The following is a 72,089-nucleotide window of genomic DNA, read 5'->3' on the forward strand; positions in this document are numbered from 1 at the left end:
ACTTTCAAGAAAGAAACATCAGTTTTCTAAAAGGCAGAGAAAATTTGAAAGTAAATAGAATATTTATATTTTACAACTGTGAGTGTTCTTTTATGAAATATCTTTAATTTTTTCTGTTGACTTACTTCATCTCACAAAAGAGAGCATGATTTTGTTTTATTGTTTTATATTTCAAAGTATGATGAATGGAAACTAGTGATATTACTATATTTTATGTCTACTATCATTAAGTTTGGCTGTTTTCTATTATAGGTTTTCAGAGAAAGGGTTATTTTAAATAAAGTTTGAACCAGCCTTTCAAGGTATTCCCTATGTCCAGATGCTTCCCCTAAGAGTAGATAACTACCAGTGTGTAACTCCCAACCAACTGAGCTGTAACTCCTGGGTCTGTTTTGTGATTCTAGAGTGTCAAGTTTCTTCTGAGTTATATGTCACTGATTCTGGAGTAGAATTGTCAAATTTATGATCTAGGGACACTTCATTGCTGTCGAAACACCTTGGATAGAAGTTGATGTATCACAAATTGTATCATGGGTATTCTGAGCTTCTGGGCTAATATCCACTTGTCAGTGAGTGCATATCATGTGTGTTCTTTTGTGATTATATTACCCCACTTAGGATGATATCCTCCAGATCCATCCATTTGTCAAAGAATATCATGAATTCATTATCATTTGAAATGTAAATAAAGAAATTATCTAATAAAATATTTTTAAAAAGAAGTTGATATATCCTTGAATTTTGGATGGAAATGCTTATCTATTCTTCTCTATTGCCTCCATGTTTCCAATATGCTTTTCTATTTGTCATGAATATATTTATAACACACATAGATTATGAAGTTATGGCGGCCACTTATGGCTATTTCTTATAGTTGGTTATAAAATGTAACTCATAATAATAGGAAACATTTACTCTTACTATCAAAAATTGGCATATGTATCATGTACAACGTATTTCCTAAATGTATTATATTTATACCAAATGGATCAATGAAGAAAATGTGTTATGCAAAATAAAATTCACCTATCATACTTCTTGTTATAGCCCCTATTAAAGTTTCTGAAAGTACATATACACTTTGAAAGAAGGATATTATCTTGTCTGTTTTAAATCTTCCATGTGAAGGAGTGATCTCATTCAAATCTCACTGACTTTCCTTTATGCAATAAAAGAAAAAATGTCATGTATATTTTTTTGTAAATAAATAATTTGTGCTTTATCTTTGCATTTATTTCCTCAGTAATAGAGATCTGCTCAACCATAATGTGAATGAGAATAATGTAGCTTGCACTGAAGTGGGAACATGGAAATCATTATCAAGACCCTGTCGGAAGAAAAAAATATGAAAATTTACAAAATGAAACAAGTGTTACTTTGGCGTGATTGATGTGACACTCCAGTGTTATTTCTTAAACTTTGCTGATATGCTAAGTCATCAAATTATTCAAAGTGAAGGAGAACAAATGCTTAGATATAAACAGAAATTGTACATTAATGATATTGTGACAAATTCAGTTAAAAAATCCATATCACACATGGGATTCATATCAAATATTTGACATCTAGAACTAAGTGCACAACCCGGTTTCCTCAGTGATCATATTTTCTCTTGAATATGTGCAAAAAGTTATTTTACATAGTATTGCAAACTTGGAGATATAGACTGATATTGGAACCTCTCCTACTTCATACTAGCTTACATTCCCTCTGACTCCTCTCTTCTTTTTATCAAATCTTATCAGCTCATTCACCAATGCACATCAGTTTGCATTTGACTCTTGGTTATGTGATAAGGAGCCAATGATCACAAATGCTATACTTTCAGTTACATGAGCAGTTATTATCTAACTGCCTAGTGGGTACAGGTGGAGAGTTGTCAGTCAGAAATATTTAACATTACAAAGTCAGAAATAAATATAAAGCAAATTTTGTCAGGTCTTCTGTACTTGGCTCTGAGAAATGGATGTACCCAATGATGCAGAGAAACTACAGGTGACTGCACAGGCAACCAGTAAGTCTGTCATTTTTATTATATTTAGAGACTTGGTCTGCACCTCCTACTTTTTCAGATAAAACTGATCCATCTCAGGTCTTTAGTGGGTAGGAAGACTAGTCTAATTATAGACTAGTTAAGTAGAAAAGTTAAGAGCTTCAATATTAATCAATGCAGTTCTTATAATACTATCATAGTCAGAGGCTCAAAAACTTAAGTTTCCCTTGGTTGACATCTAAGTACACACTTAAAATGCACTTGATTATGGGATGGATCCCCAGATATGGCAGTCTCTAGATGGTCCATCCTTTCATCACAGCTCCAAACTTTGTCTCTGTAACTCCTTCCATGGGTGTTTTGTTCCCAATTCTAAGAAAGGGCAGTACCCAAGGAGCTAAAGGGATCTGCAACCCTATGGGTGGAACAACATTATGAATTAACCAATATCCCAGAGCTCTTGACTCTAGCTGATATTTCATAAAAGAACAGTCACAGTTGTAAAATATAAATATTCTATTTACTTACAAATTTTCTCTACCTTTTAGAAAACTGATGTTTCTTTCTTGAAAGTAAGTAGAATATTAACATACTTTGTATAAATATACCTGGCCCCTTATATTACTTCATAAATTACCTTTATAAATTGTGAATTTTACCTCTGAAATCTATATAAGAAGAAAAATGCTTTTTATCTGTAATAGTTTTAAGACAATGCTGTTTCATATTTGATTCCGAAATTTACATATGCAGCTAGACTCTAGTCGGCCATCAATGGAAAGAGAAGCCCATTGGACTTGCAAACTTTATATGTCCCAGTACAGGGGAACACCAGGGCCAAAAAGTGGGAGTGTGTGGGTAGGGGAGTGGGGGGAGGGTATGGGGGACTTTTGGGATAGCATTGGAAATGTAAATGAGGAAAATACCTAATAAAATATTTTAAAAAAAGAAAAAAATGCACTTGATATTGTGCTTATTTGACACAAACCTTTTAGAGAACTTTGAACTCACCAAGATAGGATATATAAGAGGAGTACTTTCTTCAAGGATGTGAAATACAATGAACTGCATATTGAAAATATAATTCTTATCCTTACAGGTCTCATAATAGTTCTCCTGTATATAGTTACTGATATTAGAGATAAAGCCCTCTCTTGGAAAAGTAGGAAATGTTGGGGTGAGAAAGTCCCACATATAATGTATTAACTGGCAATGAAGGTATCATATTGGTGCTGGTTCTCTAGAGTCACAGAACTTATGGAATCTGTCTATATATTAATGCAATTTGTTATAATGGCTTACAGTCTGAAATTCACCCAATCCAATGATGTGCAGGTGTGGGTGGGAAGTCCAAACATCTAGTAGTAGTTGCTCAGTCCCACGGGGCTAGTTGGTTCAGCTGGTCACCATTTAAGCTGGAATTCCAAAAAAAGTAGGTTCCTATAGTTGTGCCTGCACATGCAAGTAGGTGAAGAAGAGTGAGTTTTCCTTCTTCTATTGTACTTATATAGGTCCAGCAGAAGGTATGGCCCAGGTTAAAGTAGTGTACCACCACATGTAGATATAGAACTTGTTCTGTCCCAGGCTGGTTTTGAACTCAAAGATTTGCTTGCCTCAGTCTCCTGGGATTGGAAGTATCTTGCCTGGGATTAAGCTTTCCATGTACACTACACCTTAAGACTAGGATCAAAAGCATGTGTCAAACTGTGTCAAGATCCAGATCAGAGGCCTGTGTCTTCCAGCCTCAAGATCTGTATCACAGTGTGCCCTCCTCTTCTGGATTGTAGTATTTCCAGGTCTAGTCAGGTTGACAATCAAGCAATCAGAGGTGTTTCCCTGTATTCACAATTATTAATTGCTGAACTGGCAGCACCAGGTATTTAGGGCATATATGTTATTGTCATTTATACAGCCCACAATGCCTGCTTTCTCTATGTAAATGTTTGTCACATCTTCACCTTCTTAAAAAGCTGATTCTCTGAAATTATCATGTTGAAAATCAAGTTTCCCTGAGGAAGGTCATATAACCTTCAATCTGCCCAAATGATGACACTACACGGCACAGTCCTGGTGCTAATTGTTTAATGGGAGTAAACTGTTAAATCTGTCCAAGTAGCTTTTATTTTTTGTATGAAAACAAAACAAAACAAAAACTGTATTGCTTTTAATAAAGTAAGAACTGACTGCAAGATGAATTGCAGGCCAGGCAGAAGAATGACAATAGCAGGGATGCAGAAATAAGGATGCAACATGATGGGAGGACAGGAAGAGAACAAGAAGGTAAAACGGACACAGAGAGAGAGCCACTTGGTGGAGACACAGTGACAAGGGTCTTCAGTCTAGATGGATAGCCGATAGACTACCCTAGCAATAATCCCAGCAGCTTTATGTTATTCTTATCTCTTTATCTCTACTATTTAACCCCAAGTGGGACCAACCAACAGTCCTGCAATCCATTAGTTTTGAGTGGTTTTGCCTGCAATGCATTCTTTTGGGCCCTTTACTTTTTCACTTAGTTGGCATCCTAATATGTGTGGATTAGCACAAGTTGTTTTCATATGAACAGTTTCTTGGTTTTTTTTTTTTTGTTGTTGTTGTTGTTTTGTTTTTGCCATTTAGTCCCCAAAAGAGTTCAACTCTGATCGGTTGCTATTCAAAGTCTTGTCTGAAATCTTACTGCCTTTAGCTAGGAAGAACGTGAAAAAAATATTTTGCATCATGTTTTTCACCTGTATAGAGGGCCTCAGCTGCAGAGCCCAAGGGAAGAAACAATTTCAAAATTTACGATGGCAAGGAGGAGCCAACAGAAAAACCTTGGAATGATTAGTGTGACCACCTCACTACTCAACAAAGTTGAAAATATGCATGGTCACAGAAACAAAACCTGAGCATATATTTACTGGACACTTTGTGATCTTCATCAAGTAGACTCATATTATTAGGATGTTCTCTTGTTTTTTTATCTCCTCACTACTTCTTATTGCCAAAATTGTCCTTACCTTTATGCATGTTAATATCAGTAAAAGTTTTTACAAAATTACTGAGGATTTTCATCATGAAGGAGATGTGGTGATTGGTGCATTTTTCCCTCTTCATACGTACTATATGAAGAATAAAATTCCACATTCTTATCTACCATATTATTATAAGGACAATTACCTCCAGTAAGTACAATTTTTAGGTGTTAGCATTCACAACTCTTATGACTTAGTTGGTTTAGTCTTTAAAACTATTTTTTCTTTGTGGGTTTTATTGTGACAACTTTTCTTTTAGAGATTCTAAAATCTATTCTTCAATTTTGTTTCATTTCGGCTTATTTTTTTCCCCCGCAAAAGGAAATGAAATGGTAACTTTGATTGTATTTATTGTAGTTTCTTTATTTGTTTGCTTTTACCTCTTATTAGCTATTCTGGTTAGGCCATAAGGTCTGAATAATTTTCAATGATGATATTTCAAGGAAGGATGGCTTAATCTAAGCTTTTAATATAGGTTATAAAATCTCTGAAATCCTGATGTACTCTTCTGATAAAAGATGATGTCACTGAATGCAGTAAGTCCTGAGTGTTGCTGTAATAATTGAAGGTACCAGTTGACTTTTGTTAGATGCAGCTGAATCTAGAATTAGGGTGTCAGAAATAGAAGTTTTCTATACTGATGTGCTCCACAGATATTTCATCTACATCATGTTGTCTTATAAGCGTTTCTTCTTTGATAATTAAATCCTTATTCTCAGACAGTTTTCCTGTGTTTTATTTTTTGCTCCATCTGTTTGCAATATTCACTCTCATTTCCATGGATGTGTTTGCCTGAACAATTTAACTATGAGGTTGTCTTCTTTGGACTATTTTTAAGGTTGTGTGAAATTCTCTAGATTAATGGATAGTGTCATACAGGTTGCTTAATTAGGAATATCCATGTTTGCTTATTAATAAAGGAAATAAGATATGTTAATTCAACTCAAACATTCCTAACTCATGATGCCCTTCTTATATCAGTACTGATCCAGGAAGTAAAGACCAAAAGTAGAGCAATAATGCTTGTAAATCATGTAACCATATGACAAAATATGGTGAGAGTCAATACCTGGAAAATGACAAAAAAGAATGCAGATTTGAAAGTGAATTATGTTCAGTGTGACAATACTTTTTGGTAAAACTTTAATGAAGTATTAAGTCATTAAATGAGAGAAAGTAGAAGAGAAAAATATTTATATGTAAAAGCAAGTAGAACTTTTTGTAACCTTGATAGATTTATTTTGAAATGTTGAATCACAGAAAATATGGTTATCCACAAATTGTTATTTGGATCAAATATTTCATGGTAGCTCAGTTTCATTAGGGAATTATATTTTGTATCAAATAAAATCACACATTTTTTTTCGCATATGAACAGTGGACATTCCAACTTAGATATTGGTGGAACTTTTGTACTGCATCATAATTAATGCACCTTATAATCCCCACTTTTCATCTGCCATATACTCTCATAAATTTAGGCACAGGTATACATTGGTATGTGCTTTTATATACTGTATAGTATCAAACCCTACTGTGCAAAGATTATAGTTTATCTGCTGGGAGCATTAGTGTCTAGTATGTTTATTATAAATAAAAATATTTTCCCTGTAACAAATATTTAACTTGTCATTATGTCACAAAAAATTAAATTCATGTGAGAAATGTATTGGCTTTTACTACAAAACATTAATAATATTATCTCATACAATTCATTCACTAATTTTAATTTTTCATATAGCATTGACCACAAAAAGTCACAGGCTTTTATACCACAAATCTGAGGACATTCTTTTATCTTTCTCACTTAATAATTTAATTATCTGTTTGGAAAGTTTCTAGGTGTTTTAAATGATTAATTTTCTCTCTCTATGATTCTTATTCTTTATATGTTTATAAGCATAAATGTTTTCCTTGTTACTATAACATTTACAAAAGAATAAATCATCTGTCATTATATTCTGGTATGTTAGCTTTTTAAAGGTTACATTTTCTAAATGGATCTTTCTTTTAATCTATCATATATGAACTGTAAGAAGTGGATATTTTCTGAGGAATAATTTAAGAAGAAGCTGGCTTTTTTGGTTGTTGCATTAGTACTATAGTCTTTTCGAACTTATTATCATAGATAACATTTGTATGTGCGCACATATTTTTGAAGCAACTCTCATTTTCATGTGAAAGAAAAACTGTGAGGACAATTTTTCTCTTCCTACAATGAGTGTGTTGAGATAAAACACAGATCCTCTGAACCTGTGTCAGGATCCTGCAGTGACTAATTCAATTTATTAGCCAATATGTTCAGTTTTTTTTTTTATTGATCTTTCCAATATGTTTCCAGATCCAACTGAAAATTTCCTCTATGTATTTTTGAGAGTAAATTATTTTTCCTCACATCAATTAAAATCTGGGTATAAACTTATATGTCAAAGTGGGTTTTATTAACTACATATTCATTTCTTCCATTTGTAGCTTAATAAAATTGATATATCAAAAGAACATATCCCTTGACAATTTAGATAGTAATTATGTACCATCATCTGCAATTTTTCATAATAAATGAAAAACTATTCTCTGGAAAGCTATTATAAATATTTCATTTTATGTTATATTTTATTTATATTTGATATTTTATATTCAATGCTCAAACTATAGAAAGTTACACTACAGCTAGAAGTTTCAAATATTTATTCCCTGATAATATACAAAAATTTATTATTTTGAAAGACAGAACTGTTTAAGAATAAACATATCTATACTCATTCAAATGTAAACTACATTTGTTTGAAAAATGAAGAAACTATAAAATATGCATTGCCACTTTTCTAGAAGATTTCTCTTGTAGATAATGAAGTCCTGCAGTCTTTATGTATATTTTCAGTGAATCTGGTTCCAATCTTAACTAAATTTTGATTCTGAATTGATCTTATGATTAGTATTGAAAGACCCCCGGAGGGCAGACCCTCACTCAAGCCTCGGGACAGCCGTGTACCCAAGAAGACACTGAGACCGAACTTAAGATGTAGAGAGTAAGATTTAATAAAGCAACAACAAGAAAGCACATAAAAAGCACATAAACCAGAGCTCTGGGGTCGAAACTCATACACCCAGCATGGTGTAGAGGAGAATCGACGCCCGGCCCAAATTTTTCACAGGCTTATATAGGAAAAAGCCAGGGGAAAAGTACAAGTTTACGTCACCAAGGGGTCGTGTCCTATATTTTGGCAATGAACCCGATCTATTGGAACATTCTGGGGTACTACCAGGAGGCCCTTATCTCAAAAATGTTCTTGGAACAGTTCTCAGTTAGGAGAGGTAGGACTAGGTTTGTTCCAGGAGACCCTTATCTAAAAAATGTTCCTGGAACAGTTTTTAATTGGGAGGGGGTCGGACTCTGGGGTGAAGAGTTCAGGAATGTACTCTGGGGTGAAGAGTTCAGGTGTGTTCCGGGAACAATCTCTAGATGGGAGGGGTAGGAGGACTCTGAGTTGAAGAGTTCAGGTGTCCAGTAATTTTCCTCTTTCAGTATAACTCTTTGAATTTCAGCAGTAGGTTTTTTTTTTCAATACATGGAGAGCTACTGGATCATGAGTGTTCACACAATTCCTTCATGGCCTTCCTTTTATTTATGTTAACTAGAAAATCTTTTCCTTGGTGTTTTCCCTGTTACTTCCACTTGCCTTTATTCATTCTCGTCTTATGCTTTTCATTGGAACTCAGGTGTTGTTTGTTAGCTTTTTATCAGTGTGTTTTGTAAGGAAGATGTAATATGGAGAGATGTTTTTGAGCACAACAAGAAATAACAACACAATCATCCCATAAAATATACAGTAAACTTTCTGGCCTAAGGGAGTTTACCAATTCTCACTGAGGTAAGTACTGATGTCTATTGTTTTTCTGCATGGTAAGGATTAGTTTACCATTCTTCTTACAGAGTAAGATGTCTGCATCCAACTAAAATATCACATTCAGTAATAATTCAGACATATTGAAAGACTCCAAAACTCCCAAAGGGAGGCACTTACTCAAGCCTCGGGTCAGCCGCGCACCCAAGAAGACACTGAGACCGGTACTTAAGATGTATAGAGAGTAAGATTTAATACAGCAACGACAAGAAAGCACATAAAAGCACATATACCAGATATCTGGGGTCGAAACTCATGCAGCAGGTGCAGAGGAGATTCGGCAATTAGCCCAAACTTTTCACAAGCTTTTATAGGAAGGAGGCAAGGGGGGAGCAGGGCAGGGAAAATACAGGTTTTACGTCACTAAGTGATTCAGCCAAGGGTTTTTCCAAAGTGCTTTTGCAACCGCGTCCCACACTTTGGCCATGTACTTGATTCATTGGAACTGAGGTTTTTACTCACACCCTTATCTCAAAAATGTCCCTGGCACAGTCCTTAGTTGGGAGGGGTTGGACTGGGTTCGTTCCAGGAGACCCTTATCTCAGAAATGTCCCCGGAACAGTTTTCATTTGAGAGGGGGTCTGACTCTGGTGTGAGAGTTCAGAATGTACTCTGGGGTGAGAAGTTCTGGTGGTCAGTAATTTTCCTCTTTCATTCCCCACTCCTTCTAGTGAGTAATTCTAATCTTAGAATTTCAGAAGTCTATATTTTTATGCGGAGAATACTGCATTTACTCTATTTTAACATGGGAACAAAAACAGAATAAGAAGCATTAGTAAACAGAACTAGGCAGGGGCCCTTTTAGCGAGGCTTGAGGGTCTGGGCATGATGTAGGTGCACGTAGATCAGATCTCTGGCTGGAACTGGTGAGATGTCCTTGGGATACCCAGCTCGTTCACTGTCTCAGCTGTTGGGATCCCTGGAGCAATGTCGTCCGCGTACTCAGTCCAATTTTTCCCAGTTGTGACCAGACCACCTGCAAGCCTTTTAACTTAGCATACAGATCATTATTATAACAACATAGGTTTAAACACATCATTTGAGACTATGATGGGCATAGGAGTTTCATAAAAGATCTTAAAAAGAGTAAAACTGAATACGTTTGAATAGGGCATAGGGAAGGAACACCAAGTCTGTGCCAGTCTCCACGATTAATTTTGTCAAGGTCTGTCATAGAGTTTTAAACTAATTTATTTTATCCTGAGCTCTGAGGTCTATACACACAATGTAATTTTTATTTGACCTCTAAATACTTGGCCACACCCTGACTTACCTGGGCAACATCATCTGACACTATTGCTTTTGGCACTCTGAACCTTGGAAAAATTTTCTTCAATAATCTTCTTGATGACTATGTGAGCAGTCTCATTTATCCATTTTGAGAACGTTTTTTCTCAGTAAAGTTTATTTCTCAGTTGATGTCAGGTCTGTCTTTTCAAGGGAGGACTAGTTTTCTTTCTTTCAGTTTTTACCATTTTATACAGGGTTTCTTTTACCAGTCTTAATTTGTCTATAACTTGATAGTCTTCAGACTGCCAGGATCATTGCTCTTTGGGATGCCTGTTTTTGGCGGTTAGATCTGCCATCTGATTTCTTTTGTTCACAGCATCTTAGGTCTTTTTCTGTAGATGTCAACAGCTCTCTTTGTCTGTATATTGTTCCATACAGTGGCAAAAGCATACCTGCTGTCAGTGTAGACTTTTATTTTGCCATTTATGGACCTTGTCTCAAAGTCACAAGTTCAGCTTTCTGGGCCGACGTCCCTTCAGGGAGGCTGCTGGCCTAGATCACTTGCTTTCTGTCTACCACCATACTGCTGTCCCCGCCTTCTGCTTACCTTTAACCTCGAGGCTACTGTCATCAGTGTACCAGCTCGAACCCTCAGGCCAAGGCTGATCTGATCCTTCAGATCACTTCAAGTACCAGTTTCTCAGCACAGTGATGAGTAGGTGCAGTCTCACGCAGTGGGACAGCAGGTGGAACGAAGCGAAGGTCACTCGTTCAGTCCACAAAAAGTTCTGATGTGTCACAGGAGCATTGGTAGTCATCCATCAGTCAGGGGGCTTTTGGATAATGCTTTCAAGAGCGTGGGATGCCATTACAGCTAGTTACTGTCCCAGAGTGAGCTTATCAGCATCCTTGACAAGCAGATTATGGCAGCAATAGCTTTCAGGCAAGAAAATCACCCGCTGGCAACAGGGTGTAACTTCTTGGATAGGTAAGCCACTGGCCTTTTTCAAAGTCCCAAAGTCTGAGAAAGGACTCCTCTGGTGACCCCTGATCTCTCTTCCACATAAAGAGTGAAAGGCTTGGTTAGTTCAGACAAAGGCTGGCCATCAGTAGGGCCTGTTTTATTTCTCTAAAGGCTTTCAGGTGATCTGGGATCCACACAACACCTCCCCTTCCTTGGTTAGGAGGTACAATGGGAAGCTAAGGTCGCCAACCCAGGTGTCTAGAGTCTGTAGAAGCCAGCAAGTACCCAAGAATTTTCTTACTTGCCTTGGCGTAGTTAGCCACTACTTCCCGTCTCGAAGGGTGTATCTCAAGTAAGTAACTTCAGTCTGACACAGCTGAGCCTTTTTAGCTGAGGCTCGGTCTTCAGTTGCCCAGGTTTCCTGTCTAGATCCTGTCTTTTTCTTTCTCTCCTATCACTGTGGCCAAGATTCTAGTCAAATTTCTCTCTTGTCTAAGATCCCTCCTGTTTTTTCTTTCTTCTGCCTCCCGCCTCTCTCTCTCTCACACACACTTTCTCTGCCTCTTTCACTAGATCACATAACTGTCTCCCTCTCTATCTATAAATCTGTCACTTAACTTTTTTCATAGTTTACCTCTTTTTACTGTTAGGTCAGATTGTCGGGGCACTTTATAGTCCCACAGAGATGAGACCTCATCAGAGCCTGGCAGTTAGACCCATAGGTGCTCCTTACCTTGTATGTCTCCCTCACTGGAGCTTAAAACAGATTCACTGCTAGCAGCTCAGGGCGATGCCTGAGAAGAGAAAACACACGGGGCAGAGAAGGGAGTGCAGCTCTCACATCATCTGGCTGCACCAGACCACTGATATCTCAAAATGAACACAATTTTTTTCTGTTTACAAGAGACAGGATACAGGGGACAGGAGAATGAGCCTTTCTCCCACCCAGGAGGCAGGCAAAGGCTGAAAACAGATCCTTTGATGTGAAGAGTCCAGCGCCGAGTCTCCGCCGGAGTCTCCGCCGAGTCTACACCGGAATGAGGTGTAAACTCCTGGGAGTGGCAAACAAACGCTGGCAGGCAGAGGCAGCAATTTAACTATTTAACTACCTGATAGATACCTGGTGCTCTCTGCACTGTCTTTGGGGAGGGAGCACGCAGCCAGGCCGGCACAAGGGAGTGCGGGTAGACTCTGGGGGGGGGACCAAAAGAGGGACGCTGTAGTCGGCCCCTCCCCAGCTGTGGCAGGCTTCACGGCCACTCCGGGACTGGCAGGCGGGGGCCGGCAGGCCGCTGCACTCACTATCAGCATTTTACAACTCATTCGCAGGGCACAGACAGCCTCCGTTGCTGCTGTGTCTGCAGAACTCAGAACCTCAGCACCACTGCGGCAGCTCTGGATCTCAGAGCTCTTTTGAGCAGCCTGGGGAGGACCGGCCTGGTGGTTTTCTTTCCTTTTTTAAAACCATTGCTGACAAATTCTGTCCTGACGTCAGTCCAAGTCTACAGTCGACAAAGGGTTAACACACACACACACACACACACAGTCTGTCACGTGACAAAAACTACAAACAAGCACACCCGTCCACATCAAACACTATTTTCTGACGGGGTCGGATTCCACATTGACTCCTTTTCCTGATAGGGGTGGGATTCCACATCCACTCCTGCTCTGGCAGAGAGAACACTCTCTCTCTCCTTCACTCTGCCAGGCAACAGCCAGGTCTTTTTGACTGTTCTGTACCCTGGCCACTCCTTCCAGGGTCTCCCTTGGAACATCTCTTTTGGGGTGCAGACTGTGAGGCCATAGACAGTCGTCCTCTCACAGCCACTGCCAGAATAAACCCACAATCTCAGAATACACAAATGCAGCAGTTCCACACCTACACACCCAGCAGATTGTCCCATTTCTAGAATAATAGCAGACACGACAAAAGCAGACACGAGACTGAGATAAAAAGAAAAAAACCAAAGCACGAGGTGGGACTCGAACCCACGATCTCGCAACCTGAAGCACGAGGTGGGACTCGAACCCACGATCTCGCACAGAGGGGTCCACTAAGCGTCCTTAGTCCTCCCCTTGTCCTCCTGGGACGTCTCCCAGGGCGCACAGACGGTGGACACCTGGACACGTCTGTCCTCTCCACACCCTACGCTCCTACCCGGAGCGCGGTCTCACTGTGCACATTGCACACTGAGCGTCTGCAAACCCGAAACTGCGATCGCACCAGATACAGAATGGCCTTCCTGGCCTCTCAGAAACTAACAGAACACAGACACCAGACCAAAGCAGAACAGTAAATCTTACCTCTGAGTGGGTCCAGGACTTCTGGGTGGACGCGCTGATTCCCGGCCAACGCACCAAATGAAAGACTCCAAAACTCCCAAAGGGAGGCACTTACTCAAGCCTCGGGTCAGCCGCGCACCCAAGAAGACACTGAGACCGGTACTTAAGATGTATAGAGAGTAAGATTTAATACAGCAACGACAAGAAAGCACATAAAAGCACATATACCAGATATCTGGGGTCGAAACTCATGCAGCAGGTGCAGAGGAGATTCGGCAATTAGCCCAAACTTTTCACAAGCTTTTATAGGAAGGAGGCAAGGGGGGAGCAGGGCAGGGAAAATACAGGTTTTACGTCACTAAGTGATTCAGCCAAGGGTTTTTCCAAAGTGCTTTTGCAACCGCGTCCCACACTTTGGCCATGTACTTGATTCATTGGAACTGAGGTTTTTACTCACACCCTTATCTCAAAAATGTCCCTGGCACAGTCCTTAGTTGGGAGGGGTTGGACTGGGTTCGTTCCAGGAGACCCTTATCTCAGAAATGTCCCCGGAACAGTTTTCATTTGAGAGGGGGTCTGACTCTGGTGTGAGAGTTCAGAATGTACTCTGGGGTGAGAAGTTCTGGTGGTCAGTAATTTTCCTCTTTCAATATGAAGGCTGATTTTCTGTCAAATTAATTCAATGATCAAATAATATAAAATTAAATAATATGTTTTACTTTGTTTTATTGCAATTGCATAAGTAAATAGAGAATGATATTTTCTTTTTTTTTTTCTTTTTTTTTTTTTAAAGGGATGGCATCATTTATTTCCATGGGCTCTTCGACAAGGGAGCTAAAACCATCCAGTGGAAGAAAGACAGCATTTTCAATAAATGGTGCTGGCACAACTGGTTGTTATCATGTAGAAGAATGCGAATCAATCCATTCCTATCTCCTTGTACTAAGGTCAAGTCTAAGTGGATCAGGGAACTTCACATAAAACCAGAGACACTGAAACTTATAGAGGAGAAAATGGGGAAAAGCCTTGAAGATATGGGCACAGGGGGAAAATTCTTGAATAGAACAGCAATGGCTTGTGCTGTAAGATCGAGAATTGACAAGTGGGACCTCATGAAACTGCAAAGCTTCTGCAAGGCAAAAGACACCATCAATAAGACAAAAAAACCACCAACAGATTGGGAAAGGATCTCTACCTATCCTAAATCAGATAAGGGTCTAATATCCAATATATATAAGGAACTCAAGAAGGTGGACTCCAGAAAGTCAAATAACCCCATTAAAAATGGGGCTCAGAACCGAACAAAGAATTCTCACCTGAAGAATACCAAATGGCAGAGAAGCACCTGATAAAATGTTCAACATCCTTAATCATCAGGGAAATGCAAATCAAAACAACCCTGAGATTCCACCTCACACCAGTCAGAATGGCTAAGATCAAAAATTCAGGTGACAGCAGATGCTGGCGAGGATGTGGAGAAAGAGGAACACTCCTCCATTGTTGGTGGGATTGCAAGCTTGTACAACCACTCTGGAAATCAGTCTGGCGGTTCCTCAGAATGATATTTTCTAAGATGTTCAATAAACTCTATGCTGTTAAAAACTCATACAAGTCATTTCTCAGATGTCTGATGCTTCCAAGTGATTTGCTTGGTATTTTTTTGTGACTATCAGACTTCTTAAGCTATCAATTCGGATTCATCAGAGTTACTTTTTTTCTCAGTACAATCTTACATGTTAATATTGAACTAAATTTCCACTTTATTAACATTTTCACATGGCCTGAACCCCAGTAATATGAGTAACACATAAAAACATGTAGTTAGCTTACATATCTTAATAGAAATGCATTTTTATCCAGTCTCTGAGATACAAGATTCAAACTCTCTGAGATATGCAATGTTTAAAAACAATTAACCAGAGTATAATATGTTTGTCCATACCATTGCTCTGTGTTTCTTGGATGTGCACCCCATTCTTAATATGAACTTCCCTTTCCTATTCTTTTATTATTTCTTTAGATGTTTTCCAGAACCTAAGAGTTTTTTGTGATGCTGAGAGTTGTTTTATTTTATTTAAATCTAAGTTGTCTATCATCTGCCTGTTGTCCATCATGTATCTTTGCTCCTAGTCTGATTAGCACACCCAATTACTTTTATTATTCTCACCTTTGTTTTTCTTGCAGACAAGTTACTCAAGTTTAAAGCTCAATATCTCTCAGTATTTTTCTGATAAGCTGTAACAAAATTTTCATCAGTCTTTAAAAACCTATTCAGGCTATGTAATTTTAGTTGTTTGTAGACTTTCATTTGAGGGTGGATAACCATTTTGGGTGGACTACTTCGAAGCATCCCATAGTTAGAGAGTGAGGGAATGTGTGTGTGTGTGTGTGTGTGTGTGTGTGTGTGTGTGTAAGCTTTTGTTTTTCTTGGCTATTTATGAACTGAGTCCATGAATTAAGAAATAAAAGGAGATCCACAAAGTATTATTTGTAAGATTCATAAGCAAAGGGAAGGGATAACGATGCAATTAAGTCATACTGTCAAGAATAGAAAAAATAAAAAATAGTTGTCATTGTCGAAACATATTTATTATATACCACAATCTTTCAAAATCAGGTATCCAATAGAGAATGGTCAAATCTATCGTCTTAAACTTTTCTGTTATCATTGCTCTTTGAAGATACTGAGCTCCTCTGCTCTATTTAGCATGTAATGCATAAAAGTGATTGTTACTTAATTACTTATGTGATTGGAATGGTCAAAATTCATATATATATATATATATATATATATATATATATATATATATATATATATGAGTATACAGTATTTATCAATGATAAATGTTATTTATTCTATTTCACCAAATTGAACATTTTACCTATCAATTTTTTCCAGTGAATAATATTGTTATATTTACTCATTATTTGTCTGCTTTCCTTAAGAAAGGAATGTTCACTAATTTTTGATAATTTCTTATTGATATCAAATAACTATTAAACTCTCAAATGCAAAGTTAAATTAATTTCAAAACACATACATGCATGTAAAACGAGCATTATAATAAGTCTCAACTATAAGCACTTTTAGGTTTTATAAGCAAAGATCACATTCCACAGCTGCCAGGGTTTTAAGATTGCATTTTATGTTTCAGTAGATCTGTTGCTTCCCATCATATTAACATTATTAAGGCTAGTATATTTCTTTTTCTTTATATGTTTCTGTGTGTGTGAGTTAGTATTTGATCATGTTAATTAGAAGTTTTGGTTGCTTTTCTGTTAATATTATTTCTTGGAATCATACTTGGGTTTTGTGGAAAAACAACAATCTATATTGCTGAAATAATTCTCCTCTACCACCACCCAATTATTCCTTGAAAATCTTATTCAACATATTTAAACATATAAGCAATTCAGTATATTGATCACATTCTCCAAAGCCATAACCTACCTCTGTATCAACCATTTCTGCCAGTACTCTCTACTAATCCAACTTTAATTTTAATACTTTTCTCCTCAATCAGTTCCACTTTTTGTTGCCCAAGTACTTTTGAGTGTGAAGCCATTCCAGAATCTGATTTGCCTAGCGGGCATCATATTTTTGAAAAATCCTGATTTTTCTTCCAGCTGTTATCAAGAAGCACTACCATTATTCTTGAGAAAATATGGCCCTCATAGACTCATATATTTGAATGCTTATGCTATATGGAATATGAGTTACCTTGCTGTTAGTGGTAGTTTAGAAGTCTAAGAAGTTTAGTCTGTCCAGGGTCTTCATTTCAGCTGCCTGTAGAAGAAAATTTAGTACTTTTATCTCTGTCTCTATGACCATATCTACCTGCACACTGCCATGATTCTCACCTTGATAAAATGGATAAAACCTGTGAAACTATAAGGCAGCATCAATTGAATGTTTTCTCTTCTAAGAGTTACAAGGGGCTTTGTGTTTCTTTACAGCAATAAAACCCAAATGAACACAGAAATTTAAACCAGAGATTGGAGTTTTGTTGTGATAGGCAAGGTTTCCTGTTTGCAGAAACAATGAGTGTGAATTTGGTTGAGGAAATCAGTGAAATGAATTAAGTGCTGCTTAATAAGCCATTCTAGCAGGAAGTAGGAAAAAAATGTTGCTGGGTGTGGTTTCAGCGGAGATGAGTGTTAGTATGTTTCCTAGAGATTATGCTTGTTATATTTGGGCAAATACTATTGCTGCTTTTTTGTCCCAGCCAAAAAATCTCCTGGAAGCTAAAATGAAGAGATATAGATTAAATCCTCTGGCTTAGGAAATCTCAACAGTCTAGTTTTGGCTCTGTTGTGAGGTTATTTATGTCCTCTCTTATGAAGATCTATAATGATAAAAAAGAAGCTGAGGGAGAAAAATTAGATTGCACTTTTTTACACAATGTATGAAGTATAGAAATTGTGGAGAAAAAGAATAATAGATAGAAAGGTGGTAAATCCTGTGTTCAAATAGTTAGACTAACTAAAAGTCTCTTGATAAATGGAATGAAGGCAATGGAGACATCAGGGCAAGATTCCACCCTGCTAAGTGAAAAAGGGTTAAAGAAATACTTAGTGCTGGGTGTGGTGGACCACACCTGTAATTCCAGTTGGTAGATCTGTGAGTTTGATCCAAGCCTGGACTACAGATTGAGGCTTAGGACATTCAAAAATCGGAACTCAATGGAATTAGCACAAAGAGAAAGGTGATGGAGATTTAATTTTATCGGGCGGTAGGGCATGTTCCAGCCATAATAAGCAGGAGAACATGGCAGCTGCAGCCATGTGGTTCTGATATTAAGACTCAATGATAGAGGTGTTATTGAATCTTTCTCTGTAAAGTAAAGATGGTAAGGTCAAGAGTTTATCATGGTTTCCTTTGCATCTTAGAAATCCATTATGTGAAGCTCTAAAGGAGAAGCCTGCATTGCCCTTAAGATCTAAGGATACAGAAGATGCCTGAGATCAGGGATGCCAACCAAAAAGCACTGCTATCAGGAAATGGAATAAGTCCAAGAAAAAGAAGTGTTTTACAGTCAAAAAAGATGAAAGAAATTAGATAGCTGAAGAGTATTTGAACATCAAATATGGAGAAGCAAAGTTTGGAGTTTGCTCAGCTAGTTTTGGTCTTGCTTTAGTTCAGCATTTCCTTACCATGCTCCCCTTCCTAAGTTTGAAATGGTAATGTATATTCTGAGTCATTATAAGTATGTAATCTGCCGTTTTATTTTGTTTTTACTGGGAATTTCTTGAGGAGGAAGTGCAGGATTCTGAGAAGAGAATCTGAACTTTGGACTTGAAACAAATTTGAAGCTATTTTAAATTTTGGGAACCTTTGTTGATGGACTCAATGCATTTTGCATTATTTTATGGATACAAGCCTTAGAAGGCCAAGGAATGGAAGGTAGGAGTTTGAATTGGAATGCCTCTCATGTATTCTATTGTTTTTAAATCTTTTGCTTGTAAGGAGTGGTACTATTAGAGGCGTGACCTTGAAGGAGTAAGGTGTAAAGTTGCTAAAGTACGTGTGTCACTGTGGGGGGCAGGCTTATATGTTAAAAAATCTTAAGTCTTAGCAATGTATCTTAATTTCCACTTTCATCGCACGTGGATTAAAATGTAAAATTATAAAATTTCATGTCTGATTATATACTGCTGTAATCTCCACCATGACAACTCTGACTAAAGCTTTGAACTGTAAGTTAGTCCCAGTTAAATGTTTTCCTTTTTGATTTGCATTTCCCTGATGTTCAACATCCTTTATCATCAGGGAAATACAAAGCAAAACAACCCTGAGATTCCACCTCATACCAGTCAGAATGGCTAAGATCAAAAATTCAGGTGACAGTTGATGCTGTCGAAGATGTGGAGAAAGAAGAACACTCCTCCATTGCTGGTGGGATTGCAAGCTTGTACAACGACTCTGGAAATCAGTCTGGCAATTCATCAGAAAATTGGACATAGTACTACCGGAAGATCCAGCAATTCCTCTCCTGGACATATACCAAGAAGATGCTCCAACTTGTAAAAAGGACACATGTTCCACTATGTTCATAGCAGCCTTATTTATAATATCCAGAAGCTGGAAAGAACCCAGATGTCCCTCAACAGAGGAATGGATACAGAAAATGTGGTACACAATAAACCTTAATGAAGCATTTTCTATGGTCAATGCCCTAACACTGAAATGAAATATATTTTTGTGTCAGTGTGTATTAGAGGATTTTTAGAGAAAAAAAATGTATTTTTTCACATAAGTTATTACTATCCAAATGAATAGAAGGCACAAATAGTATAACATACCAAGTAAAAGAGTGATGACCTGAGTTCATAGTTCCAAAATGAATGTGACTGGACGTCTGTACCCAGTGATCATATGGAGGAAATTCTAAGCTAGTTTATTATCCACGAGCAATTTCAGACTGCCATACTAAGAAATGTAATATCAGAGTCATGGCAACTCTGACCCATATGTAATTAATTTAACTTGGAATATTATTTAAAAAACATATTGTTTCTAAATATGATTCATTTGACAATAAAATGGTGTGTTTTCATAATTAAACATCTCAAAAGACTAAGATCAAGGTATCAAAAGATCTATAATTTTGAGAGAAAGTGATACATGATATGTAGACTGATCTTTTTGTATATTCTAATGACTGATAAAGTATGCTTTGAGAAATTATAATTAATGAATTGTAATATTAAATGGTCTTGCCAAACCTTAACATATTTACCCAACCTAGTTCCACATATTCATGGTGAAAAACTTAAATTGCATATTTTATGGAAACAAAATATGAATTATAAGGTTTAATGTACTCTATATGTGGTCCATATTGTATTCCTCTTGTGTATATTTTGTCATTTATACAGATATAATTTTAAGAACTACCAGTATATTCTGGCTTTGGTGTTTGCTATTGAGGAGATCAATGATAATCCCAATCTTTTACCTAATATATCTCTTGGATTTGATTTCTACAATGTCAGATTCATTGAGAAGGACAATCTTATGAATGTCTGTTTTTGGCTCACTGGTCAAGGGCAGAAAGATATTTTACCAAATTACAATTGTGGCAAAAGTAATTTTGCTACTGCCCTCACAGGAACAGCATGGACAACATCTTCCCAAATTGGTACATTGCTTCAACTCTTTAAATTTCCTCAGGTAAGAGAATTTGAAGTGTGAGACATGGGAATTAGGTTCCTTTGATTAATCTTATAGGTGTTTTAAAACTATAAGAGGGGTATTCAAATTATTTAACATAAAAGCAAGTATCCAAACACTAGGACAGCAATTCAAATTTGTATTGGATGCATATTTATGGTGACATAAATTAAACCAGGTACAGACTTGGCAGGAATTTTTGTTAAATTTTGTAAATAGAATTTTCCTTTAAAATTGAGATAAAGCTACCTTTTTGTCCTGTTGTCAATTGTTGCTTCAGGAATGAAATTTGCTCAATGTTAATATTCTTCTTCATTTAGCTTTCTTTTGGACCTTATGATTCCATCTTGAGTGACCGTGGACAATATTCTTCTCTCTATCAGATGGCCTCCAAGTACACATCTCTTTCACTTGCCATTGTATCTTTGATGGTTCATTTTAGGTGGTCTTGGGTTGGTCTCATCCTTCCAGATGACCACAAAGGAAATAAAGTTTTATCAGAGTTCAGAGAAGATATGGAGAGAAAAGGAGTCTGCACAGCTTTTGTGAAAATGATACCTATGACATGGAATGCATATTATAACAATTCTGGGAAAATATGGATGAGACAAATGTCATAATTATTTATGGTGACATCGATTCTCTCATGGGTCTAATGCGAAATATTGGGAAAAGATTGCTGACAGCAAAAGTCTGGGTCATGAATATTGAACCCCATATTACTGACTATGCTGACTATTTCATGCTTGACTCATTCCATGGTAGCCTAATTTTTACACACAAGTATATAGAGAGTTCTGAGCTTACTAAATTTATTCAAACAGTTAATCCTTACAAATACCCTGAAGACATTTACCTTCCTAAGTTATGGCATTTGTTCTTCAAGTGCTCATTTTCTGATGCTGATTGTCGACTACTGGCTAACTGTCAACCCAATGCTTCTCTGGATGTGTTACCTAGTCATATATTGGACATGGCAATTAGTGAAGAAAGCAATAATATCTATAATGCTGTGTATGCTGTGGCTCACAGTCTCCATCAGATGCGTCTTCAAGAAGTACAAATACAACCACATGAAGAAGCAAGGGCCTTCTTCCCCTGGCAGGTAATAACCACTCTACTACATTGTACCACCTTCACTGTGATTCTTGATATGTGTAATGACAGCAAGTTAAGTTTTGTAAAATTATGTTCATGTCCACAATTATAGGAATTTTTATGTTTCTACATTCATTTAGAGGTCAATACAGTTTGAAGTGTGTGTTACTGTAAATGGAATTATGGGAGTATATGTTATTAGTCAATACTAATGTCATTTCATTAATAGCTAAATATACAATATCCTCATGATAAAGTATCAATAATTTTTCTGTACATTTCTTACAGTAGGAATGAATGAGTAAATATTTAAGTGAAAAAATGACAGTGGTTTTATGCCTACATAACTTCCTTTTATTACCCTTTAGACATGAGAACCCTCATTTTAGACTGTCAATCTCTAAAGATATTCTGAAAGCAAATAGGTCTGGCAAGGTTTCAAAAATTTTTTCCTTTACATGTGTCAGAAATGATTTATTCAATACCTCAGGTTGCTCAAATTTTCTCTTGATGCTGAATTGTCATTCAGAAGCGAAATGTTATCCAAAACACTCATTCATTTATTTAACACAAATGATAGCTTCATTCACTTGACTTTCACATCCTAAATTTAGATAACTAAGACATATTCTAATCCAGAAATTGAATTCTGTCTCTTGGGCCCGGTGTAAAATAAATTCATGAATCTCTTTTAGCTTAACATTTTCCTGAAGGACATCAATGAGAGAGACAACATGAGTTTCGGTGGGAGACAGAAATTAAATGCGGAATATGACATTCTTAACCTTTGGAATTTACCAAAGGGTCTTGGACAAAAGGTGAAAATAGGATCCTTTTCAGCAAATGCTCCTGAGGGCCAACAGTTCTCTTTATCTGAACAGATGATACAATGGGCAGAAGGATTTTCAGAGGTGGGTTATGTATTAAATCAATGCTTTAAACTTGTGTTAATAATAAAATTTGAATTTCAGATGAAATGACACTTATTTTCTGATTTAAGGCTCATCACTCTGAGAATACTGGTATATAATTCCACAATGGTAGTAATAGGGCATTGTGGTTTCTCATTACTTGATTCAGAGAATTGGAAGTATTTAGTGTTAAATAAGGTCTACCTTATTCACTCTTTTGAATATTATTTATTCTCCACTTATCAAAAATTAGAAACACAATGGAAGAGGAAATTTCCAGCACCAAATTGTCTCTTGGGTCATGGTGTTTTGGGAATTTTTCATTCATAATTAATTTCATGAAACAATATAAAATATACTTTTTATTGTGTGATCAAAGAATGGCCAAATGTGACTTATGGAAAAAAGTGTAATTTTGGTTTTGGTTCCAGAAGTATGAACATCAACCATAGAGAGGAACAGAAGAACAATGTTTAGTCATGAAAACATACTCAAGATCCAGAAATATAATGTTTCTATACATCCACATTTACAGTAAGAAAAATGAGAAACCTAGACCTGTGGACAGAATTAAAATGTTTCAAATCAATCACATTGAAATAATTTCTCCAGCAATTCTGTATCTCCAAAAGTTAAAATTACTTCACAAATGGTGCCATAAATATGGATAGCAGCCCCCAAATACTTTAAGCTATATGGTATTCAAAATACCATATAATAACTCTGTTAGCATCCCTTAACTGTCCACATATTCTCAAGAGTTCTATTGTTACTCTTGCTCAACAGTTCTATCTCATGAACAGTTGAGCTAACTTTTTCAGCCACTGGAAAAGAAGACATATAGGTGTGGACATGGGCAATCTACTTGCTTGCCTATGGCCTATAAATAAATACAGAACCGGAACAACTTAAACAATTTGAGGGTGTGGTATATTATATTAAGAAATATATATTCTCTGAATGCAGAAAAACATGAATAATGCTGTACTCTTCTATCTTCTATACACTTATTTGTTCTGAGACATCATCAGAATTGAAGTGTCCCTTTTTAACTTAGTTAAATTTATTTATGTATCTTACTAGATAGAAATACATATATCTTTGTTTCTATGACCAATATAAATCCTATCAAACTGACAGACCATATTCACAATTATGGTGGAAGCAAAGTTGATCAGTGTATTAGTCAGTACTATCACTCTGGAGTGATTCTATGGTCTTCTATATTATATTCCTTATCACCTACCTTTCTTAAACTTGTTTATACCTCATTGTGGGTACAAATTCTCTAACACTCTGATAATTCTCAGATAAATCTTTAGGCATATTTGTTTCTCCATGGCATACTCTCTCTAAATAAGCCTCTGTTTTTACAAGAATACTTGGGAATTCATTGCATAACATTCAAACATTTTGTTTATAATGAGTTTTCATAAAACTATGAGATTTACACAACATTCATTTCATTTTTCTCAGATCCCTCAATCTGTGTGCAGTGAGAGTTGTGGGCCTGGATTCAGAAAAGTAACCCTGGAGGGCAAGGCCATCTGCTGCTACAATTGCACTCCCTGTGCAGATAATGAGATTTCTAATGAGACAGGTAAATGCAGGTTTTGAAGAAATCTTTACCATTTATCCACAGAATTCCATAATAAACTAGCCAAAGAAAATGTTCTGAATTAAAGTCAGAAATAAATATTTTGATTTGTTTGTTTAGGAATTTAAATGTCATAATTCTTTAGCATATCTTTGAAATGGCCCACCATAGCCATTAAAAATCTTACTTGATTTATATCTGTGATTCACTGTCAATATTGACTGTGGGAGAAAAATATAAATATTTGTATTATATTTCATATAGTATATTTATTTGATGGTGCCGTTTAAAATATATTGATAAAATATCAATATAGCTTTTACAGATATATTTCAATAACTCTGATCATTTGAATTTTCATAGTTGTGGTCATCTTCACTCATTTTTCAAAATGTATTTCCTCTCAATTTTTAGTTATTTGAAAATTTTGTACAATGTGTTTTAATCGTATTCACCTCTTATATTAGTTACGGTTTTACTTCTGTGAACAGACGCCATAAACACAGTAACTCTTAAAAGAACAACTAAATCTAGCTATCTTACAGGTTCACAGGTTTAGTCCATTATCATCAAGGCATGAGCATAGCAGGATCCAGGCTGAAATGGTGCAGGCCCAGCTGAAAGGTCTACATCTTAGGGTCTCCAAGTTAATTTCAACTTTACAGCTTCTTATTGCAATGTCTGAGGTCAATACAAGATCCTAACATGAGGGCTCCTCCAAATGGCTTATATAATTTCTCTAGCTCTGCTCTCTGTAGCCCTCTATGGTCTGTTTAACTCTACTTTCCTGCTACTGGTATTCTTGGTGGTAATCTCCCTGTTCTGGCATCTACAATATACTAGGATATATTTTTCTCTTGTAACTAAGCTAAACCTATAGAGTTGCATAGGCTCTTTCTGCGATGTCATGCTTCTGCTTCTCTGCATGACACTGGAGTAATGTTTACACATTACCAAGTGTAGCCTTAGATGTAGGTGCAACCTTTGGCTAGAACACATCTTTATTTTGCTCTGAAAAAACACTCCCCAGATTTCACCACAGTGATGCTGGTCTCTTCTTAATTACTGCTAATTTTGTAGCTCCAACAAACCAGCATCAATTGCACCAGTAGTCCCTTCTATTCTTGACTCTAAAACCAGAGTTATATGGTGATGCTGCTTCGTTCTACTGTTTGCTCAGGCTGAAATATTGTCCCCCTTACTCTATTACATTATTATCAGCTTTTGGCTTTTCAGCCTTTAATGTCCTACACTTGTCTATCCTGGAACTTGCTCTATAGGTTTACCTTGAACTCAGAGATCTACATGTCTGTCTCCTAAGTGCTAGGATTAAAGGCCTGGTCCCTCAAGCCTGGACTAAGTTTTTCTCTACTTGAAAATTACTCTTTACTTGGCTCTACTTGAATTCATAGATCTGCTTGCCTCTGTCTATTGGGATTAAAGGTATGTACCGCTGTGCCTGGACCTAAACATAGTTATGTGGGAGCTTCCCCTAAATCCTTACTACTTTAATCAGTTTATTCCTTGAACAAAGGATTCAGCTCCACTCTACTTCCTGTTTCCTCTTTAATACTTCAACCATATTTTTGTATTTTTTTCTTTTCCAGCTTGCTCCTTTTCATTAATACACACATCATAAAGGGGAATTTTAGAAACCACACAACAGAATTTATACCAGGCTGTTTTGAGACTCCCTTTTTCAAAGCCATTAATACAAACCTCTTCACCTTAACTTCAGGAAGACTCCTCAGACAACAGCAAAGAGAAACCACATTCTTCACCAGAACAACACAAAGAAGTCTCTATGCCACAAACTAAAATTATTCTGTACTGAAATCTCTTGGGCCAGGTCTACACAGTTCAAATTACTCTCAGCAACAAAGTCTTCCACATTCCTACTGGGATAGCCCATTAAAACCCACTTAAAGGATTCCACTGCTTTCCAAATCCAAAGTCCCAAAATCCACATTCTTCTAAATAAAAGCATGTTCAGGTCTATCACAGCAATACTCCAGTCCCTGGTACCAACTTCTGTCTTAGAGATTTATTGCTGCGAATAGACACCAGTACTACAGCAACTCTTAAAAGTACTACATTTAATTGGGGTTGGCTTAAAAGTTCAGAGGTTCAGTCCATTATTGTCAAGGCAGGAGCATTGTAGTATACAGACAGGCATGGCATAGAAGCTGAGAGTACTACGTCTTGTTCTGAAGGCAAACAGGGCAAGACAGCCTTCCAGATAGCTGGGATGAGGGTCTTAAAGCCCATACCTACAGTGACACACCTACTCCAACAAGGTCAAGCATCTTTAAAGCGCCACTCCCTGTGACAGGCATATAAAAACCATCACACTCCTCTCAATTCTTCCAGATCTATTCACTTCTTTACTAACTATTCAATATTTTGTAATTAGACTATTTAGCACATTCTGTGATACTCATCTGCTTTTGTATTTGTAGATCTCAGTTGATGATTGAAAGTCAACCATGTGATCCATGATAAAAAATGTCTCTCCTCCCACAAGTTACCAGTTGCCAATATCTTATTTTCTTGGAGTGTGTTTTTATGCCTACTTCTACTGTCTATGTGGGAATTTGGTCTGGCTTAAGTCTGCAGCCTTCTAATTAATTTTCCCATGGGCTATAAATTCATAAGGACAACTGCCCAATATGTTCAGAAAACACTATTTTTTTTGTAGATATCTGCACAATACAGGGATAGCTAACTTCTTCCTTTCTTTTGGAGAAAAATTTTAACACATTTTATTTTATTATTGGGACTTTCAAGGAACATTAGGGTTTGATGTCTTTTGGGCAGAGATGTGTTATGAGAAACAAGGTTTTATATTTTAAATGTCAATGTGACATCTGGGTTCTCTGTTTTCTCTGAGTTCTGCTTTCAAATCAGGGTATAAAAATTTATCTAGTGCTCCAGTGTTATCTCTGCCTGGATGCTATCATGCTTACTGATATGGCAGAAATGGACTAAAAGTGTAAACTTATAAGCAGATACCTCAGTTAAATATATTTTATGAGATAGTTCCTGTTCACAGGAATAGAACAATAACTAAGACAGGATAACAATACAACCCCTTAAAAGTTTTTGAAAAATTTACTTAGAAATTATCTACTTGAGTTTAATCAAGAGGAAATTAATGGTTATTGCTATCATCAATATATTTTATTATTAATTAGTTAAATATCTTTTTCTATTTTTGCAGCTGTATGCTGATGATACAGATTTTATTTTTGAATATAATAGATTAATTTGTATAACTATTTGAGATGTGAGAGTAACATTTCATTAGAGTCAGGGGAGTGAGCTTTTGTTCTCATTAAGAACAGAGTTAAAGCCGGGCGTGGTGGCGCACGCCTTTAATCCCAGCACTCGGGAGGCAGAGGCAGGTGGATTTCTGAGTTCGAGGCCAGCCTGGTCTACAAAGTGAGTTCCAGGACAGCCAGGGCTACACAGAGAAACCCTGTCTCAAAAAACCAAAAAAAAAAAGAACAGAGTTAATGTGTATTAGAGAAGGACTATTTTCTGGCACTTTACATATGTCTCTTGTAACTAATGATCTACTTCCCATATTACTCCATAAATTGATGAGGAGTTTGCTATCATGGGACAATTCTCTGCAGTTAGGCCAGTATTTTCATTGTTGATAATAGGAATGACTATCTAGTACATGAATTAAAGTTATAGATGTATATGTACATACATGTATATGTTTGTATATGTACATAGATAAATATGCATGTATCATATATTTTATACATATACATATGCATACACACACACACACACATATATATATATATATATATGAAGAGAGAATGTTAGATACAGAGAGATATAAAGAAACAGCACAACAGAGAGATATAGATTCTCAGAGAACATGATAGACACAGAAGATAATAATATTGTTATCACCAACAAACTGAAAACACATTTTATATTAGTTACTTAATACTCCCATCACTGAATCTCAATTATGCGTTATTTTAAATAAGCTTAATTGTATTGGCATTGAAACATAAAAAAAATATAGTGAAATTTATTATTTTATACTGTAATTACTTTATAAAAAGTAGAAATAATTTTAATGAACAGAAAAGGTGATTTAAATGAGATTTTGAAGTTTTGATGTTAATTTTAACATAGTACGGAGTAATGCATTATTAAATATAGAGCATTTGAACTGATGAACTTTATAACATGATTTGGGTGATTCGGGTAAGAGTTGTTAGCTCCTCTAATTCTCCTTGGAGGAAAATTTTTATTTCACCATTCAAAGTCCTTTAATAGATTTCAATTAATGTAAGTAAAAATTGGTTCCCTCAAGCAGATAACTTTTGGAAGAACCAGTTACCTTCATACAAATTGTGATTTGGCAGCATTCAAGAGAGCATTCAAGAGAGTAACGTGTAGTAAATGAAATTTGGTCCTTAATTTAAGGTCAGCTATAGAATAGGTGAGGAACTATTAATAGTGTTCTGAAGCAAATCACAAAATCATCCTTTGAATTATATTCACACTTTTTGTTCACACTAATACTTAGATTTTGTGGTATTTAGCTGTCTTTTCTATAATAATAATGACATGAGTGTATGGTAAAATACACATATAATACACATATAACAAAAATGTCATTTTTGACATAAAATGGCAAAATACACAAATGCAGATATACTCAAGAGAGGGGCTGAGAAGAGCATGATGTCCGGGAATGCATTTCAAGGACATTGACTAGATTTTTTTCTTGGTTTAAACAAAGACTATCAGATTTTTATGATACACTTTATTTATAGCCTAAATCCATATAATTTTAAAACTTAAAATACCTGGAGCTGCAAGGTATACTTTTGGATGTAATTTTATTTATTGCTTTTAATAAAATATTTCTTTGCTACAGTAGCTCTAGTCATCCAACACACATTGTTCCTGTTTGTTTGATTTGTTTGTTTGTTTTTTAAATCTCTGTAGGAGGACTGTAACAGAGTCATATCTTCTATCTTCCCATCCAAAAAACATCCTACTGAGTCACAGATTTGTAAACTTCAGTACTTTTTTGCATCACTTGACTAATAGCAAAGATTTAAACTCACAAAAAAAACACAAGGAAAAACTTAAGGGTTAAAAATAGCCAAAACCATGAAAGATACATCACACGTACATATTCAATTGCTATATAATCTGAGAAGACTGATATGCTGGATACTAAAATTAAAAAATGTCATCTAACTTGTCTAATGTTTGATATCAAGTATTTAAGCAAAAAGCATAAATTTATATACAGACTTCATAATGTGTTTGTATATCATTAAATTTTTACAATCTTCTGAGATTTCCAAATTTTATGGAGTTTCCACAGTCTCAACTACAAATGTCACCTTTCTATAATAATATAGTTTATCTTCATATTTGTATCTACTCCAAATTCTTCCATATATATGTATATATGTATATATATATATATATTTGTGTGTATGCTGTATATTTATAAACATATGCATATGTATAGTGTGTTTCTTTGTGTGTGTATGTCATAAAAGCCAGAGAAAAACTGTAAATCAAAAAGAGAATGATATTAGGCTAGATCAAGTTACTATAAAGTAGATGGTTTTTAAGGGAAGCTACTGCAAGTTGATGTCTACCTACATAGATATTTCCTATAGAAATGTAGATAACTTGTGTAAGGAAAATAGTGTTATGGTAGGATAGGAAGAATGTTTGGATGAAAAAACACTATATGTGAGCATAGATACTTAAAGAAATATAAAAGAAAGAGGGAACTCTTTATAAGTATTAGATATTCACAACAATATGCTTATTACTTTTTCCCTGAGAAAAAAAATAAGGTGAAATTTGTGACAGTCCTTGTACATAGAAATGATTCAGAAAAAATAGTGATCAATTCAGTCTGGATGCACAATCTCATGATAATCTACATTTCTAACCAGATGTGGATCGATGTGTCAAGTGTCCAGAAAGTCATTATTCAAATAAAGAGAAGAACCACTGTTTACAGAAAACTGTGATCTTTCTGTCCTATGAAGACCCCTTGGGGATGACACTGGCCTGTATAGCTTTGTGCTTATCTGCACTCACAGCCTTTGTAATTGGGGTCTTTGTGAAATACAGAGATACTCCCATTGTGAAAGCAAATAATCGAGGTCTCAGTTACACTTTGCTCATCACAATCACCTTCTGTTTACTCTGTTCTTTGAACTTCATTGGTCAACCAAATACAGCCTCCTGCATCCTCCAGCAGACCACATTTGCAGTTGCTTTCACTATGGCTCTTGCTACTGTGTTGGCCAAAGTTATTACTGTGGTCCTTGCCTTCAAGGCCACTTTTCCATGGAGAATGGTGAGGTGGTTAATGACATCAAGAGCTCCAACCTATATAATTCCTCTTTGTACGCTGATCCAACTTCTTCTTTGTGGAATATGGATGGCAATGTCACCTCCATTCATTCACCAAGACAATCATGCTGAGCATGGGCATATCTTACTTTTGTGTAACAAGGGATCATCTGTTGCTTTCCACTGTGTTCTGGGATACCTATGCTCCTTGGCTTTTGGGGGATACCTATGCTCCTTGGCTTTTGGCATTCTTATCTAGAAATCTGCCTGATTCATTCAATGAATCCAAATTTCTCTCATTCAGCATGGTGGTGTTCTTCTGTGTCTGGGTCACCTTTCTTCCTGTCTACCATAGCACTAAAGGGAAGGTCATGGTGGCTGTGGAAGTCTTCTCTATTTTAGCTTTCAGTACAGCCCTCCTTGGCTTCATATTTGCCCCTAAGTGTTACATTATCTTGTTTAGACCAGAGAATAATTCATTTCATCATATCAGGGGCAAAACATATTCTAGAAGGAATAAGTCTCTTAAAATATAGTGGAAAATAAATTTAGCTTCTATGTTAGCAGCTTTTAAGAGGGTTGAATCCATTTCCTATTCTATCTGAAACACATGTTACATTATTATAATATGGATTCAATTCCATCAAATTTTATTTCTTTAACAAGTTATTTTACAATGTTATACTATGAGAGAAAATTCTTTTTTCATTTATTTTTCTTTTAATTTTAATTGGTTATTTTGTTTATTTATATTTCAAATGTTATCTCCCTTCCAAGATTACCCTCTGAAAACCTCCCATCCAAGCCCTTCTGCAATGATGGTGCTCTCCCACCCATACACCCACTCCCATCTAACCACCCTAGCATTCCACTACATTCAGGCATCATGCTTTCACAGGATCAAGGGCCTCCCTTTTCACTGATGCCAGACAAGGTCATCCTCAGCTATTTATGGAGCTGGAACCATGGTTCCTTACATGTATATTCTTTGGTCCATGATTTAGTACTTGGGAGCTCTGGGGTATCTGATTGGTTTATATTTTTGTTCTTCCTATGAAGTTACAAGGCCGTTCAGCTCTTTCAGTACTTCCACTAACTCACCCATTAGGTCCACATGATCAGTCTGATGGTTGCTTACAAGCATCCGCATATGTATAAGCAAGGCTCTGACCAAGCCTCTCAGAAGGCTTCTATATTAGGCTCCTGTCAAAAAGCACTTCTTGGCATCAGTAATAGTGTCTGGGTTTGGTGGCTGCATATGCAATGAATCACCAGGAGGGGCAGTCACTGGATGGCTTTTCCTTCAGTCTCTGCTTTACTCTTTTCCCATGTAATTCCTTTAGACAGGAACAATTCTGCTTTAAATTTTTGAGTAGAGTGCATGGACCCAGCTCACAAACAAGGGCAGTGCCTAAACTCGAGATATGGTTTCTAGAGTTTGGCTCTCCTCTTTGTTGAATATTTCAGCTTATGTTATCCTCCTTGGGTACTGGGAGCTTCTTGATTTCCTGGCATCTGGAACTCTCTGTTGGTTAACCACAGTCTCCTATTTCCCATTTCTACACACTTGTGTTCAATTTTCTGACCCTCTGTACATCTCCTCCATCCTGCTTTTATTCCTTTCCCCACTCCTCTATTCCTCCCAAGTTGCTCCCACCCTCTATGTACCATGATCATTTTGTTTCCCCTTCTAAGTATGACTGAGGAATCCATTTTGGTCTTCATTCTTGACATTTTTATGGTCTGTGAGTTGTAACATAGGTATTCTGAGCTTTTTTTCCTAATATCCACTTATTAGTGAGTACATAACGTGTGTGTTCTTTTGAGACTATGTTACTTCATTAAGGAAAAACTTTTCTTACAACACAAGCCATTGCTGTTCTATTCAGGAATTTTCCCCCTGTGCCCATATCAGATCGAGAATCGACAACTGGGACCTCATAAAATTGCAAAGTTTCTGTAGGGCTAAAGACACCATCAATAAGAAAAAAGGCCACCAACAGATTGGGAAAGGATCTTTACCTATCCTAAATCAGATAGGGGGATAATATCCAATATTTATAAAGAACCCAAGAAGGTGGACTCTAGAAAATCAAATAACCCCATTTAAAAATTCAGCTCAGAGCTAAACAAAGAATTCTCACCTGAGGAATACCAAATGGCTGAGAAGCACCTGAAAAAAAGTTCAGCATCATCACTGGAAAGAGAGGCCCATTGGACTTGCAAACTTTATATGCCCCAATATAGGGGAATGCCAGGGCCAAAAGAATGGGAATGGGTGGGTAGGGAAGTGGGGGGCGCTATGGGGGACTTTTGGGATAGCATTGGAAATGTAATTGAGGAAAATATGTAATAAAAAATATTTTTAAAAAAGTTCAGCATCCTTAATCATCAGGGAAATGCAAATCAAAACCACACTGAGATTCCATCTTACAACAGTCAGAATGGCTAAGATCAAAAATTCATGTGACAGCAGATGCTGGCGAGGATGTGGAGAAAGATGAACACTCCTCCATTGTTGTTGGGATTTCAAGCTTGTACAACCACTCTGGAAATCAGTCTGGCGGTTCCTCAGAAAATTGGACATAGTACTACCGGAGGATCCAGCAATACCTATCCTGGGCATATATCCAGAAGATGTTCCAACTGGTAAGAAGGACACATGCTCCACTATGTTCATAGAAGCCTTATTTATAATAGCGAGAAGCTGGAAATAACCCAGATGCCCCTCAACAGAGGAATGGATACAAAAAATGTGGTGCATTTACACAATGGAGTACTACTCAGCTCTTAAAAAGAATGAATTTATGAAATTCCTAGGCAAATGGATGGACCTGGAGGGCATCATCCTGAGTGAGGTAACCCAATCACAAAAGAACTCACATGATATGTACTCACTGATAAGTGAATATTAGCCCAGAAACTTAGAATACCCAAGATACAAGATACAATTTGCAAAACACATGAAACTCAATAAGAATGAAGACCAAAGTGTGGACACTTTGGTCCTTCTTAGAATTGGGAACAAAACACCCATGGAAGGAGTTATAGAGACAAAGTATGGAGCTCAGACGAAAGGATGGACCATCTAGAGACTGCCATATCCGGGGATCTGTCCCATAATCAGCTTCTGAACACTGACACCATTGCATACACTAGCAAGATTTTGCTGAAAGGACCCATATCTAGCTGTCTCTTGTGAGACTATGCAGGGGCCTAGCAAAGAAAGAAGTGGATGCTCACAGTCAGCTATTAGATGGATCACAGGGCCCCCAATGGAGGAGCTAGAGAAAGTACCCAAGGATCTGGGGAGATCTGCAACCCTATAGGTGGAACAACAATATGAACTAACCAGTACACCCACCCCCCAGAGCTCCAGTTTCTAGCTGCATATGTATCAGAAGATGGCCTAGTTGGCCATCAGTGGAAAGAGAGGCCCATTGGTCATGCAAACTTTATCTGCCTCAGTACAGGAGAATGCCAGGGCCAAGAAGTGGGAGGGGTGGGTGGGGAGTGGGTGGGAGATCATGTGGGGGACTTTTGAGATAGCATTGGAAATGTAAATGAAATAAATACCTAATAAAAAATTGGAAAAAAATAAAATGGGTTACACACAACAACAACAAATAAAAAGGTTGAAATTGTCTAATTCCATCTATTTGTCCTGCGAATTTCATGAAGTCATTGTTTTTAAATGACTGAGTAGTACTCCATTGTGTAAATGTACCACATTTTCTGCATCCATTCTTCTGTTGAGAGAAATCTGGGTTATTTCCACCTTCTGGATATTACAAATTATGAACATAGTGTAACATGTGTCTTTTTTATATGTTGAAGCATAACATAGTAACAATGCCATCTTACCAAAGCAATCTACAGATTCAATGAAATCCCCATTAAAATTTCAACTCATTCTCATATCTGGTGGGATTGGAAGCTTGTACAACCACTCAGGAAACTGGCCTGATGGTTCCTCAGATAATTGGACATAGTACTACCTGAGGGTCCAGCTATACCACTCCTTCTTTTATCATTTATAAAAACCACATCTGATTTCTTGCTTCTAGGTGGTCTGAGTCTATAAATTGATGGTGTCATATCTGGATAATGTTGAAATTTTTATCTTTTATTGATATAATTTTTTGTTATTTTCTTATTTTTCTCCTTATTTACCATAATTTACATATTATTTTCTCTGTCTGAAGTAGTGAATTATTTAATATGAAGTATCCATCCAAATAAAATCTTAATGTCCATTTTATAAGTACTTTGTAATTTTATTATATATTCAATTTTTACTACACTAGATTTCAAAATGAATAAAATTATATTTTTAAAGATAACAAGGCATTTAGTTTGGCTTTACGCTGTTATATTAAAAAACAACAGTTTCATCATTTAAATGTAATCACTTTTGGAAATAATAACATTCTAGTTTATTCTAGTTTATTATATTATGTGACAACTTTATAAATATATAATTATATAGAAATGTATATTATTTTTCAAAATGAAATATGAGTCAATCCAGGACAATCAACTCATAGTGAACTACATTCAGTCCATATTCAAAGTTTGAAAAAATTATATTCCATGTCCAGCTATTTTAATTCCATCTGACTCTCTCACTACCATACAAGTAGTGAATCTGAGAATGAACTGTCATTCCTTACCTAAAATATGCCTCTAGCTTTTTAATTGTTGGGATATAGGGTTGATAAGAGCAAGTTATTTTAAATGATAACTCTGTTTTATAAATTTTACCAATGAAAACTAAACTTATGAATCTTGTTATGATTTTAACATATAACTCTTTTGTGTCATGGTTTATAAATGGCAATACTCTACTTATGTTCTTTAGACCAAGAGGATATTAGAACAAAAATCCAAGGAGAGAAAGGATATACTCTCATTTTATAGAAAAATATCTATGCCTGCTTAGTAAATTTTGTATAAAAAGGCAATCTGTTATGTTTGTATATCTGCCTATACCTATATTATCTATTCCTATATCTATCTGTACATAGAGATAAACATAGTTATATCAATATTAGTATAGGTATAAATATAGATTTAGGTATAGTTACATGTACAGGTACAGATACAGGTACAGTACAGGTACAGGTACAGGTACAGATACAGGTACAGTACAGATACAGGAACAGGTACAGATACAGGTACAGTACAGGTACAGGTACAGGTACAGGTACAGTTACAGATACAGATACAGATGATACAGATACAGATACAGATACAGATACAGATACAGATACAGATACAGATACAGATACAGATACAGATACAGATACAGATACAGAAACAGATGTAGAACATAGAGTGCTGCTCTCCAATTCAATTTTAGGCAGTCATCATTGAAAGACATTAAATGTCTTTATGGGTAACTACTTCCAGTCCAGAGACAAATTCTCATTAAATTTTCTGCTTTGCTCCACAATTTTGTATTTTGTTTGGTTTTGGCTTTCTTCAATGATCTCTTTCTGTTGCTATGAGAAATATTCTTGATGAACGCAAAAGACAAGAGTTATGTTTCACTATGTGAATGATTATTTAGAAAGTTTAGGGACTATACTGTGTAAGGACACAGGATCCATAGCTAATAGATTCCAGAGAAGTTGTAAGGAGTACCAAGAAAGAAGTGAGAGTCGCATGGTGTTCATGATAGTTTTTTTAATCTTTACAAAGGAACCCTGTACACACATACAGACACACAGACACACACACAGACACACAGACACACACACAGACACACAGACACACAGACAGACACATACACACAGACACACACAGACACACACACACACACACACATATATATATATATATATATATATATATACATATATACATATATACCTCTTACTCCCTAGAACATTCTTTCATTTGGGAAGTGTGTGAAGCAATGTGAACACCACATCTAGGACTCTTGTTTCAATAACATGCTTAAAATGGGTCTTGTTTTGTATAACTTGTGATTCTCATTCCTACTGCTGAATGATGATGCCAGATAACAGGACAGCTATAATCATTGTACTTTTGTCCATGATTCATTGAGTATTGCCTTTTGCTAACATCTGTTTGAATCATTCATTTTCACTTTGTGTTAGGTAACATTTTTTAAAATTGTGGTTTATTAGATATTTTCTTTATTTACATTTCAAATTTTATCCCCTTTCCTCATTTCCCCTCTGAAAACTCCCCTATCCCATCCCTCCTCCCCCTGCTTTCTAACCCACCCACTCCCGGTTCCATGTCCTGGAATTCCCCTACTCTGGGGCTCTTCATAAAACCAAGGGCCTCTCCTCCAAATGATGTCCCAAAAGGCCATCCTCTGCTACATATGTGGCTGGAGCCATGGGTTGCTCCATGTATACTCTTTGGTTGGTGGTTTTGTCACTGGGAGCTCTGGGGGTACTTGTTAGTTCATGTTTTTGTTCCTCCTATGGAGCTGCAAACAATTCTTAATGGACAATGTGTGTCTTCTGCTCTCTCTCCTCATCCTAATTCTTGATCATCATTCTTTTGGATATATGTGTTGGGGGAGGGTAGAGTTTGAAGAGTAAGCTTGAGATGCAACATTATATAATTTGCCATTTGCTATTAATGGTTAGTCCTACTTAATAAACACGATCGTCAAAGAATAAAAAAATTCCTTCTTATCCTAAAATTTTCAATATTAATGTTAATATTGATATGAAACAGGCATATACAAAAGCATATAAAAAAGCATACACATGTTACCCTTGGACAGATGACAAAGGTACATAGTACCTTGCTATGGAGATACCTAGGTATCCATGTTTATTGCCTCTCTAGTCACACTATCTTAGAAATGTAAATAATGTTATATCAATTCATTATAGGATAATTAAAATGTGAAACATTTCCATCTGGCCTGGGCTTTTATTACTTGGGAGGTTTTTAATGACTTCTATTTTCATGTGTGATGTGGGTATGTTTAGATAGTTTACCTGCTCATGATTTAAATTTGATATGTGGTATCTGTCTAGAAAACCATCCATTTCATTTAGATTTTCCAGTTTGGTTGAGTATAGGCTTTTATAGGAGGATCTGATGATTTTCTGAATTTCTTCCATCTCTGCTGTTGTGTCTCTCTTTTCTTTCTGATACATTATTATTTTTTTTTAAATTTGAATGTTGCCTCTCAGTCCTTTAGTTAGTTTGGAAAGGTATTTAATCTGTCCTAATGATTCTCTCAAAAACCTGATTCTGGTTTTGTTGTATTTCTGTGTGTTGTTCTCTTTTTTTCTACATTGTTGATTTTTGACTATTTCCTGCACTTTACTCCTCTTGGGTGAATTTGACTCTTTTTGTTCTAGAGCTGTCAGTTGTGCTGTTGTTAGTGTAATATCTCTCCAGTTTCTTTACCAAGGCACTAGGTGCTATGAACTTTTCTGTTAGCAATGCGTTGGTTATGCCCCATCAGTTTGGGTACAATGTGTCAACATTTTCATTAAATTCCAGGAAGTCTTTAATTTCTTTCTTTCTTTATTCCCTGACCAAGTTGTCATTAAGTAGAGAGTTGTTCAGTTTCCACGTGTATGTGGGCTTTCTGTTGTTTTTGCTGTTATTGAAGATCAGCCTTAGGCCATGGCGATCTGATAGAATGCATTGTATTATTTCAATCTTTTTGTATCTGTTGAGCTTAATTTTGTGATCAATTGTATGAGAAATTTTGGAGAAGGTACCATGAGGTGATTAGAAGAAAGTATATTCTTTTGTATTAGGGCGAAATGTTATAGAGATGTCTGCTAAATCCATTTAGTTCATAACCTCTACTAGTTTCACTTTGACACCTGTTAAGTTTCTCTTTCGATGACCTGTCCATTGGTGAGAATGGGGTGCTGAAATTCCCCACTATAATTGTGTGGGGTTCAATGTATGTTTTGGCTTTTAATAACATTTCTTATATAATGCGGGTGCTCTTGCATTTGGAGGGTAGATGTTCAGAATTGAGACTTTCTCTTCATAGATTTTTCCTTTGATGAATATGAAGTGTCTTTCTTCATCAAGCTTGATAACTTTTAGGTGGAAAATCTATTCTATTGGATATTAGGATGGCAATTCCAGCTTATTTCCCGGAACCATTTTCTTGGAAGAACTTTTATGATCCTTTTACTCTGAGATAGTGCCTGCTGTCTTTGTGATTGAGGTGTGTTTCTTGTATTCTTAAAATTCTTAATTTTGTTTGAGTATCCAGTCTGTTAGCTTATGTCTTTTTACAGGTGAGTTGAGTCCATTAATATTGAGGGATATTAAAGACAGATGACTGATGGTTCCTGCTTTATTTCTTTTTGTAGGTAGCTTTATATGTTCGTGGTTCCCTTCTTTTGGCTTTGTTGTAAGATGCTTAATATCTCACCCTTCCTTTTGTGTAGGTACCTTCCTTTTGTTGGAGTTTTCTTCTAGAATCCTCTGTAGGACTGGATTGGTAGACAGGTACTGTTTGAATTTGGTTTTGTCATGGAATATTTTGTTTACTCCATCTATGTTCATTGAGAGTTTTGCTAGTTGTAGTAGCCTGGATGGGTTTTTGTGTTCTTGTAGAGTCTGCATGACCTCTGACCAGGCTTTTCTGACTTTCACAGTATCTGTTGAGGAATGTGGTATAATACTTATAGGTCTGCCCTTGTATGTTACTTGGCCCTTTTCCCTTGAAGCTTTTATTTTTTTTTCTTTGTTCTGTGCATTTGGTGTTTTGATTATTATATGACAAGAGGACTTTTCTTTCTGGCCCCAATTATTTTGTGTTCAATAGGCTTCTTGTTCCTTTATGACCATTTCTTTCTTTAGGTTGGGGAAGTTTTCTTTTATGATTTTGTTGAAGACATTTTAAGGCTCTTTGAACTGAAAATCTTTGTTCTCCTTTATTCTGATTATTCCTAGATTTGGTCTTTTCATTTTGTCCTGAATTTCCTGGATACTTTGGGTTAGGAGATTTTTATGTTTTGAATTTTCTTTTAAGTTGTTTCAGTCTCTTCTATGGTATCATCTATACCTGAAGTTCCCTCTTCTATCTCTTCTGTTAGTTATACTTACATATGCAATTCCTGACTGCTTTCTTAGGTTTTCCATTTCCAGGGTTGCCTGTATTTATGTGTTCTTTATTGTTTCTACTACTGCTTTTAAGTCTTGGACCCCGTTGTACAATTCCTTCACCCGTTTATCTGTGGTTTCCTCAATTTCTTTCAGTGAGTCATTTTCAGTCTCTTTAAAGTACTCTATTATCTTCATGAGATAGGGTTTTAGGTCAGCTTCCTGAATTTCAGGTGTGATGACTTGCTGTGGTGGAAGAACTGATTTCTGATGGTGTCCATGTATATTGGCTTCTGTTGCTTATGGTTTTGACTTGACTCTTGCCATCTGGTCATTCCTGGTCCTTTACTACTCTGGTTGACTCTTTCTGGAGTCTGCCTCTTTTGTCCCTGAGTTACTTTAGGTCTCCCAGTAGGTCTTTGGCCTGGATGTAGCACATATGGGGCCGTCCAAATGGGGGCCCTTCAGACTGACAGAGAAGCTGCTGATATGTTGTCCTGACTGTAGTAGATCTCCTGTGGGGCCTTCAGACTGTTGGGTCTTCACTGTCAGAGGAGCAGTGAAGCTGTTGTCCTGAATGAAGGTGTTCTTCAGGCAGGCCTATGGACTGTGGTTTCTATTTCTGTGTGAGAAGCAGAACTCCTGGGAGGTTTTCAGTCTATGGGGTCAGTTGCCCTGTATGCCTTATGGCAAATCTTACCACAGCTCTGCAATGATTCAGTCTCTTATATATTAATGTAGATATTAATATATATCATATATTCACAGTTTTGCCATTCCAAGCACACAAAAAGAGTCTATTAGTGATGTAATGACTTATAATTATAACAAATAGTTGGCTTTTGGTCTTTCTGTTTCATAAAGAAGGGAAGTTCAGAGATAGTTTCTCTATATGATTTAGGCTGAACTGGAATTTTCTGAAATACTCTTTCCATGACCTTTATATTCTTGGGATTACTATATGGATCCAAATTTTAGTTTCTTGATTTATATGCTAAACAATTAATCATTATGTGTCAATTTCTTTATGTTATAGAAAAAATTAATTACCTATTATAATAACAGAGGGTATTATTTTGTAAGGGTTGTTTGAATGTGTTGATATGTAATAGATTTATCCCTTGACTGAAAAGCATAGAGCTAGACAATAGTGTAAAACATAGAGTAGATCATGTTTTAAAATAAACCTGTCATGAATATTAAAACATTAACTTGTAGGAAAGCTATCTTGAATCTTTTTATTTTGTTTTGTTTTTGTTTGTTTGTTTGTTTTGTTTGTTTGTTTCAAGACAGAGTCTCTCTATGTAGCCCTGGCTGTCCTGGAACTCACTTTGTAGAACAGGCTGGCCTTGAACTCAGAAATCTGCCTGCCTCTGCCTCCCAAATGCTGGGATTAAAAGCGTGTGTCACTACCGCCTGGCTATCTTGAATCTTTATTGCATTTTATACACTTTTAGTTGCTATTTTCGATAAATAAAGCATGTAGTGTAGGGCATTTGTAGGAATACATGGGTCTTACACAAAACAATTTAAGATACAGTGCATTGGCCACAATTTTCACTTCCATCCACATGGAAGACATGGCTTACTGAAGTACTGGACGAAATTGGCAATCTATCAGGAGAGAAATTTATTCAAAGTCACAGAAAATATGCTCCAAATTTTGAGCTGTTGAACTTTGAAAGACAATGAATAGAATTGGAATGCACCATGTTTGTTAATCAGTTATAAGAACCTGTGTACTACTTCAGTATAAAGAAGAAAGAGCAAAGTAAGAAGTGTGAACACACTGGACACATCTTCACAAAGACAAGTGTAAATCATCCATATTTTAGCATTCCTGCTGGTGTGTATCAGTTTTCAGTGACAGCCATTTGTCTTTTTAGTGACAGAAGATGTATTTTTTTGTACATTAAAGTGAGTTTTATGTTTTAAAAAACATTTCCTTACTTCTTGAAATTCTAAGATAATTATATAATTTTACCATATGCTTTCTTCCTTCACACACTTTTATATACCTGCCCTTGCATATATATATATATATATATATATATATATATATATATATATATATATATATATATACAGTATGTGGATACACTGCTAGATCTGTTTCATGTTACTTTTTATGTTTTCATGGCTGATAATTTGATATTTCCTTTTTAAAAAATTAATATTTTAAATAATCCCCAGAGTCCAGTCACTATACCCCTCCCATTCCACCCTCCAACATTTCCCCATCCCATTTCTGCTTCTCCATCTCCAACAAGATGTCCCCACATTCCCACACTACCAACACATCACCAGGCCTCTCCACTCCCGGGGGCCCTAAATTTCTCAAGAGCTATGTGCACACTGAGATCAGAACAGGCTGTCATCTACTGTATATGTGTTGGGGGCCTCAGACCAGCCAGTGTATGATGACTGGTTGGTGGCTCAGTTCCTGAGAGATTTCCAGGGTTCAAGTAAATTGAGATTGCTTGTCTTCCCATGGGGTCACATTGCTCCTCAACTTCTTCAAGCCTTCCCTTATTCAACCATAGGGTCTCTGTCCTCAGACATTTAGTTGGGTGCAAGTATCTGACTCTGTCAGAGTCAGCTGCTTGTTAGAATTCTCGGAGGGCAGTCATGCTAGACTCCTTTCTGTAAGCATACTAAAGCATCAGTAACAGTGTCTGGACCTCTAGCCACACACACCCCGAGATGTGTCCCAATTTGGTCCAATAGATGGATGGACCTCCTTTCCACCAGTTTCCTCTCCACTTTTGACCCTGCAGTTCTCACAGAGAGGAACAACCCAGTGTCAGTGTTCCTGACTTTGGTATGGCAACTCCATCCCTCTACCCTGATGCCCTGTCTTTCTACTGGAGGTAGACTCCACAATTTTCTTCTTCACACTGTTGGGCATTTAATTGTCATCCAATATCTTTCCTTTGAGTATTGAAAGTCTCTCGCCTCCCAGGTGTCTAGTACATTCTAGAGGGTCACCCTAACTCCCACCTCCCAAGATAGTATATTTCCATTCATTCTGTTGGGCCTTTGAGGCTTCAATGCTCTTCCCCCACCCCCACCCCAATACCTGATTATGGTCCTCTTTTCTCCTGCCCTTCCACTTCTCTTCTACCACCCAGTTCCCTCCCTCCCTCTGCCTTCTGTTTTCTGATTTCTTCTCTCTCATAAGTGGGATTGAAGCATAACTTGGAACCTTTGGCGTGTTAGCCTCCAATTCTGTGGATTGGTGACAGAATATTTTAAAGGAGTACACAGTGTAACTTTAATAATTATCTTAATGGAAATTAACTTTTCTTATTGAAAATTACTTACTGAAAGTTTTATTGCCTAAACAGTCTTACTGGTGTTAGATGGAAAAATGCTGAGACTACTCTATGAATCACTGTTACAACAGTTTTCCTCTGACACTGCCTATAATTTGTAAGGTGGTTTGACATGAACACTACTGTTACCTTCACTGCCATGACAAATACTTGACAAATAGCGTGTAGATGATTGCCTAAATTTCAAAGTTTATTCTGAGATCTGTATAGACTTGAAAAATAGCATATTTGGCTATGGACATAGACAATCACAAAAAATTGTCTCAACAATTCTACACTAGCTACATTTAAAATGTTACACTGCTATAAGTGCTATTCCTATTGTGTCTCAAATTGGCATCATATAAAAAATGCTGTCTAGTACTACCAAATTTGCCTGTTTCCAAGTTGTGCTTGAAAATTCCAAGAAATAATCAATATTTGGTTTGGTACAAAACATGATTTTATGACTTCTGATACTAAAACATAAGAATATGTCTCAAAGGAAGCATTGAATAGAAATAATTTTGATAGTCTCATTCAAAACTCATAAGCATCCATGAAATATGAAAACAAATATTTACACAATTTTGTGGCATAAAAATTAAGGTATGAATGTAGTGAACAGAAAGCTCAGGTTGTAAATGGCTGGAATTGTAGAGAGAAGAACCTGCATTAAATCTTCAGAACTTACATTAAGAACATAAATGATATATTGTCATACACTAACCATCTAAGTAACAGTGAATCAGAAATTTGTGGGGGATAACTGACTAGCCAATCGAGATTACTGAAAAATTTCAATGCAATTGAGAGACAGATTTCTGCAAGAAATAAGGTAAAACTTTCTAAGGAATGCCGAAACACACTCAGTGAACTGTACTCCTGAACTCATAGTTATCCTCACACAAATATAAAAACACACATAGACTTTCACATGTATATGCACACAAACACAGATGCAAACAAATGCAGACTTGTGCACATACACTTAAAAGAACCTTAAGTTGTACCCAATTTCAAACTGAGATTATACATATATATATATATCAATGTATATGTATATATCTATATCATCTATCTATCTATCTATCTATCTATCTATCTATCTATCTATCTATCTATCTATCTATCTATCATATGGATACACACACTGCTTCTTTTTAAAATTTTATTTAATCTTTTTTATATACTCCATATTTTATCCCCCTCCCAATACACTCTATGACTGTTCCCCATCCCATTCTCCCTGCCAACCCCCCGTCTCTATGAGGCTGTCCCCACAAACTCCCACCCCACATGCTTCTTGGCCACTAAAGATTCCTTTATTGAGAATTCTCTGTTTAGCTATCTGTGTCATTTTTAACATTGTGCTATTTATGTTTGTGTGTGTGTTGTTTTGTTTTTGTTTTTTAAGGTTATTATTTTCAGTTCTTTTTATATTTTGGATGTTAGACCTCTATTAGATGTAGGCATAATGAATATCTTTTCCCAGTCTGTTGATTGGACTTTTGTCCTACTGACAGTGTTCTTTGCTTTGCATGAAATTTTCAATTATTAATGGTGGATCTTAGAGCCTGAATCATTTGTGTCCTGTTTAGGAAAATTTCTCCTGGGCCAATGAGTTCAAAGCTCTTTCCTACTTTCTCCTCTGTTAGATTCACTGTATCTGGTTTTATGTTGTGGTTCTTGATACAATTAAACTTCAACTTTTTTGTTTAATATAAATAAAACTATTTTTATTCTTCTACATTCAGACCACCAGTGAAATGTGCATCATTTATTGAATATGCTTTCCTTTTCCACTGTATTCTATTTACTTCTTTGTCAAAATTCGACTGTCCATAGGTTTATAAGTTTATTTCTGGGTCTTTGATTCTATTTCATTGATCCACCTGTATGTCTCTGTAGTAATACCATATAGTCTTCATCATACTGTTTTACAATACAGCTTGATATTAGGGATGTTGATTCCCCCAAAATTTCTTTTATTGTTGAGAATTTTTTGACTGTCCCAGATTTATTTGTTTTTCCATATGAAATTGGGATTTGCTCTTCTGAAGTCTGTGAAGAATTCTGTTGGAATTTTGAAGGGGATTGAATTAAATCTGTAGCTTGTTTTTAGTAACATGGCCTTTTCACTATGTCATTCCTACTAATCCAAGAGCATGGGAGATCTTTCCATCTTCTGAGGTCTTCTTTGATTTCTTTCTTCAAGGACTTGAAGTTCTTATCATACAGATTTTTCACTTTCTTGCTAAGAGATACACCAACATATTTTACATCACTTGTGGTTACTGTAAATGATATTGTTTCCATAACTTATTTTCAGCATATTTATCATTTGTGTAAAGGAAGGCTAGTGATTTGTTTGTATTAATATCATATCCAGCCTTTATCAACTATAGGAGTTCTCTGTTGGAATTTTGGGGTCATTTATGTATACTAGCATATTATCTGCAAATAGTAATACTTTAATTTCTTTGTTAAAAATTTGTACCCATTTTATCACCGTTTGTGATCTAATTGCCCTATCTAAAACATCAAATACTATATTAAATAGATAGGGAGAGAATGGGGTCCTTGTCTTGTCTCTGATTTTAGTGGATTGCTTCTAGTTTCTCTTCATTTAATTTGAGGTTGACTGTTGATTTGATATACAATGCTTTTATTTTGGTTTTAGGCATGTGCCATGAATTTCTGATCTCTCCAAGATATTTAGCATAAAGTGATGTTGAATTTTGCCAAATGATTTTTTTCAGCATCTAATAAGATGATCATATGACTTTTGTATTTGAGTCTGTTTATATAGTCAACTGCATTGATGGATCTTTATATATTGAACAGTTACTGAATCCTTAGGATGAAGCTTATTTGATATTTGTTACTAATCATTTAAATTTGTTCTTAAATTTGCATTGGAAGAATTGTGTTGAATATTTTTGTATCAATATAAATAAGTGAAAGTGAACTGAAGTTCTCTTTCTTTTGTGGAGAGCTTTGTGTAATTTAGGTATCACAGTAAGTTTGTCTTCATAGGAGGAAATGAAATATATATATATATATATATATATATATATATATATATATATATATATAGAATAGCTTCAGGAATATTGGTAATAGCTCTTTTCTAAAGGTCAGGAAGCATCTGGTCCTGGGCATTTTTTTTTTTAATGGATGCTTCTATTTCTTTATGAGTTATGGGACTACTTAGTTAGTTTATTTGCTCTTGATGTTACCTTGGCTTTCGTATATGTCCATTAATCATCCATTTCATCTATATTTTCCTATTTTGTAAAGTATAAGCTTTTGTAGTAAGATCTGGTGATTGTTTGAATTTCCTAAATATTTATTGTTATGTTTTCTTTTCACATTTGATTTTGCTGTTCTTGATACTGTCTCTGTGTCATTTAGTTTGTTTGGCAAAGGGTTTTTTTCTCTTGTTCATTTGTGGGGCAGTGAGCTGTGCACAGGCTGATCCCCAGTCAAGCACAGGCCTGGAACCCTAGGGAACCTAAAGGACTGAAGGTGTTTGGCCATGCCTCCTGGATCACTGGCTCCTGGAGCAGCTATAGCCTCCCACAGACCCTATCCCCTGCAGTGAGATGTGTGACCATCAGTCACATAGGCAATGCCCCAAGCTCCTGGTATTCTGTCTGGACTCCACCCCCACAGTTATTTGGCAATAGCCAGGTATGCTCCTCCCCACAGTTACCAGGCAACAGCCAGGATGGCCCAACCCACTATAAAACCAGCTGCTTGTCCCCTCCTCTCTCTCTCTTACCACTTATTCTCCTAATCTTACTCTCTCTTCCTTGCTCCCCCTCTCTCCCCACCCCCTTCCCCCCTGTACTGGCTAGTTTTGTATCAACTTGACACAGGCTGGAGTTATAGAAAAAGGAGCTTCAGTTGGGGAAATGCCTCCAGCTGTAAGGCATTTTCTCAATTATTAATCAAGGGGGGGGAGGTCCCATTGTGGGTGGTGCCATCTCTGTATTGGTAGTCTTGGTTCTATAAGCAAGCAAGCTGAGCAAGCCAGGGGAAGCAAGCCAGTAAGTAACATTCCTCCATGGTCTCTGCATCAGCTCCTGCTTCCTGACCTGCTTAAGTTCCAGTCCTGACTTTCTTTTATGATAATAGCAGTGTGAAAATGTAAGCTGAATAAACCCTTTCCTTCCCAACTTGTTTCTTGGTCATGATGTTTGTGCAGGAATAGAAACCCTGACTAAGACACCCCCTCTTTCCAAGTGGCCATGGCTAACCTCTACTTCCCTTGTCTTTCCCTCTCTCAGCCTTTCTACAATAAATGCCTTAAAAACATGGACTGCCTCTTCTCAATGGGATGAGCCATGCTGGAGCAATGGAGCAGGTCTAGCCCTAATGAGCCTTTATTCTAACCTCCTGCTGGGAGGTTTCCCTGCATCCCAGACATGGCTTCCACCAATCTAAGCCACTGACTGAGCAAGCCAAAGACTCTCCTCCCTGCTGTAACCTGCCAGAGTGTGAGGAGCTGCCCTCACATTTGCCATTACAAGATGGCGCTGACATCCTGTGTTCTAAGTAGTAAACAAATAATCTGTGCATGTGCCGGGGTAGTTTCCACTCCATGTGCTCTGCCTTCCCCATGACGACAACTTGGCCGATGGGCTGCAGCCAATCAGGGAGCATCACGTCCAAGGCGGAGGACAATTCTCCATAAAAGGGACAGGGTCTTGCCATTTCTCTCTCTGCCTCCTGAAGAAGTAAGCAATAAAGCTTTTGCTACAGAAGATTCTGGTTGTCCTGAGCGTGTTCTTGCCAGTGGGGACAAAAGCTCAGGATAAGTGGTGCCGAAATTCAGGAACTACCATCACACCTGCACAAGGAAGATCCCTCGTTCACGGGGCGGAACCAGAACTGCGGGACACGTTACAGCTTTACGAGGTATGTCTGGCCTTGAACTTTCTCCAGTGTTAGAAGCCTTTTTGTTCCTTTTCATATGTCAACAAGTGGTTAAGGCAGGGTGGAGAATTCTGGATGAAATTCAAGACAGTCTATCAGAAGTAAAGCGGGGAGAGAGAGCAGGAGCAAAGAGGAAACATGGTGCACCAAATAAGTATACAGGCCTTTCCACAGGTCTTGAACCTGAAGAAAAGTTAATGTCAGGGAAGAATACCTGGGGAGAGATTGGAAGGAAAGAGGAGAAAAAACAAAAGAAAAAAGATCAATCAGCAGAGGTTTCTAGGAGAAGGAGCCTATACACATCACTAGATGAGTTTAAGGAGCCAGCTCTTAGTAGCTGTGAATCAGATGAAGAAATTAGCCCCTCTGAGGAAACAGACTTGGAGGAGGAAGCAGCTCATTATGAGAGAGAAAAGTACCAGCCAGATAAAATGCGAGCTTATAGGTCAAGAAAAAAGTCAAAAGCGGCTGGCAAAGGCCAGCTTGCTGCTCGGCCTCTGGGCAGTCAGCTTCAAGGTCATAGTGCACCTCCACCCTATGTGGAGCCCCCGCCCTGCGTAATGCGTCAGCCCTGTGCAGAGAGGCAATGGACAGAGAGGCAATGCGCAGACTCGTTCATTCCAAGAGAGGAACAAAGGAAGATGCAACAGGCATTTCCGGTCTTTGAAGGAGCCGAGGGTGGGCATGTTCACGCTCCAGTAGAGTATATACAGATTAAATAGCTTGCCAAGTCGGTCCGTAAATATGGAGCCAATGCTAATTTTACCTTGGTGAAGTTAGACAGGCTTGCTGGCATGGCACTAACTCCTGCCGCCTGGCAAATGATTGCAAAAGCCGCTCTCCCCAGTACGGGCAAATATATGGAATGGAGAGCTCTATGGCAAGAGGCTGCACAAATGCAGGCCCGAGCAAATGCTGCTGCTTTGACTCCAGAGCAGAGTGATTGGACTTTTGACCTGTTAACCGGTCAGGGAGCTTATACTGCTGATCAAACAAACTATCACTGGGGAGCTTATGCCCAAATTTCCTCCATGGCTATTAAGGCCTGGAAGGTGCTCTCCCGAACAGGCAAAGCCACTGGACAACTAACAAAGATCATCCAGGGACCCCAGGAGTCCTTCTCAGATTTTGTGGCCAGAATGACAGAGGCAGCAGAGCATATTTTTGGAGATTCGGAGCAAGCCGCACCTCTGGTAGAACAGCTCATTTATGAGCAAGCCACACAGGAGTGTCGAGTGGCCATAGCCCCAAGAAAGAATAAAGGCTTACAGGACCTCTCACCAATGCAGGCTTAGCAGCCGCCATCCTCCAATCCCAAAAACGCTCCATAGGCAGAAATTATCGGAGGACATGTTTTAACTGCAGGAAGCCTGGGCACCTTAAGAAAGATTGCAGAGCTCCAGATAAAAGGGGGGACCCTCACTCTTTGCTCTAAGTGTGGCAAGGGCTATCATAGAGCCGACCAGTGTCGCTCTGTGAGGGATATAAAGGGCAGACTCCTTCCCCCTGGTAGCCAATCAGCTGATGTGTCAAAAAATGGGCTATCGGGCCCTCGGTCCCAGCGCCCTCAAAGATATGGGAACTGGTTTGTCAGGACCCAGGAAGCAGTCAGAGAGGCGACCCAGGAAGACCCACAAGGGTGGACCTGTGTGCCACCTCCGACTTCCTACTAATGCCTCAAATGAGTATTCAGCCAGTGCCAGTGGAGCCTATACCATCCTTGCCCCCTGGAACCATGGGGCTTATTCTCAGCCGGGGTTCACTCACCTTGCAGGGCTTAGTAGTCCACCCTGGAGTTATGGATTGTCAACATTCCCCTGAAATACAGGTCCTGTGCTCAAGCCCTAAGGGCGATTTTTCTATTAGCAAAGGAGATAGGATAGCTCAGCTGCTGCTCCTCCCTGATAATACCAGGGAGAAATCTGCAGGACCTGAGATAAAGAAAATGGGCTCCTCCAGAAATGATTCTGCCTATTTGGTTGTATCTTTGAATGATAGACCTAAGCTCTGCCTTAAGATCAATGGAAAAGAGTTTGAAGGCCTCCTTGATACTGGAGCAGATAAAAGTATAATCTCTACATATTGGTGGCCCAAAGCATGGCCCACCACAGAGTCATCTCATTCGTTACAGGGCCTAGGATATCAATCATGTCCCACTATAAGCTCCGTTGCCTTGACATGGGAATTCTCTGAGGGGCAGCAAGGGAAATTCATACCTTTTGTGCTCCCACTCCCGGTTAACCTCTGGGGAAGGGATATTATGCAGCATTTGGGCCTTATTTTGTCCAATGAGAATGCCCCATCGAGAGGGTATTCAGCTAAAGCAAAAAATACCATGGCAAAGATGGGTTATAAATTTTCATAACAATTTTCATGTGACGGCTGAAACATTACGCCGTCATTTCTCCTTGACCAGAAAAGAAGCCCATGACATTGTTACTCAATGTCAAAGATGCTGTGAGTTCTTGCCAGTTCCTCATGTGGGAATTAACCCACTCGGTATTCGACCTCTACAGGTCTGGCAAATGGATGTTACACATGTTTCTTCCTTTGGAAAACTTCAATATCTCCATGTGTCCATTGACACATGGTCTGGCATCATGTTTGCCTCTCCTTTAACCGGAAAAAAGGCCTCACATGTGATTCAACATTGCCTTGAGGCATGGAGTGCTTGGGGGAAACCCAAACTCCTTAAGACTGATAATGGACCAGCTTATACATCTCAAAAATTCCAACAGTTCTGCCATCAGATGGACGTGACCCACCTGACTGGACTTCCATACAACCCTCAAGGACAGGGTATTGTTGAGCGTGTGCACTGCACCCTCAAATCCTATCTAATAAAACAGAAAGGGGGAGTTGAGGAGGCTCTACCCCGAGTACCAAGAGGGTCGGTGTCTATGGTACTCTTTACACTCAATTTTTAAAATCTTGATGCTCATGGCCATACTGTGGCTGAACGTCATTGTTCAGAGCCAGATAGGCCCAAAGAGATGGTTGAATGGAAAGATGTTTTAAGTAACAAATGGAAATGACCGGATCCTATTTTAATAAGATCCAGGGGAGCTATTTGTGGTTTTCCACAGAATGAAGACAACCCATTTTGGATACCAGAAAGACTCACCCGAAAAATCCAGATTAACCAAGGAAATACTGATGTCCCTCGTCTTGGTGATGTCCAGGGCGACAACAACAAAGGGAGAGCAGCATTGGGAGATACAGAATTGGACGGCTAAATTTGAACAGACCCTTCGAAAATTGAGACTTGCCCCACACACTTGGACCTGTCCCTGACCAAAGGATTATCTCCTCAACATTTTCCTTCTTTAAAGAATGGGTGGGGGTGGGATTATTTGGAGCTACACTTTGCTGTGGATTAGTGTTGCTTCTCTGGTTGGTCTGTAAGTTTGAGGCCCAAACTAGGAGAGACAAGGTGGTTATTGCCCAGGTGCTTGCAGCACTAGAACATGGTGCTTCCCCTGATATTTGGTTATCTATTCTTAAGCAATAGGTCGCTGGCCACTCAGCTCTTGCACCCCACAAGGCTAGTCTCATTGCATGGGATAGAGTGAGTGTGCTTCAGCAGCCCAAGAGAGTTGCACGGCTAAGCACTGCAGTAGAAGGGCTCTGCTGCATATATGAGCCTATTCTAGGGAGACATGTCATCTTTCAAGAAGGTTGAGTGTCCAAGTGTCCTTCCCCCAGGAAAAACGACACGGGACCAGACCAGGACCCCTCTGGGTAATGAGCCTGAGAGGAGGTTTTGTGTACGGCTCCTTTACCTGCACACTAGGGATTTGACCTCTATCTCCACTCTCATTAGAATGGGTGGCCTATTGCTCTTAAATTAAAGAAAAGGGGGAGATGTGAGGAGCTGCCTTCATATTCGCCATTACAAGATGGTGCTGACATCCTGTGTTCTAAGTAGTAAACAAATAATCTGCGCATGTGCCGGGGTAGTTTTCCACTCCATGTGCTCTGCCTTCCCCGTGATGACAACTTGGCCGATGGGCTGCAGCCAATCAGGGAGCAACACGTCTGAGGCGGAGGACAATTCTCCATAAAAGGGACGGGGTTTTGCCATTTCTCTCTCTGCCTCCTGAAGAAGTAAGCGATAAAGCTTTTGCCGCAGAAGATTCTGGTTGTCCTGAGCGTGTTCTTGTCGGTGGGGACAAAAGCTCGGGATACCAGAGCACTCTCTGCCCTGCACTTTTCCCTTTGACACCCAGGCCAGAGTCTGCCTGAGAGTCTCCACCATTCTCACCTCTTTCCAGTGTCTGTGATGTCTAAGAATGAGAACCTGTTGTCCCTTGCCTCCATGCTGTCCAGGGACCACAGAACCAGCTCTTCTGCTTACCCACCAGCATCTGTGGTGCCTGAGAGTTGGAGTCCAACTCCAGCACCTATGCCAGGATCCCAGACTGTGCTTTTTCCCACCTCCAGATCAGAGTCCTGTGGCTTTTCACAGCCCAAAGCCCACCCAGAAGTTCCTTGGGGTTGTGCAGTCAGACTTCTTGCTTTCTGTATCTCCCAGTGACCCTAGCCCTGAGCTGAAGCAGGACCCCATTTTTGCCACACATTGATTTTCTCAATGAATTAGCTCTTAGGTTTGCTCATCTATAGTATTGTTCTCTTTGTTTTTAGTTGTTTGATTTCAGTCCTGAGTTGACTATTTCCTGCCATCTATTCTTCTCGGGTGTATTAGCTTCTTTCTTAGTTTTCTAGAGCTATTACGTGTGCTGGCAATCTGTTAGTATGAATCTTTCCAATTTCTTTACAAACTTACTTAGTGCTATGAATTTTCCTCTTAACTCTATTTTCATTGTCTCCCATAGCTTTGTGTGTCCTGTGTCTTAATTTTCATTGAGTTCCTCAATGTCTTTGATTTGTTTCTTTATTTCTTCCCTGAACAAGTTATCACTGAGGAGAGAGGTTTTCTGTCACTATGAGTATGTGGGGTTTATGTTATCTTTGTTGATATATGTGTCTAGTCTTTGTCCAGGAGGATTTGGTAGAATTCAAGAGTTTATTTCAATCTTCTTGTATCTGTTGAGACTTGTTTTTGTCTCATTATATAATCAATTTTGAAGAGGGTTCCATGAGGTACTGAGGAGAAAGTGTATTCTTTTGTGTGAAACAGAAACAAAATATGTAGATATCTTATAAACCAGATGCCTCATAACTTCTTTTAGTTTCACAGTTTAGTTTCCATTTTAATGATCTTTCAATTGGAAAGAGTGGGGTGTTGAAGGCCCCCACTAGTATTGTACAAGTTTCAATGCATGTATTGAGCTTGACGAATGTATGAATGTAGTTGCCATTGCATTTGAGAAATAGATTTTCAGAATTGAGAATTCTTCTTTGTTGATTTTGCCTTTGGTGAATATGATGTGTTCTTCCTCATCTCTTTTGAAAACTTCCAGTTGATAGTCCATGTTATTGGATATTTGAATGCCTACCACACCTTGTTTCTTGGGACTGTTTGCCTAAAGGGCTCTCTCATCTTCATGAGATGGGAATTTTAGGTCACTATCTTGCTTTACAATTGTGTTAAGTTATCCAGGACTTATGGTGGTGGAATAACTGGGGTCTGATGATGAGTAATTACATTTGCTTCTGTTTCTTATGTTCTTTTACTTGCCTCTCACAATATGGGTATCTTTGTTGTTAGCTAGTCTGGGTGTCTGTGACTAGAGCTGGCCTCCTTGGTGGCAGGTAGAACTTGGTGAACTAGACTAAAACAAATCTTCTGAGAGACAGGCAGTGTTCCTGGTTAGGACAGTCTTCCAGAAGCCTTCAAGGAGAAGCTAAATCCTAGCAGGTGATCATCCTGAGATTGTTCTACTATAAACTGTAAAGTTAAAGATGTTTTTGCTTCTTAAGGCATGGCCAAAGAAATTATATATGTGGAAAGAATTTTGCTATTAATATGCCTTTTTCTGTTAGTATTGAAAGTATATAACAATCCCTAGATATTATCCCACCCTTCTGAGCAGATTTCTGCAGAAGAACAAAGATGTACTGACTTAGAGTAACACTATATCAACAAATAGATGATTTCTTAATTCTTAATCATGATTCTATAAGAATTCCTAAAATTATATTAGTAACCATTAAGATCTTTTATAATAGAATTACTATTAATTATTCTCTGATACCTAAAACTGCAATGAGAACTCTGAAAGACTTCAAGTGTTATGAGTTAATTGCTTCTGGGATAGCAAGCAGGCATCTACAATTTACGGTACATTCAAAGATGTTGTAACACAATATTTTTTAAAAAGTTAAAAAATAGAAAGGAATGAAACAGTTGCAATAACAGAAGATAAAATGTTGACTGGGTATCTACAAGAAACTTTACCAATAACTTACTCTCAAAATTATGGCTTTTAACTTTCAATGAACCTATTGAGTTAATAATAGATAATGAATATTTACCCAGATAATTACTCTTAATGGATATGCATGTAAACATTTTCTGTTGTATACTCCTTATCCAAATTATGATTTGAATTTGTGTTTGAATTTCTTGAGAACTTTTGGGAAAAAAATGATGCTTGGCAAAACCATGTGATGTACTCTCCTAGGAATGGTACAAAAGAATATTAAAGAATACATATCAAAACATTGTAAAAATAATTGGGAATAACAGCATTGAGAGCAAGAATTTTGTTGTTACATTGGAGGAGGAGAAGGATAGAGTAAGATTAGAAGAAAAATGAAGAATAGACTAACTTAGAAATTATAAGACAACTTAAAAATGTAAGACAGCAATATGCAGAATGCAGAGGAAAAAAGAAAAACAGAAGTGTCAGGAAAGCAGGCAGGTTTCTGTGAGGAGTGGGTGTGGCCGCTGCCCCAAGCTGGCATCCAGGAAGGCTGGCCCGTCTTATGACCTGTGCCTGACTTCCTCATTATCTCAGACTTATCCATATCCCAGCCGCCTGCACTGCAGAGATGCCATGCCTCTTCAGCTCGCCTGAGGTGTCTTCACTTGCTGTGAAACTATGGACTGCTGTTCCATGACTGGGGTGATTGGGAGGAGTCAGTAGGGTATTTAAGGTGCGCCCTGGGGTCTTTCGAAGGATTCCATTTCCTGCATTGCAATTTGAAGTGTTCCTGAATAAACCTGCTTGAAGAAGGACAATGTGGTGTCCTGTCTTTCCAGCTGGTCGAGGTGGATGCAACAAGTGATGGAACCCTTATGGGTACTTCTGCTTCGAGAGAGTGCTGCGGGTCCAGAACTTCAAGAGGTCAGGGTAGCAGGCTGGAAAGCTCCCACTAAGTGAGACAATTCATTTTCTAGGTTAGAGACTATTAGGTTCCCGGATTAGGGACTATTGAGGTTCTCAGGGTGAGACAATTAAAGTTACACATGCATATAGTGTAGTGATCCAAAAATTAAAAGAAAAGCAATTGGTTTTAGCCCTGAAAAAGGTTCAGAAAGGAAAAGTGGTGAATTATTTAGGAACAAAAATTTTTGATAGTCAAGTATCTCCCCAGAAAATTCAGATTCAGACAGATACTTTGAGGACATTCAATGATTTTCAAAAGCTATTGGGGGATATACAGTGGGTACGTCCCTATTTGGGCCGAACCAACAATTACAACCATTATATGATATTTTACCAGGAGATATAGAATTAAATTCTCCCCATCAGCTTACTGATTCTGCCCATATAGCATTAAGTTTTTATTCAAACAGCAGCATTAAGGAGAAGAGATCTGTTCAGTCCTATTATTTTGTGCATCCTGCCCTCAGAGACCCAGCCTACTGGAGTCCTCTGGCAGGGTGCTCCTTTATTATGGATTCATCCTAAATTTTCCCCCACCAAAGTGTTATCCTATTATCCTGCCTCGGTTGCCCAATTGGCATTGCTGGTTACAGCATTGCATGCAGCATTTTGGCACCCCTCCTGATGAAATTATTGTATCATATGATAGTAGACAAGTTGAAGTGTTGTCTGCCACTGTAGATGACTGGGTAGTTTTAAGATGCAGTTTTTTAGGCAAGATAATCATTTCCCCAAATATCCTATTTTATACTTGTATAAAGCTCACCCTGTAATTTTTCCTGTGATTACCTCTCGAGTACCATTGAAAGGGGCTCCTCTAATTTTTACAGATGGATCAAAGTCAGGATGCGGAGCCTATTTAGTTCAAGGCTCTGTGCCTATAGTTTTACAATTCCCCCCTGCCTCACCGCAAGTTAAAGAATTACAGATTGTGATTAAGGTTTTTGAACAACATTCAGGCGCCTTTAATTTAATATCAGATAGTCAATATGTGGTTAATGGTCTTGCTATCTTGGAGGTGGTTGGTAGGGTGAATCTTAGGTCCAGCATTGGGGATTTATTAAGTAAATTACAAAATTTGCTATTGCATAGATCCTCCCCCTTCTTTGTTCAGCATATCTGAGCCCATACTGGATTACCAGGTCCAGTGACTGAGGGTAATGACATAGTGGATAAGGCAGCACAAGGTTCTGTATTTCTGGCATATCTTGCCCTCGACCTTGTTCGTGATTTTCATTCTAAATTTCATGTAAATTCTAAAACATTAGCCTCTCGTTTTGAGATCACCCGAGCAGAGGCCAGGGAGATTGTCAAGGCCTGTCAGGCCTGCACTCCTTTACTACCTCAACACTCCTTTGGAGTTATCCCTCGAGGGTTACTCCCCCTACACATTTGGCAGATGGATGTGACTCATTTTACGGAATTTGGAAAATTACAGTTTGTTCATGTTTCAATTGATACTGCCTCTGGAGTCATTTTTCCTTCTTTACATACTGGAGAAAAGGCCTGTCATGTCATAGCTCATTGCTTTGAAGCATGGGGCGCTTGGGGTCAACCCAAAGAACTAAAAACTGATAAGGGCCCTGCTTATACTTCCAATATTTTTGTTAGCTTTTGTAAGATGATGGGCATTCATCTTGTACATGGTATTCCCTATAACCCTCAGGGGCAGGGAATAATTGAACATGCTCATCGTACCTTAAAAGAATGCTTAATAAAACAAAAAGGGGGAGTTGCCCTAGGGGCGACTCCCCAGGAATGCCTTTCTATGGCCTTATTTACTCTTAATTTTTTTTTAAATAAAGATAAATTTGATTGTACTGCTGCAGAGAGATTCAGTAATCCTGATGCATCTCAGAAGGGAACTGTTATGTAGAAGGACGTGTTGAATGGCCAATGGCATGGGCCACATCCAGTGTTGGTGTGGGTGAGAGGGTCTGTTTATGTGTTTCCCCAGGACCGCCACCAGCCGTTTTGGGTACCTGAATGACTGACTCAAGTGCTGAAGGATGACCAGAGATGTGATGCTGATTCTCCTGGGAATATTGATGATGGTGACAGGGTGCAGGACTGAGGAGCTATGATGGGGCATCATGTCGGTGTTTCTGAAGCCACTACCCTTGACCCATTCCTCTCAAGTGTTTCCTCATTTCTTTACCTCCAATACATCTTTACAGCTATCCTTTTTACCTGACAATGAAGGAGTGGCACTGGTGACTAAACCTCTCCAGCTTGCCCTACGAGGGGTATTATGCTTTCAGCTTATTGTAAATATTTCTCAAATAGTGCATGTCTGAAATTGTATAATCAGACTGCTGCATGGTTTGATAGACTTTCTAATAGTTCAACCTGAGATAATGCTACTTGGATCAGAGGAACTTGGCCTGCGATCATACCCAAGGGCAATGTTAGCATTCCACCCCAACCATGTTGCGCCCTGTTTTGCAGAGGCGTATGAGACTCTTTGCCTCAGTGGATGGGATGTGAATCCCGGAAGGCCACTTGGGCAGTGAAAAAGTATTTTACCTTTTCTTCATACATCAGTACCACGCATAATCAAACGTTTACAGGTTATAATTGGACATATCAAAGCCCAGCACAGCGAAGGGCTAATAATCCTTTTAATATATGGCTGTTATGTGGGGTAAATGGAAGCTGTACTGATTTGTCACCTCTAAGTATACTGATGGAAGGGGCCTGGGTAAATGCTAGTTTTTATTGGAACAGGTCTGATTTGTTTGAAAATTCTATGAGTGTTTTGGCTTCGAGAAAAATTATGTCTTTTGTGCCTACACCTGTGTGTGTTTGGCCCCCTTTTGTGTTTTTAGTATATAATGGTAGTTATGATAGTGAGTTTATTAATCGTAGTGTTGAAATGCATCTGTATTTTCCTTGGCTGTGGTAACCTGTATGCCTAGATTTGTACTTTGGCCCTTTGGCCAGTGCAAGCTCCATCTGTGATGACACTGTTTAGACCTAAAAGAAATTTTGAGATTACCGCTGCCATAGTCACAGCAATATTGCACCTCATGGAATGGGCTGGCATAGGAGGGCTGGCAATCATCTGTGTTGCCATAGGAGTAATGGCCCTGTGGTGCATTTGCCGTATGGAAAAAAAGGCATACCTGTGTGCAGGCACTGTTGATTCAGGCTTTTGCAGCCCTAGAGCTGGGACAATCTCCTCAAGTGTGGCTTGGCATGCTAGAGAAGTAGTCAATGACGGGTAAGACTCCATGGAGGTGTTACCAACCTAAGACAGGGACCAGACCACTGCTGTTTGTCCTCCCGATGACGGGTAAGGAGCATTATCGTAGGGGGCAACCTAAGACAGGCATTCTTTCTGCCAAAATAATAAATAAGGGGGAGATGTGAGGAGCGGGTGTGGCCGCTGCCCCAAGATGGTGCCCGGGACGGCTGCCAGGTCTTATGACCTGCGCCTGACTTCCTCATTATCACAGACTTAGCTACATCCCAGCCCCCTGCACTGTGCAATGCCATGCCTCATTAGCTCGCCTGAGGTGTCGTCACTTGCTGTGAACCTATGGACTGCCTTTACGTGACTGGAGTGACTGGGAGGAGTCAGTAGGGTATTTAAGGCATGCCCTGGGGTCGTTCAAGGGATTCCCGTTCCTGCATTGCAATATGAAGTGTTCCTGAATAAACCTGCTTGAAGAAGGACAACGTGGTGTTGTGTCTTTCCAGCTGGTCGGGGTGGATGGGACAGGCTTTTTCTTAAGATGGGACAGAAGAGACCTTTTCTTTCTTTCTTTTCTTTTCAGTTTTTTTATTAGATATTTTCTTCATTTCCAATTCAAATGCTATCACAAAAGTTCCTTATACACTCTCCCCACCCTGCTCTCCAACCCACCCACTCCAGCTTCCTGGCCCTCGTATTCCCCTGTATTGGGGCATATAATCTTTGCAAGACTAAGGGTCTCTCCTCCCAGTGATGGCCGATTAGGCCATCTTCTGCTACATATGCAGCTAGAGACACAAGTTGAGGGGGTACTGGTTAGTTCATATTGCTGTTCCTCCTATAGGGGTACAGACCCCTTCATCTCCTTGTGTACTTTCTCTAGCTCCTCCATTGGGGGCCATGTGTTCTATCCAATAGATGACTCTGAGCATCCACTTCTGTATTTGCCAGGCACTGGCATAGCTTCACAAGAGTCAGCTGTATCAGGGTCCTCTTGGCAAAATCTTGCTGGCATATTCAATTGTGTCTGTGTTTGGTGGTTGATTATGGTATGCATCCCTGGATGGGACAGTCTCTGCCTGGTTGTTCCTTCTGTTTCATCTCCAAACTTGGTCTCTGTAACTCCTTACATGGATATTTTGTTCCCAATTCTAAGGAGGGATGAAGTATCCACACTTTGGTATTCCTTTTTTTTTTTTTTTTTTGAGTTTCATGTGTTTTTCAAATTGGTTATTCAAAGTTTCTGGGCTAATATCCACTTAACAGTGAGCGCATATCATGTGAGTTCTTTAGTGTTTGGGTTACCTCACTAAGGATGATATCCTCCAGATACAACCATTTGTCCAAGAATTTCATAAATTCATTCTGTTTTGCAACTGTTTCATTCCCTTCTATTTTTTTAAAATTGTTTTACAACGTCTTTGAGGTCTTTTCTTAATTGCAAGGCAGTCTTAGTCTTACTAAAAAGAGCAGCAAAGAGAACTTTTTAGTTAGCAAGAGAGAACTTTTTTAGAGAAATTCTTTTTCTTAGGGAACTTTCATAGGAAATTTAGATAATTTAGAAATAAAAGCTATAATTATTTTTCAAAGTATTCCTTTTTCCCCCTCCTACTTCAAATAGGTGGCAGGGATTTAGAGTCATGTAGCTCCTACATAATCCCTCTGTTTTACTAAGAGGTTCTAAATGCCAGAGAGAAAAGCTTCTGGCAGCAGAGGAACTCAAGCAGGCAGGGCAGCTACTGTAGCAAAGTAATTTAGACTTAACAGAGATAAAGACTTTACTACTAAACAGCAACCCTAAATATCTCACATGACCAAGGATTGCCCAAGCTAATCCTCTTCCCTCTTGGCTACCTTTGAGAGAGAATCAGAAAAAAATGAAGTGCTGAGGCTTGGCCCAGGTAACACTCATTCAGTGTCCCTGGAAAGTTTCTCATGAGAAAAAGATCATGAAAGCCACTTCCTAGTCATGGCAGAACATCAGAGTTCTCTCCTGAGAAAGTATGCTTTCTTGGTGCCCCAGTGTTCTGTGATTCACAGACATCCTTAAGGCCCCTCACAGGTAGCAGGCTGAGAGCAGTCACCTCATGCCATTTCTCTACAATTGACAATATGTGTAATCAGAGCCTTATCTTAGAAGAAGTTATGTATGCAACATTCCTCTTGAATGAAGATTCAAATGTCTATTAAATTCACATGTATAAGTCCTATCATCTGAATCTAGAAGAATTGAGAGAAAACCTTAATAAACCTAGTTTTATCTCCTTTGTTGAAAATAGATTCTCTTTATTTAATATATCCTGATTATGCCCTCCCCCCACTACCCATTCTACTTTCTTCCAACCAAGTTTTATCTCCATTGTTGAAAATAGCTTCTCTTTATTTAATATATCCGGATTATGCCCTCCCCCCACTACCCATTCTACTTTCTTCCAACATTCCTTCTCCACACAGCTGGATTCACCCCTTTCTATCTCTCATTACAAAGCGTGTAGGCTCTACAAGATAATATATGGTATAATATATTATCTAGTATAACATAATGATAAAATAGAGACAAACAGCTCAGAATAGGACAAAGTATACATCAGGATAATCAAGAAGAAAATGATACTATAGAAGTATAAACACTGAGAATCTCCTGTTCCCATAAAAGTAAAACATTGGAAGACATAATATACACACAAAACCATGTAAAGTAAAAAAAAAAAATGCTAAAGCTAAATAAAAATATTAAAATTTAGAAAGAAAGAGAGAGAGAGAGAGAAAGGAAGGAAGGAAGGAAGGAAGGAAGGAAGGAAGGAAGGAAGGAAGGAAGGAAGGAAGGAAGGAAGGAAGGAAGGAAGGAAAAAAGAAAACCTCAAAAATTTTAGGAAAAGTTACCTTCTGATAGGTGTGAATGCCAGCATTCAAGAGATAGAGAGATATGGCTCTCTTTGAATTCTATGTTACCTCGTCTTTAAAGTAAGTACTAGGACAGTCAGAGCTGTAACACAGACACAATATTGAAAAGCAAAACAAAACAAAACACAATAAAGAATCAAATAATACCACTTCCATCAACACCACTACCACCATCATCACCATAGACAATAGTAACAATAAAACAAAACAAAACAAAACAAAGAACAAACAAAAAATGACACATTCAGAGATGCCATTAAATTCATCTTCTATTGGCCATCTCTTGCTGAGCATGGGAACTACACTTTGTTTTTATATTGTGAATCAATGTAGAAAACCAGACTTTGATTTACAAGTAGTAATCAATTGGACATAGAATCTAGGCTAGGGATAGTAGGATGTATACACTTCTTCTTTCAGATATACATTTTCTTCTGGTCCTAGACACCCATGTATAACATGTTTGTATTGTAAAAGACTCTATTAGTTAATACTTGTGTGTACATTTCTCTCTCTCTCTCTCGCTCTCTCTCTCTCTCTCTCTCTGTATGCCTCTCTCTCTCTCTCTCTCTCTCTCTCTCTCTCTCTCTCTCTCTGTGTGTGTGTGTGTGTGTGTGTGTGTGTGTGTGTCCTGTCATGTTGAGATGATCTTGTTTCTTGTTGTACCACATCTTCTCTGGCTCTTACACTACTGCTACCTCCTATTCTTCCAAGTCCCCTGAACCCTGACAGAGGGTTTTGATAAAGACATCATTTTGGGGAGATTAGTCTTTGAGTGTTGTTTTTCTATCAATTCTGATTTTGGTAGGACTCAGAATTTACTCTCATCTACTGCAGTAAGGACACTATCTTGTAACAATCAAGGAAGGAACTAATGTCTAAATATAGCAGAATGCCATGTAAAATCATATTATTGCTGCATCCCTTTAGTAAAAATATTAATTGTTTTTCTTCTCTGTCAATGGGTACAGATCTTGTCTTAATTTCTGGGTCACAAACCAGAACTTTCTGTTGAATCCATCTCATGGAGTAGAGCTTATATCATATCATATATTGGTTGGTTACTCACAGAGGATATATGAACTATTACACTAACGTAACTTGAAGACAACATATTATTGTTATCAAAGGGTTTATATGAGGACTGGTATTTATATTTTTTCATTGGTAGCATTTAGAGTATCATCTGATACCAAGAACATTGGCTCATGTTGGCGAAGGCTCTAGGTATGAGCAAGCTTGATATTTCCATAATGAGCATGTGCTGTATTCAGCAATTGAACATTTATGAGAATTTAAAATGATATACATGTCTTAGGTTGAAGATGAAATACAAGTTATTTTCCGTGTCCTTTGCATCATTTTATCCTTCTCTATATTGAATGAGGAAAGAGGCTCTTATACATGTTTTTCAAACACCACAGGGTACAATCTACTCTTTTTTTTTCCACTTGTTTGTTTTGTTTTTACTTTTCAAATCGTATTTCTTTGTGCAGTCCTGAATTTCCTGAAATTTGCTGTGTAGGTGAAGCTTGTGTTGAACTCTGAGACCCACCTACCTCTAAATCCTGTGTGCTGAGAAAAAAAGTCATGTGCCACCTGTGCTCAAATCAATTTAATGGTTACTCATAAATTTCAGTGGGAGATCTCAGTTTAAAGTTTTGAATTTTTATTCTTTCCTCAAAGAAAGGAGATAATGTTACTGGTTACATCAGATTTTGTGAATCTTAAGTCTTCTCAGGAAGTGAAGAAATCAAAGTAGGTGGGGTTTGTGAAGAACCCACTACTCTGGGTTTTTTTCAAATAATTTCATATGTGCCATGTCATTTTTCCTGTATGTTCATGGTCATTGATTTTTATATGTACATTAGGTAATGATCAGAGCCAATATATTAATAAGTCAAATGTTTCAGGGTGGTGTTTTAAGGAGTTTATTAACTAAGATACACAGTATATAGCATTTAAATAATTTAATACTCATCGATATTTCATGATTTGTCTTATAATCTGGGTTTATTACTCTTTAGTTATCATTCTGTAGATACTCATAATAGTTCAAACACTTTAAGGAACTGTATCCCAATTCATGTTTTGTCCTTGTAATACAAACCTTTTATACAAACTTATTAAAAGTCCTAAGTTCTCAGTTCATCAGTTCAGATTATGTCATACATAAATTAAGGCACAGGAGATTGTCTGATTATGTCAATAACAAGACTCCAAGGTTGAAGCAACAGGATTGCTACAATTTACTGGAAAGGATTTGTTACAGAATGAGAATCTGTGAATTACCCTTCACAGATAGTGGGAAGTGAGGTCATTCCAAATATTTTCATTACAGCTATAAGTCATTAAATTAATCACACAATTTATTTTACTTACTGGTCAATGTGAGATCTGTGAATCATTGGTTTGTATGTGTGTTTTCTGTGGTTGGTTGTATCACTGATTTCCTGTGTTGTGTTTTGCATCTGTGGAATCATATAACAGTGACTATTCTGAAAGTTTCTGGTGACCTTTTATGCATTTAATCTGATGAATATATTGCTGGTTTCATAGATAAGTGTTGCCTTGGACACCACTATGTTAATTTCAGCTGAGTCAGTGTGCTACTAATAGTCATGGGGGCGTTTTTGCTTGAGACTTATTACTTGCTTTAAAATAGTAAATTTTTACTCTGAGGATATATCTTCATTATGTTGAGAATGAGATGTTTTCCATGTATGATTTTCTGTTCTCGGTAAACAGACTTTCATTCTACAAGATGTTGGTAGTCACACAAATACCATCCCCTCTGTTTGAGATGCCCACCCATCATTATCCTTACCAATGCCTAGTGTTTCATTCAATTATTATGGTAAATTTATGATTGTTTAAAATGAATGCACACACACACACATATTCTCATAACACTGGAGATGAATCTTTGTTCCTTCTTCATTAGATTTAGTTAACTAATAATTCTTTTATAAATTGATATCTAAATTAATACATATATGATGGTATGTGTTGTGATACAAATTCTGAGAGCTCTTTCTTAATATAACATCTTCAAATATGTCATCAAACATATAATTAGTTTTTTTATGCTTCATAGTAACTATTTTCTTATTTGAGACTAGACAATAGTGCTCATGTTTGTTGTAACTGATTAATTAGTTGATTTTGTGGCAGGTTCATTTTCATTTCATGATTAAAATTAAGGTGAATTCAGAATAAGGTCTTCCCTGGTGAAATGATGCATGAAGGAAGTTTGTCTTCCTTAACAGTGGTAACAGTTTATATGAAATTATTCAGAATTGTTTCCTTTATACTTACCCATCATTGACTTTTTTATTAGATATTTTCTTCATTTGCATTTCCAATGCTATCCCAAAAGTCCCCTATACCCTCCCTAACCCTGATCCCCAACCCACCCACTCCTGCTTCCTGGCCTTGGCATTCCCCTGTACTTGGGCATATAATCTTCACAAGATCAAAGGCCTCTCCTCCCAATGCTCTTAATTGTCTTTTCCAGAATAATATGACAGTATTTTTCATCATGACTTTTCTAAAAATATTTTATAGGATTTTTTTAACACTAATATGTGCATTTACAGAGGAGAATTCTCAGTTCACATTATCAATGATGTCATAATGAATTGAAGATGTGGTCTTGTAAATTTTCCCACACTAGCTTTTCACTCTGGAGGCCAAGAAATCCCTTACACTGATACCCTGACCTTCAAAATGCACTAAATTTTGCAAGTCACAGAAATGACAACTGATATATTTTAAAGGAAACTGTATTTAATGACAAATTGGATTTAGGAAATGTCACAGAAGGTAATGGGAAATCTGGAAACCTGAGCAATTTCTGTATTATTTCACTGTTTTGTCCTTTACCATAATGAGATCTTATTAGTTTAACCAACGATAAGTTTTTCTAAATAAATCAGCCACATAATGGACACTTTTGTTATGACCAGATTTGGGGAACCAAAGGCCAGCAGAGACTACCAGGAGTCTGAAACTCACACAAAAGCAAAGAGTCTTTCCTTATGCTAGAGCTTGAACCTCTCCAATCTATCCAACACATGGTCGGGTGTGGAAGGTACAGGGTAAATACAGTCTTATATATTTATTACAGTTTCTGCTTGGTAAGGTGCTTTCAAACTTGGCAGTTATATGATGGGTAGACATTTCCAAAATTATAGCTTGCATAGACATTGTCCAGTGACATTTTTAAACATACTACATACAATTGTGATAAACCTGAGTCAGTATCTAGGACACAGGATAGGAGACTTCCTGGTACCAAGGGTGAAGTGATTGATCTTGCAGAGGTTTTTGCTGTTTCTAGTGGGGTATCATGGTTTCCTGAGTAGGTTGTGTTTTTTCCAGTTACAAAGTTCAAAGAAAGAACAGGTTGGACACAAGATGGAGTCTGAACACAAAATGGAGTTTATTTAGACTGGGTCCTTCGTCTTTAATATTAAAAGAATTCTTCAATGAAAAGTTGTATACCAATAATTCTGTTTGTAGGGAGAGTGGGCAGAAATATGTTCATGTGCACAATTTTCCTCTTGGGAAATTTTCATGCAATCATAATCAGTGCGAGTGAATCATATTTGAGGGATCTGAAAGTCAAGGAAATTACTTGCTCTGTGCCCCTCTGCTGTATTTTGAAAATTGTAGTAAATATTATTTTTTTCCAAGTATATACATATCCCAATTCAATAGCAATACTATCACACACAAAATTGCTTTTGCGATATGCTCCCATAGCACGATGATAAAATCACAAAATGACTGTATGCAGAATTAATGGTGGATCCTTAAATCTTGTTTTATTTTTCATCACCTCATGCAACGACTCCATGAGTATCCTATTTCAGCCACATGTAGCAGGTTCATCTATAGCACATGGATCAAAGGTATTCATCATATCCTGGCACTGGACTTCATTTCCTACATTTTTATATTCTGTCTGGCATATTTAATGGTTATAGTTCTCTTGAATATAATTTCAGTTCATAGCTGGTAAACATAAATAACATTGCTTCTCTGGGTTTTCCCACTTTGGATCCCTATATTTTGCATCAGAACCCCATTGTATTCATATACTATATTGATTATTTAAGCAATACAAACACTATAATCATGTCATACTCATGTAAATTGTATATTTGTACAATATCTATATATTTTATCTTCTAACAGATCTTTATATGGAAGCCACTGGGCTGTTTAAGGTAAACAGTTATGGGTATGTCAATTTGCATGGTGTTAGAATTTCTCCTTATAGGAGCACAGTAGAAGTGTGTGAAGCAGATTATTTTGTACTAGATGCAGACAGATATGTGGTCATAAATTGCAGTATTTTCCTTTGAGGCAAATTTAAAGGATTAGGACTCAGCTATTTAATCTAAGCTTCAAGATGGCTCATGTTGAGGTAGGATCTACATTGGCAATATTTTCCTGAATCAAATACACTGAAGAATAAATGGTGGGTGTTATTTTAATTATTTCCTCACCCAAATATCTTTATAATACAATGATTTTTGTCCTGTAGTATATTGTTTTGTTGGTAATATTTGCCTGAATACAATGTTTAGATTTAAAGGTTTGTATTAGTTTGTGGTTAAAGTATAGTAACTTTTTGTTACACAAAAAAAATTAAAATGAATTATGTATAAAATTATTAGGTAAATATCTTGATAATAAATAAAAGTTGGTGGAGAGATATTAGTTCTGACAGCATATTCATGCTTTCTGTAGTTTTCTGAATAATAAAAATTTGTGCACCACAGCACTGGGAACTTGAAAATTGAGAGAGAGAGAGAGAGAGAGAGAGAGAGAGAGAGAGAGAGAGAGAGAGAGAGAGAGAGAGACTTCAGATTCAAAAGAAACTACTAATATACCTCTTAGTAAAATTACAGAAATATTTTCAGTGGGCCGTATTCCATCATTAGAAAAGTGGGTTTGCACATGTGTGAGAAGATTCACTTCAGTTCTTGCCTTATAATAACATTGGCTTCAACTACTTCTTCAGATTCCAAGAACTGCTTTGAGTCCTTCTGTATCATAGTTGTTCTTTTTATTGTCTGTAAAAGAAAGATCACTATTTGTAGTGACTCACTATAAAGTTTAGAACATAAATGGTGATGTTTGCAAGGCTTGTTATTGGTTTTCATGTAAATCTTATTATTGAACCAGTTCTTCTTACTGGTATGCCAGGAAGGTATGAATATGCAGGAGCATGACTAATAGAATTACAATATATATATATATATATATATATATATATATATATATATATATATATATACTCTTAATGTCAGATGGACAATTTGTCACCATGTCTTTTGGGGATCAAATGAAAGCATGGACTTCTTTGTCTGGTAAGTATCAATCGATCATTTTGTTCTATTATACTCCAAAACAGATTTTACTCACTATATTCATGTTGTTTATATGGTTTGTTTTGAATAGAAAAGTCAAGCTTGCCGGGTTTGGTGGCACATGACTTTAATCCCAGCACTCGGGAGGCAGAAGCAGGGGGATTTCTGAGTTCGAGACCAGCCTAGTCTACAAAGTGAGTTCCAGAACAGCCAGTGCTATAAAGAGAAACCATGTCTTGAAAAAACAAAAACAAAAACAAACAAAACAAAACAAAAAAAAAGGAAAGAAAAGAAAAGAAAAGTCAAGCTTGCAGGCTTACAGCCAGGATAAACTAAAAAAAAAAAAATTAGAGGAAGGGATCTTGTACACATCTACACAGTTGAGGTAATAGAATACAGAAACACATCAAGAGTGTTTTTAGATGTTTCTACCCATATTCTACCTACTAGAATCCTCTGGTTACCTACTACCACCGCTAGTTTTTCAAAAAAAAATTCCCCCAAAAATTATATAAACTCTATAACATGAGTTCAAAACATGAGTCTGAGGAGGGAATATTTAATTCTTAAACTATGTCAGTTAAGTATGGGGCTTGTGAAGAGATGACAATACTTAGGACAGATGTAAGAAGGATAACACTACAATGAATCAAGATGTGAAAGGCAATGTGCATGAATGAAGGAGAAAAAAGGCAGAAAAAATTTCAAGACCTATTGAGGAATGGGTCAGAAGTCAGCACTCCAGGTTAACCTGCAGTTATTAAAGTCATGAGAAACTGAAATGCCTTAACTTTGTGTACTGTGGGATTATACACTCTCTCTGCCTTTCTACAATAAATGACTTAAAACAATGGACTGGCTCTTCTCATCAGGATCATCTGTGTTGGAGCAATGGAGCTGGTCTCCCTCTACAAAGTCGCTCTTTTAACCTTCCACTGTCAGCCTCCCTGCCCTTCCAACCACTTCAGCCATCCAATCCAAGCTGCCACCCAAACAAGACAAAGACTCTCCTCCCTGCCCTTTTCTCTTTGGCCTGGGCAAGAGCCCGCAGGCCCTGCACTCCCTTCTCAGCTCTTCTGAGACATTGAGCAGGGACTGCAGTGTCAAAGAGCTAGAACCTGCTATCCCTAGCCTCTGTGGGACTGGGGATCCAGACCCTATCCTGGCCGGTCCTTGGGAACGTCAGAATGTATTTCCCACCCCTGGATGGGGTCCTGAAGCTTCTCAAAGCCTGATGCCTGACCAATAGTAGCATGGGGTGCTCAGTAAAACTTCCAGCGTCCCGCTTAACCCAAGGACCTGAGCCCTGGGCCAGATACTGAACCCTATTTTTAACCCACAATTATGTATGAAGTTTTAAGAAATTTGGTGAGCACTATTTTGGAACACAACATGCTTTAAATTCTAATATGTACCTATGGTTACCATCTTCTACTCCTAATGGTGAATATATTTTATAAGAGTACATATTTACCATGTTATATAACATATAAAATTTTAAGGCTTTTGTACCACATTAGGACTGCATGAATTTCTGGTTGAAAATGGTGATTAAATACTTTTTCCACTACGACTTGTTCAATCTGAATGGTAGAATTCATGAATTTCCTAGTTCATTGCTTCTCTCAGTGGAGAAAAATGCCCTTATTTTTAATGATAACTTTTCTAAGAATTATATAGAAACCTCTCACCAAAATATGTTCATTTATAAAATTCAACAATTTAAATGAAAGTTATTGATGATGATGATGAAAATTATTTGTTTTGATACATAGTCTTGATATGACGCATTCATTGCTTTACTAATTTGAGCTCATATGGTTCTTTCTCATACATGTCCCAACATGGAAATCTTCAATATATACTTTGATTCATACATGAGATTGTTGCTATAATAAAAACAAAAAACTACTAAATTAACGAATGGAGTTCAAGAACATGGCAATAGGAATTGTACTCTTAGTTCAGAGTGAACCTGGAATTCTGGAAAGCTTCTCCCTTCTTTTGTACTATTTAATACTTTACTACAAGGAACATTCATTACAGGTAGTAAACAACATTTGTACACATGCATAAACATCTAACTCATTGAACGTTCTCTTCAAAGGGCTTGCCCAGATAATGGGAATCTTTGTCTCTAACATGTTCTTCAATGATGTGGATGCAATCTTATTTTATATGTTCATAGTCTTGGCAGGAGCATGTCTATCAGGACCACTTTTCTCTTCAGTGTCTTCCAGGCAGTAACTATCAGCCCCAGAAACTCCTACTGGAAAGAAATCAAAATGAAAACTACAAAGTTTATGGGACTGTTATTTTCCCTCTGCTAGATCCTGTTGCTGCTAGTAAATATATTTTTCCCCGTGTATACAAGTACCAAAAGAAATAGCGAAAATAAGACACAAAAGAGAGCTTTTGAATTCTGCCTCTGTTGTTCTCTGTAGTCTTATTTTCGGTGTTCATTGTATGTTCCAACACCTTCATGATTTTCACACTTTATGGACATAATAAGAGGGTTCAATGGATCCTCAGCACACATGCTTTCCAAAGAACATCTCCTGAAACCAGAGCCACACAGACAATCCTAATACTGGTTTGCATCTTTCTACCATTTTATACTCTCTCTTCCATTTTACAAGGTTATATTGCTCTCTCACATAACCCCAATTGGTGGGTAATGAATATCACATCCATCATTTTTATGTGTTTTCCTACGTTAGGTCCATTTGTGATGAGTCACTATTCCACATTTTTTAAATTCAGCTTTACTTAGTTACTGAATATAAAAATAAAATAATATTAAAGTAAGACTGTGCAATTTTTTTGTTGATTATATACATGTGTCACTTGTATCCTTCAAATATCATTGTAATTGCATAATAATATATGGGGAGATTATTTTGATGTTATGATAATTTCACTTCAGAATTGTTATATATTTTCCCCTATAGACTACTGTCACCAATGATCTGTTGCTGTGGATGAAACATGAAGAAATTCAGTTCCTTATTTATTTCTTCATGTTTCATCACTTACATACTTTTCAGTTAAATTAATCTAAGAAGATATTATGTACTAGCATACATAAGACCTATGCAAGTTAAATTCAGACACTTGACACAGGGTTATGGAGGGAGCTGATAGTCACAGATTCCAAATACCACCTGAAATACAAACAGTATTTGATAGCATCTGAGGAAATAAGAGATTCATTTTGCTGTGACTATGTGAATTGCTATTAGGCTGAACACATTTAGAGTCAGACACTACAAATAAGAACATTTCGTCAACACACAGGAATTTTGATAGATTTTAAAATGAAGTAACTTGGGCTGGAGAGATGGCTTTGTGGTTAATAGCACTGGCTGCTCTTTCAGAAGTTCTGAGTTAAATCCACAGCAACAGCATGGTGGCTCACAATCATCCATAATAGGATCCGAAGCCCTTTATCGGTGTGTCTGAAGACAGCTACAGTGTATGCACTTAAAACAAGTAAATAAATCATTTTTAAAAATAAATAAAATGAAGTAAATTGAAGGGGGGACCAGATCTAAGAGAATTTGGAAATCAGGCTGACTATAATCAAGGTATATGTGTGGAATTCTCAATAAATTTATTTTAAAAAAATCATTGCAGAAGTCATTTGTAATAATAGTAAACTTTAATTGGTATTTGTATTTTCATTTGTTGCCAACAGGAGTTTAACATAGCTAAACGCAGTGGGGAAGAAGTAAGAAGATGAATATACAGGACTACATTCTGTAAAGGGAGTAAATTCAGTAATCGTGGTTAAAAAAGCAGATAATCTCTCCACACAATATGTGCAGCAAATAAATAGAATATGTAGAAACAAATTCCAGGATCATGTTTCTCTGTAGAAATTTTGATGAGTATTTGAACACTCTCCAATAATGTCCCTTTATTGGTATCCACACGGGAAGCAAAGTGAGGGAAATGGAAGTGGAATGGTGCTATAAACTCTCACAAGCTAACATGATTAAAAACATACTGCATAGAGGTCCCCATACTGAAATATTACCCAATGTCCTTACAGATCAGAGGAAATTATAAGATAAGTATGGTAATAACTAAGCCTATAGAATGCATTTTTTACACAAACAACACATCTTTTCTAGTTCTTCATAGGCTCATGAACAGCATGTAAATAGTGCTTTGTTTATAATATTAGAAGGCCATCAGTGGGAGGAGAGGCCCTTGGTCTTGGGAAGATCATATGCCCCAGTACAGGAGAATGCCAGGGCCAGGAAGCAGGAGTGGGTGGGTTGGGGAACAGAGCAGGGGGAGGGTATAGGGGGCTTTGGAGATAGCATTTGAAATGTAAATGAGAAAATATCTAATAAAAAAGAAAAACATAATGTTAGAAGGCTCAATATAGTTAAAAAGACCAACATCTAATTTTTTTCTGAGACACAAGCTAAA

The 72,089-nt window shown here is 37.5% G+C and overlaps 1 protein-coding gene and 1 pseudogene across 1 annotated transcript; both read left to right on the forward strand.

The window, feature by feature from the left end:
• The first annotated feature begins 4,936 nt into the window (after positions 1-4,936).
• LOC110283746 (vomeronasal type-2 receptor 116-like) lies at positions 4,937-31,074 on the forward strand. The gene is given in 8 exon segments (XM_021149205.2): positions 4,937-5,157; positions 20,272-20,566; positions 20,887-21,148; positions 21,151-21,671; positions 22,360-22,575; positions 24,052-24,175; positions 30,133-30,764; positions 30,766-31,074. Coding segments are annotated over 8 exon segments (2,580 nt in total).
• A 38,498-nt stretch (positions 31,075-69,572) lies between these two features.
• Positions 69,573-70,422, forward strand: LOC110284403 (vomeronasal type-1 receptor 4-like; annotated as a pseudogene).
• Positions 70,423-72,089: the final 1,667 nt, after the last annotated feature.

This window comes from Mus caroli, unplaced genomic scaffold (genome assembly GCF_978045245.1).
Source record: "Mus caroli unplaced genomic scaffold, Mus_caroli_1 scaffold_18, whole genome shotgun sequence".
NCBI lineage: Eukaryota > Metazoa > Chordata > Mammalia > Rodentia > Muridae > Mus > Mus caroli.